Here is a 72089-nt window from a genome sequence, read left to right on the forward strand (position 1 = left end):
GGCATAACCCTGAATGTCCTGTAGCTGTCCCTTATCCACCAACAGAGGTCTCAAGAGGTCTCAGACCCCTGCTCCCCCAGGGCTGCTTGCCTGGTCGCTGCATCTGCAAAGTTGTTCCCTGAAGTTACTGAAAAAAAAAAATTATTGTGCTCCTTACACTTTACCACAGCTACTTCAGTCGGCAGCTGCAAAGCTTCTAACAGTTCAGAGACCAATCCAGCATTCTTAACTGGAGTCCCTGCTGCGGTGAAGAAATCCCTATTCCTCCACAGCCATCCAAAATCATGGCACACAGCAAATGCATATATAGAATCTGTATAAATTGTTACAATTTTTCATTTAGCATATTTACAAGCTTCAATCAATGCTTTTAATTGATCGGCCTGCTGGTCTAACTCCAGATTATGCACAGCTTGTGCAGCCAGGCAGGTAGCCTGCACAGCCCTTAAACACGGCCCCCACCCCTTGGCCTCCATATCGAGGTGTCCTGAATCAGGAGTGATGCTTACCTCCATGCTCCTGCACCAGCACAGCAGCTCAGAACACATTTCTTTTACTTACAGAAAAAAAAACTACACTTAATGTATCTGAGGAAATCCATCCTAGGAACAGCTTGTTTCAAATCATTAAAAGCGGTTTCTGCTGCAGGGGTCAAGTCAATTTTATCCTTTGACTGCACCCCCCCACCTTAAGCAAGTTTGTCAACAGTTGAGCCTGTTCTGAGAAGGAATCCACCCAGGCTCTGTTAAAAGTACACAGACCCAAAAATGATCGCAATTCCTTCATAGTCTTTGGTACTGGAAACCCTCAGATAGCCTGATTTCTATCTTCAGTGAGTTCCTTTTTCTTTACTAATCTTTTGTCCCAGATAGATCACAGCTTCCAAACAGATTTGTGCTTTATCGTAACTGGCTTCATGCCCCTTCTTTGTCAGAAGATCTAATACTTGAAGTAGCTCGGCCTTATGGATTTCATCATCAGGGAAAGCAATCAAAATATCATCAACATACTGATTGACCACAGACATCAGTTGAAGTGGTTCACATAAATGTTGTCTCAGAGAACTGTGATACACTGTTTTATAAATTGTTAAAGTAATTCCTTGTAAATGCTGCAGGAAATACCAGGCCAATAGGTCTGTGGTGGAACCCCGCCAACATTCAGGTGATAGAGTGCACAATTTCCCCTAAATCATAAGATCCTTGGTTTCCAAAAGTACAATTCGCTGCCCACCTACTACTGTGGCCTCCTTTCATCTCCCCATATCCTCTACACCACTCTGTTGACTAGTGAAATAAGACAAGCATGACAGTTGTGCTCCTGTATCCCATAACAGAGACGCAGATACCCCGTTTCTAGTAGATTTTAATTTTAACTCATTTTGCTCAATGGACTGGGACAGACTTAGAGAAGCTACAAGGGAGCTTTCTATTTTAACAGATCTCTCAAAGATCATTTATCCTCAGACAAATCTCTTAGCTTTTTTACTCAATGGATATACCATGCCTTCCAAAAGTATTGGGAGAAAAACCTAAAATTGGTATTTTTCTGTTGTATACACAAGAAATTGAAATTCTCATGAAACAAATTATTCTGAGTCAGAGTTCAAAAGGTTACCTTTTATTTTTTAGATATATTTTGCAAACAAACTCAATAATTTTTATTGAACCATAGCATATGCTGTGTTCAGTTCCCCAAAATTTAGATGACCCTAAGTACCTTTAATAGATATTTATTTTGGTTTCATCTGTCCATAAAACCTTGTTCCAGAACTCCTGTTGCTCATATCTGTATTTTTTTTTGCAATTTCCAATCAAACTCTTCTGTTCTTCCTGATGATGAGGAGCTTACACCTTGTAGTACAGTCTCTGATTTTTTCTTGGTAAAGTCTTCTGCAGATTGTGATACTTGTAATTTGCATCCTTACACTCCTGAGATTATTTTTGATTTCACTATCAGTAATCAGTATTTTTTTTTCCTTTACACTTAGACATATTTTTCTGTCACCCACTGCATTTGTCTTTTTTGGACACCCTGTTCTCTCCCTGCTCCTGACTCCTCCAATTGTTTCCTTTTTCTTTAGAAAATTGTAGATTGTTGGTTTTGTAATACCAAGAGTCTTAACGATTTATCCGATGATCATTTTCTGTCCTCTCATTTTTAAAATGGCCTTTTGTTCTGTCATAGTGAGTTCTCTGGTCTTCATGTTGGTTTTTGCTAACACATTCAAATGAAAGACTTCAGAAGCAGTTTCAAAAGACCTCAATCATGTCTACACCTTCACAGCTCTTTTTTGTGTGTGAAATGTATGCAACGTGTAACCCCTTGGCAATTAGAAACACCTGTTAACCCGTTCGTACCAGTTCTTTTGCTAATCTAAAGTTGAACAAAAAAAAGTGCTGTTGTTGTATAATGGTAAAACATTTACACATAAAAATACCCATAGCTAAAAGGGGATATGCTCTGCTTTTGTCTAATATTCATCTTATGATTTTAAATCCAACTTTCCGGAGCATACAGCTATAAGGGACTAACTAGAACTCTTGTCCCAATACTTTTGGAAGATAGTGACAGTTGATGTATGGATATCTAGGGATATAACTTCACAATATACTTTAACTCTGTAACTCATTTTGTTTTTACTTATTTTGGTGTAAACAAAACTGTATCATGTCGTAAATAGTAACATTATGTGTGTGGAGTGTCAAAAATATAGATTATGTGTCAATGTATTTGGCTTGCATGCCTACTTACAAACTACAAACGAACTGTATGCTTCATAAGGCATATGCTTCCTGTTCCCTACATTTATATAATGTAAAAAAAATATAATTAATTTTGAAATGTGAGTGTGCCAGTTACAAAATCCCAAAGTATTGTAAATATATGTGTTTTGTTTTTGTCATGTCATAGTTAGGAGTCAAAATATACAATAAGACTCTATTGGGACCTCTGGCGTCACTTGAATTAGTACATCTGTGTGAAACACTGTGTCATTATTGATGAAATTAAGAAAACACGTCTTTTTCAATAACTGCTATTAAAAAAAAACAAACAAATGAAATGGAATTTCAATCAAGAAAAAAAAGACCTACATACAGATCCAGCCATTAAGAATGTGCGAGGGATACTGCAGTAGTTTGCGGTTGAGCGGCTACACGAGACTGCATGTGTCTGCAGGAGAACGCAGAATTTTAGACATTTTCAATAATGTGACTACAGTTCTGTGTAAATCTGCCAGGCAGAGCTGTGAAAGCTTAAAGGGACGTGTGGAGCATTTGGGCTGTCATCAGAAAACACCTGGTTTCGAATCCTGGCCTATGCTGAGGGACAATCTTTTTCTAATGATAAAATTTATGCTGTACACTGTTTAGACTTCTATTAATTTTAAACTGTTATTTTGCTGTAGGTTGTGAACTTGATGTGCCTTTTTCAGCGTTACATTCACATAGAGAAAATCCAAAGATAACTTTTGGTAGCAGAAAACAAAAACAGTACTGTAATGTAATACATACAGTAATCTAATGTATGCACAGTAGATGGTACTGATAGCTAAATATGAAAATGTACCTAACAATATTCTACCCTCTTCAGAAATATTTTATGCCAAGTCTTTAACTTGGTAAAGAGCGGGTTATGGTTTTAATGTGCTTGTTCTAACATTATTAAGCTGATATAATTTACTTAATAAAAAACAATAACGTTTTATCCTTTTCTAAGAATACGTAGTAAGAACACCACTTACTGTTATTGTAAAAAGATAAATGTTGTAGTGATTTAACATCACTTGATAGTTATATTAATATGGAATCATGTAACTAAGCAGCTAAAGTATCACAAGTGGATGTTTTGGAAACATTTTGACATTCGTTTCTTTAAAAAAAAAAACTTCTGTTGTTCTTGTTGTGGTAATGAGCACTGTAATGTAGCGAGCTGCACCCAGTCAGTTTAAAGCACGATCAGAGCATTACGTTCAGTTTGTTACTCATAGAGCCGAATGCATAAAAATAGTCCACTATTTTAAATTATTGTGAACATGATGTGTCTCTTTCAGGTTTACACCCGAGTTGAGAAAATCTAAATTTTGTCTTAATGTCAGCAGCACAGTAATCAGCCAACAATTTAACTTTAAACTGTGCTATATAGTACACTGCCTGGAATTGAACCTGGTCCAGGTTCAATATTATTATACGTGATAGTTTTGTGTTTTAATTTAACCTTTACAGCGATCCTTTTGGCTATGTTTTTTACATAGCCAGTTGAGTAAAAGTAGATTGGATTAATAACAGGAGTAAGAAAAGATGTTTCACACATACTTGTGAAACCATACGGCTTTGGAACAGTGGAAGGCAAGATCCGGCTGTGGGGAGGGGTGGTATTTTGATTTTTCTGCACAAACCGTATTCGCTACAATACTATAATGAGTCCCTGAGGCAAATCTTTCGAATTTAGGAATTATAAAAAATAACCTATGTAGAGTTTGCACGAGAGACAAAAGGTACCTTTTGAGAATTTGTGTACTGCTAGCAAAGTAGCTGATTTTCACAAACGACTTTAAAATCTGTCTGTACTGTAGCTTTATTTAATTGAGCAGAAAGTCACCTTGCTCTTACAAGTGGCTCTGTTAAGCAGAGTTTGTGTTAACACACCACACCCTTTTAAATGAGTTTTAATAAACTTTTTCTGTCCAGGGGGTTGGGCAGAGTGCTAGAGAGTGAAATAAATTACCACCGGCACTTTTCCTTCCCCCCTGGTGCGAGGTGATAATATGTAAAATGGGTTTTTGTTTTATTGGGAGTGTGAACATTGAGTGAGCACCGGGGCGTACAGTGAGATTACTGAGATGGATAGTTTTAGTATATATATTGACAAATATCTAAAGTTTTGCTTTCACGAGGCAAGATAAAATTGTATCCTGTAGCTGTGAATAAGCTACATGATCTTGCCCCCATGAAATATGTGGGAAAGAGGTTTAGTGGGCAGCGTTACTCCCAGTGTAGTGCCCATAGAGTGTTAGTTTTAATACACTGTACAGTATAATAATATAAAGCAAGTATGTTTTTAATTGTTTGTATTCACTATCCTTGCAAGTACATTTTGTATTCAGTTTGCTTCTGTGTGTTAGCTGGTGGGCAAACGGTTGCGGTGAAAATTCTTCCACGAGGAGTGTAGCTTTAAAGCACAAAACGTTTTCAGCTCTGTATGTCACTTAAGCCATTTCTCTTTGGCATTTTAGTCATAGAGGTGGGAAGATGCCTCCCCCCTCCAACTTTCCTCTGCCTGCCTGACCTGTTCCCATTTTTAACCATTCTGTGTCCAAATCACAGCGGGTGAGAGACAGAAAAAAATTGAACCCTGGTTTAATTTATAAATTATATTTTACCTTAATTTTTAATTTTATAAGTTTATATTTTACTTCTTTTTTTGATAGTCAGACTTAACAAATATTTGAACACAGTCTTGTAAATTAATGTTTTTACAAGATGTGGAAGTGCAACAATTTATCACAGTGCAAATTTTAATACTACTTTTAATAACTAATAGTTTATGCACCTGACACCTGACACCTGACTTCATTTAGATGTATATAAACTGTGACATAACATGACATAACATTCATAAATACAATCAAAAATAGTCTGTGATATTTGTGTAGATGAAACTTTTCTAAAATGTATTTAAAAAAATCAAAAACGATTAAAATGTATAATCTTTCCATGTGTAATGTATTAAGAAAGTACAATAGGACACTGCATTGTTTAACAATGGTTTCAAATATAAAACTAACTGGTGAGAAAGCTATGTTTAACGATAATTAAAAGATTTCAAGTTAAATGAAATTATTTACATTCCATTATTAAGTTTTAAAGACAGACGCACTCAGTGCCATAAACAGCGCAAGCTGCAGAACGGTCTCCTTATGGCGTCTCCTCTTCCCTGATGGAGCTCAGTGGATGGTGTGCTATTTTATCAGCCACCTCACATGATAATTTGCTTCACACCACAGGAAGACAGGAGAATGTGATTGTACTGTTTCTGTATGAAATGCGTGTTGTGTTTACAAAATGAAAGTGTTTACAATTTTTAATTTAAAAGTTTAAAAAACACAAGGATTTTAAGCTGATCACAAGGAAGAAAAATCACCATTTTTTATGGATTTCATGTTTTTAAATAAACCTGTTTTTATGCATTTTAAAACCATGCAATGTCTATTTTAGGCACACACACATTATTGTTTCCTATTTTTGATTGTCTTTAAAATTTAAAAAATCATTTGCCCATTGTGCCACACAATATTATGTTACATTTTTATGTTTTTGAGAGACTTTAGAAGGCTTCAACTGATGCATAAAAAATATAGCATAATGCCTTCTTGCATTTTGAAGTCACTTCCACCTGGGATCTGCTTTATTCAAACAAAGGTTTCTAAAAACACTTGTAGGTGCTAGATATTGTTTACATAAAAGCTGTGAAATTTTTCACAAATCGTGATCTTTAAATCTGTAGATTGCAGGCTCTGTGTCATTCATGTTTTTATTTAATTATCAATATTACATAACATTGAATATGTTATAATATATAAAAAAACTAAAAATAATATAGTGTACATAATATTTACTATTTTTTAAAGTCTTTGTTAGAAGAAAAACTTGTGCCTGAAGCAGGTATTGAACTCAGATCACCTAAACAGAACCTCTATTGGACCATCACTAAAAAAAGCAGTAGCATATTGTACTTCCTCTTGGAATCAAAGTGGAAAGATTAGATTGTAATCGCTTTTATTTTAAAATACATTTTAGAAAATTTTAGTCTATACTAAAAAGCTGTATTTATTTAATACCACTTGGTAGTTATATTAATAAAGATAAGAATTCAAGTTGATACTGTTTCGACTTTTAATCATTTTAAACTGTGATACAGCATCTTACACATTAAACATGAAAAAGTCAGTATATTTTATAAAAGCAAGATTGCTCAGTTGGACAGTATAAAGCAAGTATGATTTTAATGTTTGTAATCGCTATTCTTGCAAGTACAAACACAACATAACCTGGAATGCTACAGAACCCTAAACAGACAATACACACTTTTAGTCTAGCAGGATTTGCGTGATAAGCACATTGTTTAATGGGGATGACAATACCCACGTTTATTATCACTGTACAACACTACTTCAGGTGGAGTAGCCGCGTCAGCCTGCGTAGTGTGCAAAGGAACAAGTAATAGGTTTATTCCATGCTGAAAAGAGAAGAGAGAAAACGCAATGATTCGGCTGTGAAGCCTTCTTCAGGTGTGAGGGTCTTCAGCTCAAATTAAACCCTAAAATGTAATGTAGGGCGCTCTGAATGGGTTAAACTTTGATTAGGGCTTGCCAGTGCAGTGACGTCACTGCCTCTCATATGAAATCCTGCTTAAATCCTGCTAAACTAAAAATTAGACACAATAAGTCAGACACAAGAACACCCAATCTCAGGCTTATAAGCCAGTCACTTAAGCCATCACACCACAGATGCAGTGAGGTAGCAAGCAGTGAAACATCCGTACACATATCAATAGAAAACCTTATACTACTGTTTGTGCTATAGTACCTGAATACAATTATATCGTTATTAATTTCTTTAGATATGCGATTCCATATTATGTTCCCTATTAATCAAATTCTGAAAGTGTTTTTAGAATTGCTTTTCTTACTCAGATAACGAGCATATTTGCAGAAAAGGTTAAAACGATCACTTTTCACAAAGTATATAAATGTACAGCAATATGGCCAGAAGGAGCATGTAAAAACGTTTCCGAAATAACCACATGTAAGACTTTAATGCTTAAAATGTTTAGGGAGAAATGGAATACTGGTGTGTATTTTTTCTTAAAGCTACCAATACCAGCAATATACAGTTTACATAATATGTTTATGTTCCTAAATTAATATCGTTTATGAGCATGTGAAAGGCATGGTGAATCAGAGATTCTCAAAACTTACCTTGTATGATTATAAATGAATGCATGATCGGATCAACAAAATGCTGTGGTGTTACTTTTGGTCAATAAAAAAATAAAGTATTTTTGTTTACAAAGAAAATTACAAAGAATCTGGACCAGGGTAATACTTTAAACTTTAAAGTTTACAGCTTGTCCAAGGTCATTCATTAATAATACTATTAGTAATATCTTTGGGACTTTGATGCATAAAATATTTCTGTATAATTAAAATATTTATGATAAAGGTGGTAGGTTGTGTACTTTTGTCCAACTGAGCAATCTTGTTTTCATAAAATATACCAACTTTTTAATGTTTAATGATTAACAAGATGTAATACACAGTTTAAAAGTCTAAAGAGTATACAACTTAAATTCTTTGTGGAATAAAGATTGTCCCTCAGCAGTGATCAGGATTTGAAACCAGGTGTTTTCTGGTGACAGCTCAAATGCTGTACATGAGAGTTTAAGCTTATTAGCTCCACCTGGCAGTTTTACAATGTGATTCCAGGTAAAATCTAATTTGCATCCGGTAAAATGCGGTATGACTTGAAATGATGCGTCATGACGCGTTGTGATGTGACACACCCACCGCGTTGTACTGCAGCTTACCCCTCTCGTTTTGAATGGCTGCATCTGTAGGTCCTTAAATTAATATCTTTATTAATTTCTTTAGATAAGTGATTCCACATTATACTCCCTATTTCGCGGATTCTAAAAAGTATGAGGCTTTTTACTGCCATTCATACAAAAGGTTAAAACATGGAATACAGAGGGAGTTTCAGAAATTAAACAGAGGTCTGGAACACCCTGTCTCAAAAATAGGCGTTTAATAAATTGAAGTTTGTGAAAACAGTGACAAATCACCATGAACAAAATACAATTTTAAAATACAAGCAGTTTCAAATTATTTGTTGTTATTAATAAATAACTTAACTTTCAACGTAATGTTCAGAAATACCAACAAATTCAATATAGTGACAATAATATTTACTATTTTAGTTTTTCAAAGAAATGTTAATGTTAAAAGAAAACTCATGGCGAGAGCTGGGTTCGAACCCCCAACCTCATGCAAGTTATACACCAAAGGCATTACACCAACACTCTGCTTGACAACTTACGCTATAGCTTAAAACGGCAGGCAAAACGTTTCCAAGTAATCACGGGTGAATGAGTCAAATTGATGCCTATGTTTACAAGGAAATAATACATACAAAGAATTAGTGTACTACTGTATTAATTTGAGCTACATGAATATAATTATATCCTTATTTATTTCTTTAGATATTTAGATCTTTAGATAGATATTTCCATATTATATTCCCTATTAATCAAATTCCAAAAAGTATGTGTTTTTTACTGCGATAACAAGCTCAAGTATTCATAGAAAAGGTTAAAACATTATAACTTTTTATGCAGTATATAAACTTAATATAGTCAGAAGGAGCACGTAAACACCTTTTCCAAAATAACCACAATATGTAACCGAATGAAAGACTTTGATGCTTAAAATGTTAATGAAGAAAGTGGCGTGTACTGGTGTGTATTTTTTAACTACCAATACCAACCGTATACAGTTTACATAATATGTTTATTTTCCTAAATTAATATAATTTATGATGTTCAGACGCGTTATGTTCCTCTTCTTTTTATGCTCAGCTACTAAAATTTCCCTTTAGTGGTAAAATTCCATATTAATATTCAATATTAAGTGGATATAAACATGCACAGTAAAGAGATTGAATGAAGCAATCATTTCACTAACAACCAATGCACCACGAGTGACGCCTGTCGGTCATTTTGGCCAGCCAATCACGTACTGCGGTATACCGTGCTAAAATGCAGATAATTTTGCATTGCATGGGGTTTTACAGCATATTTTGAATGGCTGCATCTATATATTTTACCTTCATTTTTTTACTTTATAAGTTTGAATTTTACTTATTTTCTGATAGCCAGATTCAACATTTTTGAACAAAGTCATGTCAATTAATGTTTTTACAAGATGTGGAAGAAGTGCAAGAAATGATTACATTGTGAATTTTAATATTATTGATTACTAATAGTTTATGCTAACACCTGACTTTCTTATTTGGATGTAAATAAAATATTGAACTAAGTGTGACATTCAGAAATAACAATTGAGAATAGTCTGTAATTATTTGTATAAATGAAACTTTTCTCATTTTTTATATTAGAAGCTTATATTTGAAGCTTATATTAGAACGGTTTTGATGGTTAGTGCGTGGTGCGCTTTTTTGTCAGCAACCTGCTAATCTGCTTAACACCTATGGAAAATGTTTTTTTCTGTACTGAATGCATGTTGCATTCACAAAATTAAATGTTTAAAATGTTTAATTAAAAAAGTAAACTTACAGCTTACACAAAGACTCTAAGCTGATCACAAGGAAGAAAAATCACCTGTTTATCGTGCATAAAAAGTGATTTTAACTATGTTTTAATGGATTTTAAAGTCATGCAATGTATAATTTAGGCAGGCATAGATTGTTTCTTATTTTTGATTTTCTTTAAAATTGAAAGAACCAGTTGCCCATCGTGCCATACAACATTATGTTACAATTTTATGGTTTTGAGAGACTTCTGAACATTTCAACTGATGCATAAAAATGTAAATCATTAATGTAGATCAGATATATTATTATAATTTGGTTTCAGCGCCATTTTTAACATTGCTTTGATATTCTTGATTATAATTGTACCATATTGTAATGAAATGGCCAGCATTGTACAGTGCCCCTGGAGCAGTGGGAGTTAAGGGCCTTACTCAGGTGCCCAACAGAGTAGGATTACTCTGCCAGTAGCAGGATTTGAACCAGAAACCTTCCAGCCACAGATGGAGGTCCTTAGCTACAGTGCCACCGCTCCACCCAAGCAGCCTAACTGGATTAGGTGCAATGGTATGCGCCTAATCCACTCTCCCAAGCAGTTATTTTGAGAAAGTGCTGAAACATAATCATGAGCGAATGAGTGAAAGAAGTCGATGCAAATGTTTACAAAGGAAGTAGAATATGGTAATACTTTGAGCTATAAAAATATATTACATTTAGATCTTTAAATTAATATTGTTATTAATTTCTTTAGATATGTGATTCCATATTATATTCCCTATAAAGTGGATTCTAAACAGTATACATTTTTTTACTGTGATAACGAGCGCAATTATTCATAGAAAAGGTTAAAGCATTACAGCAATTTATAAAGTATATAAAATTAATATTGTCACAATGAGCACATCAAAACTTTTCCAAAATAACCACAGTAAGTTACCAAGTGAAAGACTTATACATAAAATGTTTATAAAGAAAGTGGGATGCAGTTGTGAATTTTTTATTTAGAACACCACTACAAGCCATAAACAGTTTGTATAATATATTTATATTCCTGAATTAATATGGTGTATGATGTTCAGAGATGTTATGTTAGTTTTGTGCTCAGTGTTACGACCCCAAGTGTCTAGGGGTAAAGGGGTGTAACATTTAGGATAATCTTTGGAAGCAGGTGGGTTCTGGTGAGAGTCTAGGAAGCGTAATATTAAGGGTCGGTGCAAAAGTGATTTTTTTAAGTTAAATAAGTGACTGGTATGAAATAAGACAATAACACACAGGGCTAAGGAACTAGAGTGGTGCCAAAGAAAAGAAAATAACAAACAAAAATGGAGCTGGCTAGGAAAGTGAGGGAAAACTAACTTGACTACAAAAGAAAACCCGAAACACACGGTCTTTGGTGTCTTCAACACCCTAGCTAACCTCCACTGACTGCCCAAAACCATACAAGACAAACAGCACTCACCAGTACTAAACTAGCGTTACTAATACAAAATCAACTAAGTGTGTAGAATGTACCCAACAACCTAAACTAACCTTATACACAAAAGTTCACACAAAAACACAAGTGAACTAGGAATACAAATAAGGGAAAACGAACAGGAACAGCAACAGGGTACAAAAGAATACAAAGGTTGAACATATAACACGTTAGGGCAAGGTAATGGCGAAACAAGGACAAACACACAAACGAAAGTACAAAGAAGACAAACACAAACAAACAAAAGCCAAAGCTATAAGGAAACACACACACACAAAGCAAAACAACAAACCAACAAAGCCAAAGCAAAATCAAAAGTGAAGCGAAGCAAAGTGATAACTAAAGCAGAGCAGAACCAAAGTCAAACAAAAGGCCTCTCCTTCCTGAAAACCTCCATGTTATATACTGAATAAGATGCACTAAGATGATTGGCTGAGAGGCTGATTGATGATGATGTCATACTGAAACAGTGGTGTAATGGTGGGCCAATGGGGGAGGGAGAACAATCAAGGTCAGTAGTGTGGAACATAACAACAAACACACATAGACCACACACTGGGACGTGACACCGCCACCCATAAAAACAAACATCTAATGTTTGGACAAAGCGAGAAAACAAAACCAATCAAACAATAGGCTATACTCTACCCCCAGCCACGTCATTTCCTAAAATAAGACTAACGTCTTTAACAGGTAGTGAAGGTTGTACACCAACTTTAACAAACCCTGTAACTAGGGCACAATCCAAATGTATCTTGTGTAGAGGCACTTTCACGTACCCCATTTCAAACCCTTGGACCAAGATACTAGAATCACATGAGGAGTCATCAGAAAAAGGCAGTGTGTCTGCAGCAATAAATGACTGGACTGCTCCAGTATCCCTCAATATCTGAATTGGCTTCTGATACCCTGGTTCACCCATTAATGAAACTGACCCTTTCATGATAAAAGGTTCATAACTAGGATCAGGAGTATTTTCAATAGTCAAAGGAATGGGAACATGGGAAACAGCATTGCTAAGACCTACACTCTTAGCTTGCTGCTCCTGCTGCTGCTTATGTTTTAGTGTCATACAATCAGCAATTATATGACCCCTCCTGTGACAATAAAAACATTCACGCTCCTCTTTAGGATGTGAGGAACTAGTTTTTACTGGGGTAGACTGAGACTGGGAACTGGGAGTAGATAAAGTCTTCTCCGAACGCGCAGACGTGAAAACGTTTTTGTGCGTGAGCACAAACTCATCTGCCAAAATAGCTGCTTGTGATAAGGAAGTTACTTTTTGTTCATTCAAATACAAAACAACACGTTCGGGCAAACAGTTCTTAAATTCCTCTAATAGCATTAACTTGCGCAATGAGTTAAACTCACTCACTTTACTGGCTACACACCATTTATCAAAGAGAATTCCCTTTTCTCTGGCAAATTCAACACATATTTCGCCTGACACTTTACGATGATTTCAGAAGAGTTGTCTATAAGCCTCAGGAACTAATTCATATGCCCGTAATATAGCAGCTTTCACAGTATCATAATGCAAACTTTCTTCTAAAGAAAGTGTAGAGCAAATTTCCTGAGCTTTGCCCACTAATCTACACTGCAAAAGCTACCAAACTTTCCCTTTAGATGTAAATTTCCATACTAATATATCATATTAAGCGGAGTTAAACATGCACAGTAGAGATTAAAAGAAGCAATCGTTTCACTAGCCTCTTCATCTTAAAAGGGAAAAGAAATGGGAGGAGGGATGTGTGAACACATTGTTTAATAACAGAGTAGTAAAGAGTAGTAGAGTTTATTGTCATGTACAGATGCAGCCATTCAAAACGCATGGGGTACGCCACAGTACAATGCGGTTGGCGTGTTGCATCAAAACACAGTATCATGCAGTGTAACGCGTAATTTGACGTCATACCGGAAAGTATCCGGAATCACCTTGTAAAACCGCCAGGAGGAGCCAATAAAGCTTAACCTCTCATGTACAGATTTGAGCTTTTAAATATAAACTGTGTATTATAGCATGTTAATCATCAGTCATTAAAACCCAGCAGCCATATCACCCTGCAACTCACAACTGGCAGCCCAGTGAAGCTCAGCAGGTGTGAGCCAGGTCAGTACCTGGATGGGAGACTTCCTGGGAAAAACTAAGGTTGCTTCTGGAAGAGGTGTTAGTGGGGCCAGCAGGGGGCATTCAACCTGTGGTCTATGTGGGTCCTAATGCCCCAGTATAGTGACGGGGACACTATACTGTAAACAGGCGCCGTCCTTCAGATGAGACGTAAAACTGAGGTCCTGACTCTCTGTGGTCATTAAAAATCCCAGGGTGTTTCTCGAAAAGAGTAGGGGTGTAACCCCGGCATCCTGGCCAAATTTCCCATTGGCCCTTACCAATCATGGCCTCCAAATAATCTCCCTCGATGAATTGGCTCTATGAAGTGGCTTCATTACTCTGCTCTCCTCCCCACTGATAGCTGATGTGGGGTGAGCGTTCTGGCACACTATGGCTGCCGTCACATCATCCAGGTGGGTGCTGCACATTGGTGGTGGTGGAGGGGAGTCCCCATTACCTGTAAAGTGCTTTGAGTGGATTGTCCAGAAAAGTGCTATATAAGTGTAAGCAATTATTATTATTATTAAAAAGTTGGTATATTTTATGAAAGCAAGATTGCTCAGTTGGGCAAAAGTATACAACCTACCTTTTTTTCATTGACAAACACCACAGCATTTTGTTGATCCTAGTTATATAACGATTTTAAGTATAAGGATAAACTACTGCAAGGAATCGGTCCACCTGAGCAAACAGGATCGGAATGTTGACACTGATACGTGCCATTCCTGGATGGATAGCTCTCCTGCACATCAAACAGTCCGAGTGACTGTTAGTGTCAATTAGTGTTGTCTGGCCATTGACAAAGTACAACTATTTTTTTAGGGCGCAAGTTAAGTTAAGTAAATCCTTTTGCCCAAAACTGAAGGGGCGACACTCCTCCCTCCCCCCGTGACGCTAGGCCTGTCCCCATCCTATTCCATAATGTCATTATATATAATACCATACAACAGTGACCGATCCTTACTAACTGCATGCGTTAAAATTGCACATCGGCACATAGCAGGGGGCACATAGCCACAATGTACAGATGTAGCCATTCAAAATGGGTGGGGTATTTCGTGGTATACCCCGGTGGGCGTGTCGCATCAAAACGCAGTATCGCGCAGTATATCATGTCATTTGATGTCATGCCGGAAAGTATCTGGAATCACCTTGTAAAACCGCCAGGAGGAGCCAATAAAGCTTAACCTCTCATGTACAGCATTTGAGCTTTTAAATTTAAACTGTGTATTACAGCATGTTAATCATCAGTCATTGAAAAGTTGGTATATTTTATGAAAGCAAGTTTGCTCAGTTGGACAAAAGTACACAACCTACCTTTATCAGAAATATTTATGCATCAAAGCCTTTACCGAAGATATTACTAATATTATTAATAATGAATGACTTTGGACAAGCTGTAAACTCAAAGTATTACGCTGGTCCACATTCTTTCTAACCGTCATTTTAAATGAAAATACTTTTCGTTTTTTCTTTGACAAACACCACAGCATTTCGTGGATCTAACTAATGAGGACAGGACATTAGCTAGCCAATACGATAAAGGAATGACTTTTTTTGCTAATTTCTTTAGCACATTTGTACAAGCACTTGGAATCTGTCCAAGCCCTACTTTGTCAGGCATTTTCTTTTACTGCAACGGACATAAAAACTCCCTTGCTTTTAACAGAGCATTTCATAATTTCTAACTACGAAAATTATTTAAACTGCGACACTTATCATTCAACCAGAGCTCAAAATATCACAAGGATCCTCAAGAGCACATCAAAGACTGTATTAAAAGATACTTGTATCAGATACATGAGAATCCAGGCTTTTTTATCAACGCTTTCTTTTCCGTATACCAGATATTATGGAACCACTTCAGAAGGGTGTCAGCCAGTCAGATTCCAGGAATCGGTACTTTAAAGAAAAAATACACACCGGTATTCCATTTCTCCTTAAACATTTTAAGCATCGAAGTCTTTAACTAACGTGAAATAGCGTGTAAAAAAGTGGTAGTTTTAAGCTTTTCTGCTAATATAATATGGAAGCGCGTATCTAATGAAATTAATAACGATATGATTATATTTGTGTACTGAGACAGAGCTGTGTAGGGCTGTTTTGCCTCTCTCTTCATGTGACTTCCCTAGTAGCCCACTGGTCTCTGTGCCTGATTACTAAACCTACAGGTTGTGTGTTCAAATCCAGCTGGCGCTGTGACTTTTCTTTTAACAAACATTTCTTTGAGAAACTAGAATAGCAATATTATGGACAATTAATTGACTTTTATATTTCTAAATATCACAACATGATTGAATTTAAGTCATTTTAATAACAATGAATAGTCACCTATGCGTTACAATATAAACATTTACATTGATTTAAATCGCGTTTTGATTTAAATCGCAAACGCGTATTTAAATATATGTGTTTTTTGATTCACAATCAGACAAATGCAACATAAATTGATATCTTTGTCTTCTAAGTATCTTAATAAACTTTCAGCATAGCTTTCTCCCCGTTTAGATTTATTTTTCTTGGGATCTTGGGATCAAACGTGGAAAGATTAGATTGCAATCATTTTTAATTTTAAATACATTTTAGAAAAGTGTAATCTATACTAAAAAGCTGTACACCACCTGATATAAAGATACATATTGTAATACTTTCGGTCTCGGATAGGACAGGCACAAGAACTCAGACTTGCGGAGTTAAAGCAAGTTAAAGCCTTGATTTTATATATTACCTTTAAAAGTGGCATCTCAAAACAAAGTAAATACCCAACACTGATTGTACCCATCTGTCATGCTAATAAAGCACCTTAAATTGAAATGAATCGAGAGAGGGAGAGGGGGGAGCATGTTTGAGCTGTCGCCATCAAAGTCTTTACCAAAGATATTACTAATAGTATTTAAAGTATAATGAATGACCTTGGACAAGCTGTAAACTCAAAGTATAGCCCTGGTCCACATTCACCATGCCTTTCACATGCTCATAGAAGATATTGATTTAGGAACATGTATACTGTACTGTATACAGTATGTATATGTATATTTAATGTCTTTACTGTGCCCGTTTAAGTATTGAATATTTATATGGAATTTTACCATAACGTGTGTGAAATCCATAAACGATATTAGTTTTGGAACATAAACATACAGTATGTAAACTGTATATGGCTGGTCTCGGTACTTTAAAGAAAAAATACACACCAGTATTCCATTTCTCCCTAAACATTTTAAGCATCGCAGTCTTTAACTAACGTGAAATAACGTGTATAAAAAGTGGTAGTTTTAAGCTTTTCTGAAAATACGCTCGATACCGGAGTCAACAACCATACTTTTAGAATTTGATTAATAGGGAATATAATGTGGAATCGCGTATCTAAAGAAATTAAAAACGATATAATTTGGTTTCTGTCAAAGTGCAATGAAACCTATAACTTGACTCTTACGGACGCCAGGTCCCGCCAGGGATTAAAGAAAAACATGGAATCGTGTATCTAAAAGTGCTAAATTGCATTTTGAGTGCGGTTTTTGACTTTTTTTAAATTACAACCCATACATAAGCTGATACTGTTTAGACTTTTAATTATTTTAAACTGTATTACAGCAGCACAATGCACAGTGCAACGTAAATCGCTACCTTTGTCTTCTGCGTAATAATGTTCAGAAATAAGAAATAAGATTGCTCATAAATGCGCCTTATGATAAGGTTGTTTAATGACAAAGTATTGTTTATCTCATGGCTAAATAGTCAAGTCTAGCCAAAAAGAGAAAACATCGACTTTATTTAAACTCCAGCGAAAGTATTAATGGTTTTTAATTACCATACTTTTATGGTACATGACTTTGCTAAAATGTATTTAAAAATAAAAATGATTACAAACACCAGCGGAGAGAGAGAGACACACACACAGTTTTTCATTGTCAAAAAGTAATTGTTTTTTACTTTGTCAGCATCCAGACAAACGCAAACGTGTTTTTAATAAAATGCTTTTATTCATTCTTAATCAGACTCACATTCCCGAATGTCCCCCGCCCCGGTCAAAAAAGGGAAATTTTAGTAGCTAAGCATTAAACGCAGAGGAGCATAACGAAGGTTATAAAGGTCATAAACGATATTAATTTAGGAACTTAAACATGTTATGTAAACTGTATGTTGCTGATATTGGTATTTTAAAGAAAAATACACACCAATACTCAATTTCTCCCTAAACAGCGGGAGGGGGGATCAAGCTGCCCAGCCGTGTGGAATGTTACAGAACCCCAAACAGGCAATACACACTAGCCGAATATTTGACCAAGATATCCAGACACAGCTGTATCAGCTCCACCAGTAAAACTCAAAGTATTACACTGGTCCACACTATTTGTAACGACTATTTTTTAATCGACAAAAAGTAACACCCACCATAGCATTCCGTTGATCTAACTAAGAAGGATGGGACATTAGCTAGCCAATATGATAAAGGAATAACTTTTTTGTTTATTTCTTTAGCACATTTATTTGAACATTTCCATCGATTGTACAAGCACTGAAAAACTGTTCAATCCCTAGTTCGTCAGGCATTTTCTTTTACTATAACAGATATAAAAACTCCCTTGCTTTTAACAGAGCGTTTCATAATTTCTAACAACGAAAATTATTTCAACTGCGACACTGTTATCATTCAACGAGAGCTCAAAATATCACAAGGATCCTCAAGAGATCAACAAAGACAATAGAAAAAGATATATGTACTGTATAAGATACTGTCCATGGGAATCCAAGCTTTTTTATCCACGCTAAGTAGTCTTTAAAATTTCTTCATTACACAGTGAAGTCAAAATTCCGGGATGTGCCTATATGTACACTGGGCAAATGTTCCTAGGTGAAATTCTTCCAGCACGGGGGTACCTTTAAAGCGGAGACGACGGCACCGAATATTTTTGGTGCACCCTCTCTTTAAAGCCCTGGCCAAATATGAAGGCAGTACGTACAGTTATAATTCAAACTGAATTAAAAACTACACATCCCAGTTACCATGGTGGTGCTTGTGATCATTGCGTTTAACCAACGAAACAGGGCGAAAAATCAGTCACATGACTTTGGGGCTGAGTTTCGAAAGCTTAACCTATCAGCAAGACAGCAAAGACATTTTTCCCAAAAAGTTTATCCTTTGTCACTAATGAAACCACTAAATAAAGACATAAATAGAGAAATGGACAATTAATTGACTTTTATATTTCTAAATATCACAACATGTTCAAATCCAAGTCATTTTTAATAACAATGGGTTAACTGGGTAAACTATCACAAAGCTTTAGAGAACTTAACATTTTTTTATTAACAAATTGTAAATACGACATTTACATTGGTGTTATTAATTTGACACTTGAGTATATGGAGGATTGTGAGAGCAGACCCCCCCTCTTAGGCTACATTTTTATTAAGAAATGGAGGCTGTACGTGTTACAATATAAACATTTACTGTCAAACTTTAAATCAACAGTCGATGCAATGCAATGAAACACAATATTGTTGTTGTTGTTATTGTTGTTTATATCCTGTAAAGGGTTTTGAGAAGCCACCTTTAAAGGCGCTATATAAAGGCGCTGATTCTTATGGAATGTGTTTTCTTTCTTCTTTTTTTCAGCATAGAATAAACCTATTACAGTACTTGATTCTTATGGATGCCCGGTTCCGCCAGGGATTCAAAATAAAACATGGAATCACGTGTCTAAGGAAATAGCAGTATAACTATATCCATGCACAAACAGTGGCATGTTACATTATTAATTTGGGTGTCTCCTCTTGCCAGAAAGCGCTAAATTGCATTTTGAGTGCGGTTTTTGACTTTTTTAAAATTACAACCCATACATAAGCTGATACTGTTTAGACTTTTAATTATTTTAAACTGTATTACAGCAGCACAATGTGCTTTTTCACGAAACCTAGAGTAACAAAATGTCTTGTGTTGTACAGCTTTTTAGCTAAATATATTTATCGCTTACACCTGACACTTGAGGTGCCCAACAAAAACCGGTTGAACAGCTCTGTTGGAGGTTTGCAGATCAGATCAGATTCCCTTCCCCCCACAGAAAGACAGACTTATTAGTCGCTATTCACTGCGCGGCGAGCAGCTCCAATTTCAGGCGTAAGCGATAGATCCCAGTTTAGCCGATCTTGTTACAGCATGTTACAGTTTACTCTTATTAACCATATTAATTTTAAGTGCTTAATGCCATTTTTTGACCACACACGAATATTCTTATGTCCATATCTTCGCAAGGGAAAATTGTAATACTAATTTGTGCAAATTGTAATACTAATTAAATGACCGCGGGCACTTTCCACCCCTTCTGACAGCAGGAACATAACCCATTCTCAGCTCAACAGCTCATTGCAATATAGGGTGTTCGAATCTTTTGCTGCCTTTTGCTGCCTCACAAAGCTTTAGAGAACTTAACATTTCTATTATCAACAAATTGTAAATACGACGTTTACATTGGCATTACTAATTTTTCACTTGAGTGTATGGAGGATTGTCAGCCGTCACTGAGAGCAGTTAATTAAATGTATTTTTTGATTCACAATCAGACAAATGCAACATAAATTGTTATCTTTGTCTTCTAAGTATATTAATAAACTTTCAGCATAGCTTTCTCCCCGTTTAGATTTATTTTTCTTGGGATTTTGGGATCAAACATGGAAAGATTAGATTAGTAATTGTTTTTATTTTTTAAATACATTTTAGAAAAGTGTAATCTGTACTAAAAAGCTGTATTTATTTAATACCACTCGATACTTATATTAATGGAGTTTAGTTGATACTGTTTAAACTTTTAATTATTTTAAATTGTATTACAGCATTGTACACATGCTTAAAAGAGGAGAAAACGCAAGCCTTTTTCAGGTGTGAGGGTCTTCTGCTCAGAATGAAACGCGAAAATGTAATGTAGGCTCTGAATGGGTTCAATTATGATTTGGGCTTGATTAAGGTCGCTGCCTTTCATCCAAAATCCTGCTTGAATCCTTCTAAACTAAAAATCAGACACGAGAAGGGGCTCTGGTGAAATTTCTCTTTTTTTAATTTCTCTTTTTTTCTTGGAAAAATATCTTACCCACTGCAATCCGGGCACAGAAGGATTAAAAGAAGCCAGACGGGCAGGGGGAAGAGTGAGTTCTAAATAAAGAGGTATCCAGGTAACAGTGAAGGTAACAGCCGCAGACGTGGCCTACTTAGCCCGCCAGGGTTACCCTAATCCCCCGGAGGAGGCCCACCAGGAGATAGCGCTCCAGGCATTCCTCTGGGCCCTGGCGCCGACTGAGGTGCAGTGCCACGTGATGCTGGCCGCACCGGTCCTCTTGGAGCAGGCCGTATTCGAGGAGACCGGTGGGCACCAACGGAGGAGCGCACGGGGAATCAGATGGGGAGGAGGAGACGCCCAGCGCTGCGATGCTGGGGGAGTGACGACTGCTGGTCATCTGCCACCGCTGTGGGGAGAGGGGACACATCGCACGGGAGTACCGGGCGCTGGAGCCCCGGGGACTCTGGAGGCCGTCGGAAACGGGAGGGGGGTGGCCTAAAGAGGGGAAGGCCGCCCTTGAGCGACTCTACCCCCACTCCGGAAAGCCAGAAGGAGCGCTTCACCCCACCTGCTGCTGTGGGAAGGGTTGGCCACAGCCGGGGCTTATTCCTTCCCTGCCTCACAGAGGGCAGACCCTGCCAGGCCCTCGTCGACACCGGTTCGACCATCACCCTGCTGCGGCCTGGTATCTTGCCGGGCACCAAGGCAGCCGGAACCCCAGGGCGCTCACCGTGCACTTTGGGGCTGTGAGGGTGAAACACCCCTTCTGTAGTACCTTACCCCAGTCCGTGAGGACTCTATCCTGGGGTTGGACTGGTTGCAGCAGGTGGGTGGTTGCCTTGACTTGGGCCGGCGAGAGTTGGTGGGGCAGGGGGAATGAATCAGTTTCACAGTGGGCGGGGCGGGAGGTGTCCGGGGTGTGTGGGATGACCGGAGCGGGAAGCGGAGGTGGCAGCGTCGGGGCGAGCGTGCCAGAGCTGACTCCCAGTACGGTGAGATAAGCTTGCTCCTACCCGGTCTGTAAGGCACTCTGTGCACTGTGGGAGGCCTTGGAGGTGAGGGACGGGGTGCTGCGCCGGGGGTGGCAGGTGCCCTCCAGCGGCGAGGTCACTGCTTGGCAGCCTCCGGCTGGCCGTGCACCGCTTGGAGAACAGCCCCACAGAGCGACCGCAACACCACAAACTGCCACCTGACCTCGGCGCTGGAGGGTACCCACCACCCCCGGAGCAGCACCCCGTCCCTCACGCCCAAGTCAAGGCAACCACCCACCTGCTGCAACCAGTCCAATCCCAGGATACAGTCCACACAGACTGGGGCAAGGTAGAAGGGGTGTTTCACCCTCGCAGCCCCAAAGTGCACGGTGAGCGCCCTGGGGTTCCGGCTGCCTTGGTGCCCGGCAGGACACCAGGCCACAGCAGGGTGATGGTCAAACCGGTGTCGACGAGGGCCTGGCAGGGTCTGCCCTCTGTGAGGCAGGGAAGGAATAAGCCAATTCTTCCCACAGCAGGCAGGGTGAAGCGCTCCTTGCCTAGAATAGCAATATTATGGACAATAAATTGACAATAAATATAGAAAAGCACATATTAAATTTGGGAAAATTGGTTTAAAAAATCCTCATATAAACGATGCCTATACTGTTTTCCTCTACAGTATGCTAATCTATTGTAGTGCATTTGCCCCCCTCTTAGGCTGCGCAAACGATCTTTTAGATTTTTATAGAGAAATAGAGGCTGTACATTATGCGTTACAATATAAACATTTACTGTCAACCTTTAAATCAACAATTGATTTAAAGACGATCTGTCAAAGCGCAATGAAACCTTTTACTCAATTCTTATGGACTCCCGCTCCCACCAGGGATTAAAAAATAACATGGAATCACGTATCTAAAGAAATAACAGTATACAGTAACTATGTTCATGCACAAACAGTAGCATGTTACATTATTAATTTGGGGGTCTCCTCTTGCCAGAAAGCGCTAAATTGCATTTTGAGTGCGGTTTTGGACTTTTTTTAAAATTACAACTCATAAATAAGCTGATATTGTTTAGACTTTTTTTAAAACTATTACAGCAGCACAATGTGCTTTTTCACGAAACCTCCTAGAGTAACTAAATGTCTTGCGTTGTACCGCTTCTCAGCTAAATACTGTATATTTATCGCTTACGCCTGACAAAAGAGGTGCCCGATAAAAACCGGTTGAACAGCTCTGTTGGAAGTTTCGTGAAAAAGGAGGTTTCGTGAAAAAGCTACAGGAGTGCCAATCGTAATCGTTTTTATTTTTAATTGTTCAATGCAGATGGCTGGTGGCATGTTCCATAAGAGTACGGTAATTAAAAACCATTAATACTTTCGTTGGAGTTTAAATAAAGTTGATGTTTTATCTAGGGGCTGCTCGCCTTCGTCTGAATAGCGGCTTCTAAACTGTGAAAACGTGTTTGTCTTTCCGTAGGGGGAAGGGAATCTGATCTGCAAGGCCCTTAGGCTACAAAAGTAAAAAGAAGGCGCTTGCTCTCTATCTCTCTCTCTTTTGATTATTACATCCAATAATCAAAAATAAAACAATAAATTAATAACCATAATAACGACCAACCAACAAAAACAACCATATAAACATAATACCAACCAAAAACATAGATAACAACCACAATACAAAATCAAATATATCAAACCATTAAAGCAAAACCGTCCTCCAATTATCAACAAATCTCAATATCTTGTACGAATTATTCGTAATACAAACCAAAAATAGCCCGCAAACTCTCTCAAATTCCTCCAATTATCATAATCCCGCCCTTTATGCAAAACCAAACCCTCCTCCCATCCCAGTTTATCCTCTTTATCATAAACAAAATCCACCTCAATTTTCAACATAAAGCATTACACAAAATCAATACCTCAACACTCCATACTCAACAACGATAATTCACAAACAGCCAGAACATGTAACTCCACATTCCCAAATATACCTCATTTCCATAGCCCGCCCCTTATGCAAAACCAACATCCCTCCCCTGTTCTAGTCAATTAAGCTTCCCCCTCTTTCACTTCTTTTTCCTCACCTTCAACCTTATCGCTCCCCCTTCAGTCTCACCATCTGATTAAGAATGAATAAAAGCATTGTATTTTTGTCTGGGTGCTGACAAACTAAGCACTCTCTCTCTCCGCTGGCGTTTGTAATCAGTTTTATTTTTAAATTAATTTTAGCAAAGTCATGTATTTTAAAAATCTTAAGATTTCTATATTTATGTCTTTGTTTAGTGGTTTCATTAGTGACAAAGGCTAAACTTTCTTGGAAAAATGTCTTTTATGTAAACCATGTTTGCTATTAATTAATTTAGGGCTAGAATATGTTCATTGTCTTCCAATGAAAGAAGGGTTCCTTTTGCCGTAGTCGGGAGAAATTAGAAGCTTGCCACGCCCGGACTGTTACACCAATGCACTAGCATGTTAAAGCGATTTCATTGAGGAGCCTAACTTTCTTAACTAGTAAGTACTGTACTTACTGGGTTTTGGAGGGGGGGAGGTGTCTTTCTCTGGAAATCTCGCCCCCTTCTACTTTGAAAATACCTGTGAAACCGGTTTAATTCGTCACAGCCAGCACTCCCACAGAGAGGGGGGTTGTACTTGCAGTGCATCGGTATAGATGGGAAAGCCAGAGCCGACCGCTACGCCGCCCACGTGTTATGCTCTTCGTTAATGTCTAAGCCGGAACACATCATTATATCTCATTTTGTATTTCTTTAAAAAAAATCGTTTCCCCAGCCTAACAGTATTGTTGTTATTGTTTTTATCCTGTAAAGCACTTTGAGGAGCCACCTTTAAAGGCGCCATATACAATAAAGTTCATCATTATTACTATTGTTAATTTGCTGGACAGAGAGGTGAACATTATTACGCAGAAGACAAAGATAGCAATTTATGTTGCATTGTGCATTGTGCTGCTGTAATACAGTTTTAAATAATTAAAAATCTAAACAGTATCAGCTTTATTTATGGGTTTTAAATAAAGGCGATTTAAACGCGATTCATGTTGTGATATTTAGAAATATAAATTTGTTTGGTGCGAGTGAAGTTTTATTTAATCTCTGACCCAGGGAAACGTTTTATTTTTTCAAAGAAATTTTGTTAAAAAAAAGTCATGGCTCCAGCTGGATTCGAACATGCAACGTGTGATGTGGGATTCAGGAACCTAACCCACAGCGCCACATGAGGAGTGTTGAAAAAGCCCTACAAACATTATCAACAGACATCGTACAGCATGTACTATTCTTGTGTTGCGGTACATGAATATAATTATATCGTTATTAATTTGTTTAGATACGCGATTCCATATTATATTCCCTTTTAATCAAATTCTAAAAGTATGCTTGTTGACTCCGGTATCACGTTAGTTAAAGACTTCGATGCTTAAAATGTTTAGGGAGAAATGGCATACTGGTGTGTATTTTTTCTTTAAAGTACCGAGACCAGTCATATACTGTATGTTTATGTTCCAAAATTAATATAGTTTATGGCCTTCACACGCGTTACAGTATGCTCCTATTCTTTTTATGCTCAGCTACTAAGATTTCCCTTCAGTGGTAAAATTCCATATAAATATTCAATACTAAAACGGGCACAGTAAAGACATTTAAATCTTTCTACGACCGACCAAGGCACCACGAGTGCCCCTGTCAGTCAACCAATCACGTACCGCGGTATTTTGCATCGTGACGCGCAAGGCCGTAGCCAATTACCTCCGGTACGTGTCTGTGCCACGCACTTTGAATGGCTGCATCTGTATTATTAATGTTAAATTTCAACCATAATATCGACAACATTAATAAATGCGTACGTTGAGAAAATATCTAACCCAGCATATTTTCCGGTTATATACCACAATGCATTGCTAGTATTCGTTGGTCACCATTTTGGACACGTTTTTCAATCGTAGAAGATTGAAGTATTTATCCGCAAATATCTCAGCAATCCTCTTTTGACGAGTAAGTATAAATAATAATAATACTATCTGAATACATACAGATCTTACTTAATATTATTTTGATTAAAAAAGTACGTGAAAAAGCAAAAAATGACACATAAAAATAGTGTGAATGGGGAAGATTACACAAAATCGTCAAAATTCTTATTCTATGTTGTACTTTCAAACTTTGGGTACTCTTTAATTAGGACAGACTTTATTGCTCAACTGCTATGATGCAAGCCAAATTTTATACGTTTATTTCAGCTTTGAGCTTAGTAAACCTTAATAGTTCATTTTTGAGATTATACTAAAGAAGATATTAATCATCATTTATTTGGGTAGTAATATTATATCATTTTCTCCTAGCTGCGGTGCTGAAGTCCCACCCTACATTGACAGAAAAAGAAATAAAGGAGCACGCAATGCGTTACTTGAAGAATGCATATGCAAGGCAGGGGGCCAGGAGATCTGGACACTGAAAATAATAGGTTTCTGCTTCTAACTGTTAGGACCATTAGACAGGGTTTGCAAATGGTGGACAAAAATCATCTTAACTTCCATTGTAATATTTGTTTTCTTGGAAATATAGAAGTTGTACATTTTAAAATTTATATTTGAATCAAAATGTGGTTTTGAGTTAGTGTGTTAATGTAATTAGTTTGTGTTTGTCATTACTATACTGTATATTGCCATGTTACCAGAATTTGTAGCTGAAGTTTAAGACTAGTTGTGTTTTTTATGATTATTGCCCAAATGTTGATTGTTGATTGATTGTATACAATGTATAATTTGAAATACATATTTTTCAGGTGTGATTGTGTATTTTCAGAATAAATTTCTAAACCAAATTATTGGCTTGATTTACTAGTTTCTACACCTTTAAAACCTGTCTTTGATGTATAATAGACCTCTAACCATATACTGTATGTATAATAGTCCTCTAAAGTTATCCGTATAATAGACCTCTAACCATATACGTATAATAGACCTCTAAAGTTATCTGTATAATAGACCTCTAACCATATACGTACAATAGTCCTCTAAAGTTATCCGTATAATAGATCTCTAAAGTTATCCGGAACTCCAACCATATATGTATAATAGTCCTCTAAATTTATCCGTATAATAGAACTCCAACCATTCATGTATAATGAACGTCTAATCATAGACGTATAATTGACGTATAACAATAGACGTATATTAGAATTTCATTCTAGACGAATTGCGGACCACATTTAGACGTCTAAGGTATGCGTTTAATAGACGTATATTATACATCTTTTGCCCACTGGGAATTTACAAGTTCTGGGAGGAAAAATATGATCAATATTAATAATAATAATAAACTTTATTTTATATATAAAATAGCCTTTAAAGGTGGCTCCTCAAAGCGCTTTACAGGATAACAACCGATGAAACAACAGTGGCTGGGGGTTGAAAATACCTTTGAAACCAGTTTGTTCACAAACAATGTAGACACAGAGACTCAGTAGCAATAGCAATTAGCAATAGCAAAATAGCAATATTATGGAAACTCAATTGACTTTTTTTTTAAAAAACTTTTTTTTGACAGCTGGAACAGCACCCCACCACGCCCGCGCGCCAGCATTATATTCTCATGTACAGATAGAATATGTTCATTGTCTTCCAATGAAAGACGGGTTCCTTTTGCCGAAGTCGGGAGGCATTAGAAGCTTGCCACACCCGGACTGTTACACCAATGCATTAGCGAGTTAAAGCAATTCCATTGAGGAGCTGGGCGCAATAATTGTTTTGTTCCTTGATTTTCTGATCTGCAAGGCCATTTGGCTGCAGCGAATGTGAATTCTGTCTGGCAGTGCCAGATTGTGAAAAAATAAAAGTATTTTAATCAAGATGGGGGCTAAGGGAGTCGTCTCTATGACACTCTCCCTTATAAAATTAACGTGAAACAAAACAAACACTAAAAATAAGATACAATTTTGTTCTTGTTTGGGGGTGGGGATATTCTGACAATTGATTTAAAGACAATCTGTCAAAGTGCAATGAAATACAATATTACGCTGGGTAAACATTCCGAGGTCAAATTCTTCCGCGACAGGGTTACCTTTAAAACGCAGACGACGGCACCGAAAAATTTTGGCGAGCTCTTTAAAGCCCTGGCCACATACAAAGACAGTACGTACAGTTATAATTCAAACCAAATTAAAAACTACACATCCCAGTTACCATGGTGTTGCTTGTGATCATTGCGTTTAACCAATGAAACAGGGAAAAAAATCAGTCACATGACTTTGGGGCTGAGTTTAGAAAGCCTAACCGTTTACTACCAGTGACATATTTAGCCAATGTCCGCCAGGAATTTCCTCCCCCTTAAACATTTGTTATATCTCTGCAGCAGAACATAGCAGGAGCCTGGTTCAGGTCTTAAATTGAAGCTAACCCCCTTGGCTTTGAGTGTGAATAGTCAAATTCCTTATATTTCTTAATGTGTCCACTCAGCAGACAAACATATGAAAAAAAAAAAAAAAACAGCTGGCGAACATGTTTTTTTGGCCTTCAGAGGTCAGATTTTTCAACTATATGCATGTCAAAGGCCTGGGAATGATTTGAAAACCTTGTTCTAGGTGACTACTAGCTTTGATAAAAATCTGGGACAAATTGATCAATTAGAAAAAATTCTACATCATGTTTTGTGAAGACTGGACCTGGAATTAAATGTCACGCCTATAATAAAAAATCATAAAAATATTGAAAATAATAAGAATAAAAAACATTGCAATTGCTATAAAAACCTTTAGACGCTGCTAGAGAGCCTTTATCTGCTGTTATGCAATGAAAAAAAAACCTCAGAGTTGCCTTCTGGTGTGGAAAACAAGGAGCACTGATAAGAAACTGATAAAAAACTGATTGATTACCCCTTCTGAGTCAATGATTGACAGCTAAAAATGCAGCCTGAAGCTTCTAGAGGAAGTCTCACCCCCTAAGGGCTCTGAATGGCTGAAAATACAATGAATGACAGCGGTTTTTACCAATCAAATCGCCTTATTTCTGCCGGTCGTTCTTCAAACATTTACTACGTAATCAATAACGTTTACTAGTCTCTAGCTCTTGAGATAAACTAGTCTGGGTTATTTTGGATATATATCATGCTCCAGAATAAGGTAAAAACATGGGATATATTTATATATATTTGCTGGTTTTCTGCTTTTGCGGTTTTGTTGGTAAAAATGTATGATATTGACGTGCTGTGCTTGCCGGGTTGCCGTGTGTTTTTATTGGGATTCTGCTAGTTCATTAATTTATTGGTTTATTGCATAATAGTGTCACGTCTGTGGAAACAAACTTTATGGTTTTGTTGTGGTGATATTGGAGAATACGTGCATGTGAGAAAATTTGTGGAGCGGTTTCAAACAAACTTTGTTTATCTCGCGTTTATCTTAAAAATAAAAAGTGTCATCTGGGGAGACAGGAGTGCCCCTCGGTGACCGCGATCCAGACTAACAGGGTAACCTATCAACAATAAAGCAAAATTTACATGATAGGCTACCTCAAACTGTCAGTTACACGACTGTGTATGTCGCTTAAGCCACTCCTATTTGGCATTTTAGTTACGGAGGCGGAAAGACGCCTCCCTCCCCCCCTCTGGGTGCCTGACTTGTCCCCATCTTTAACCGTTCCGTGTCCGAGTCGCAGTAGGTAGAGACACATACGAAAAAAAGTTCATCCCAGCTACAATACATATATATTTTTGTGGTAAGAGGGAACAAAACATCAGTATTTTCTGCTAGTAATTAGTGTACAATTTATAGTTGAAATCTGAGCCTAAATCTTGACAAACAAAGCAATGTAGGAAATGTGCACACAGAAATACACATAAAATAAATCCGTTCTGACATCTCAAATCAGTTTCAATCAAGGTCTCCAAAACAAACAAGAAAAAGAGCATTTTCAGAGAGCAATTAGGCTGTGTTTTTGTAGAATAAGTGATTAGATTTATGAACAATTTAATTTCTTATTCGTTTAAAACAGTGAAATATCAGCTGCAAAAGATCACCCATTTTTTGCGCATAAAAAGTGGTTATTAACTCTCTAAATCTGTTTTTATACGTTTTAAAGTCATGCAATGTCTAAGTCGGAACACATCATTATATCTCATTTTTTATTTCTTTAAAAAAAAAAAAAATTGTTTGCCCAGCCTAACAGTATTGATGTTATTGTTGTTTTTATCCTGTAAAGCGCTTTGAGAGCCACCTTTAAAGGCGCTATATAAAATAAAGTTTATTATTAATTTGTTGGACAGAGAGGTGAACATTATTATGCAGAAGACAAAGATAACGATTTACGTTGCATTGCCAGATTGTGAATCAGTAAAGACATTTAATTAAACGTGGGTTTGCGATTTAAATGGAAATGGGGGTGACGAGAACTCTTAATCTAAATAAAAATAAAATAAATAAAACAGGTTTCGATAGTTAATAACCACTTTTTATGTGCGAGACACGGGTTGATTTTTCTTCCTCCTGATCAGCTTAGAAATCTGTGTACGCTGTAAGGTTTTTACTTCTTAATTAAACTTCTAAAATACACGTTTCGAATAGAAACAACATATGCTGTTGTCTTTCTGGTATGTAAAACAGATCAGCAGGTCTTTTTTCACCAGTCAGAGGGGTGTTAGATGGTGTCAGCCAATCACCATTCTGAAGCCATGCCATAATCTCTGGTATAGGCACAACCCAGAATTCTGTTGCATAGTTTAAATCATTTTAATTTTAGGAAATTATGAAACGCTCGGTTAAAAGCAAGGGAGATTGTCTGTTAAAGTGGACATAAAAACAAGAGTTTGCTGCAGTGTTACTGGAAACCCAATTTTAACAACACATCGCCGGCATTATATCCTAGAAGACACAGATCGGCGCAACTGGGAGCATGCCCGGAGCGTAAAAGAAAATGCCAGAGGAACTAGGGATTGGACAGTTTCCAAGTGCTTGTACAATCGATGGAAATGTTCAAATAAATGTGCAAAAGTAATAAACAAAAAAATCATTTATTCATTTATCATATTGGCTAGCTAATGTCCTCTTTTTGCTGGTTACTTGTGGCTGTGTTTCTGCATTGCGTAGCAACGAGTGACTATATTCTCAGGCGGAGGAACGTAAACAGCTTAATTTTAGTGTTAAATAAATGTTTTAAATTAAAATTCATTCTATACAGCAATCGCATATTTGGGGACCGTTTCATAAAACTTTGATGCTTAAAATGTTTAGGGAGAAATGGAAGACGGGTGTGTATTTTTTCTTTAAACTACCAAGACCAGCCATATACAGTACAGTTTACATACAGTAATATGTTTATGTTCCTAAATTAATATCGTTTATGACCATCAGATGCATTATGCTCTTCTACTTTTTATGCTCAGCTACTAAAATTTCCCTTTTTTGGTAAAATTTCATATAAATATTCAATACTAAGCGGATTAAAATGTGCACAGTAAAGAGACTAAATGATTAAATCTTTTCACTACCGACCAATGCACCACGAGTGCCCCTGTACTGGTGGCTCAAAACATGTTCTTATGATCAGCAGATCATGAAAACAATTAATTGTGCTCAAAAGAAGTTTTGTCCTTGCAAACTCTACACTATGACTTCCTCCTGTGATCACTGACTGATAGGGTTGTCAAACGATTGATTATCTTTTTGTTTCAAAATCTGCGCAAGGCTCTCAAAAATGGTAGATCATTATTCATTAATTTCACATTATTGGGGTATTGTTTTTTTTTTTGACTGGTGTAGATTTAATTTATGTTTTTGTTCATTCTGTATCAAGAATGTACATAAAACATGTTCAATTGATAAGTGAGATCCACTGCTGTTTTTGGTCATTTTGCTTACAATCCTCCTTACTTTGTAAATATGTTTTGACTTACAGATTCATCCATTCAGAATGCATAATAAATAAAGCAATACAATCTAGTATACATTCCATGTTACAACACACTGTTTTTGAATTATATGATGCAGGACTGCACAACTTTATAAAACTACCAGCTGACCTAGTGAATACTTAACTTGGCATGTGGAAGTATTCTGGGCTGTCACCTGAAATGGCTGGTTTTCAATCCTGGTCAGTGCTCTGGCCTGTAGAAATATTTTTCCAAATATATAATTTAATTGTTATACTGTTTCAAATATTATTAATTTTATGGTACATATTACAGTATACTAAATATTAAATTAATATTACAAAGGGAAAGAGAGAGCTACACATGAGACGCCACCATGGAACAGCACCATCTTGCAATTCTTCAAGCCACAATGGGCATCAACGGCACAATAAAGGAAACTGTCAGTTGCTTCAGGTTCCTCGGCCTGCAGATCTCTACTGACTAGGCTTGGTCTCACAACACTGTAGCCAGTCTGAAAAAGGCACAACAGCATTTGCACTTTCTGTGGTTTTTAATGAAATATGGTATAGGGAAGCAGTTCCTCATAAACGTTTACCACATAGAAAGTGTCCTTACTGGTGGCCATCACTGTGTGTTGCAGCAATACTACAATGCATGACAGAGGAGTACTATAAAGGGTTGTGGCAACTGCACAGAGGATTATATAATGCAATTTACCATCAGTTAATGAGATTCACACCATCCACTGTCACAAGTAAATCCAATCCATCATTCAGGATCCCAACCATCCCGGCCACAAATCCTTAATAGCTAACTGAAGTGCCTCAGACTTAATACAAATCTTCACTATGCATGGTATACCATGTTTTTCTTTCTCACCGCTACATGCTTCTTGTCCACAACATACTTATTGTTCATGTTGTTATCATTTATTATGTTTGTAATGTATTGTCTACATTGTGTTGTGTTGTCTGTTGTACTGTGTATGTCCCTGTGTATGTAAGAGATCAGCACGATTAAGAATTCCAATGTACGTGTACATATGACAAAAAACTATGGCCGAAATGTTGTGTTTTCTTTCTTCTCTTTTCAGCATGGAATAAACCTATTACTTGTTCCTTTGCAGCCTACACATGCTGATGCAGCTACCCACCTGAACTACTAGCACTAAACTACTCTACTCCAAAGTAGGGCTGTTTTACTGTTTTAGGGCTGTAGCACATTTACTGAGTCGGATATATAAAAAATATAAAGTATAAAATAATCTATATTTTTCCTTAATTCAAATTTCAGAAACAGGTAGTTAGGAGGCAATTTTACTTTAGATTTTGATTATGAAAAATTTATTTCACACATACTGTTAGGTATCATACTGCATTCACAGGTAAAGGTTCATTCCATGCTGAAATGAGAACTTATGGTTGTGGAGACTTGCACTTCAGGAGTGATGGAGAGGGGGAAACTGGCAAAATAGTAATCATTCAAGATACTTAAAGAGTGTTGAGTGTCAATTATACAGGCATGTAAGCTTTAACAATAAATGAATGATTTTGCAGTCACTTATCTACAGTATGTTGGAGAAAGTCATACCATATATTATTTTACGTAACTGTACTGAATAGCTGTGCTTTCAGTTTTGAAGTAGACTATTAAAAACTCACATAAAACCAAAACAAACACCATGTTTTCATTTATTTTATTTTAGTAGAACAAATAGGAATTTTCAATTTTTTGGATGAGATTTTAAACCGATGTCTTGACTCTCAGTGGTCATTAAAGATCCCCAGGCATTTCTCAATAAGAGTAGGGAGTTATCCCAGTGCCCAGGCCAAATTTCCATCCTCAGCTTTTACAATGGCCTCCAAGTTGTCTCCATGTATGATTGGCTTGCACTGGCTGGCATCAAGGGTGTACCCTGCTTTGCTTGCCGGGTAGCCTTCGCTTCCCGCGGCACTGTATGGTACAAAACAGTTTGGTAAATGACGTGACATGAGAAAAAGGAATTTCTGAACCTATTCTGAGCATGTAATCTAAGCCATAGCAAAAGCTACAGAGTGTGGTGTTCCCTTTTAAAACAGTAAACATGAAAAGAATGAAAAAAAGAAATAAAGAAAAGTAGCCCTTGTGAGTTGGCTGGTCTGGCAACCACTGGGCTTGAAAAAGTCTTGCTACGAGTTGCTTGAAAGGAGGGGGAATCATGGAGAGCTGGATGAAATGTCCTTGGCAAAGAGAATCAGTTTAAGAGGAGTGCGGAAAAATGGCGAAATGCAAGTCTGGGGTCTGAGATAAAATATGTGACCTAAGAACTGATTCAGGAAAATGGGACAGAGGAAATGGTTAATTCTGCTGCTCTTAAGAATAAAAAAAGTGGTTAGGCATATTGCATGAGTACACCTTCATAGTCTCAGATTTGAAGTTAAGATACTGTAGGCTGCCTATATATGACTATATATGACTAGATAGGAGCCTGAAGATGAACTGAATTCTGGAGAGGAAAGATTTGATAGTGCTTGGAAAGAGATGATGAGTGTGTTGAGTATGAGTGATAAAAGTGACAAGATCAAAGGAGTTTAGAGGTAGTCTGTGAAATATCCAGAAAGTGGTGCATGTTATCCAGGCTGAGGAGTAATGCATGCATAAATGGAGCTAAGGTAGCTGACGTACTTATGCACTGACTGAAGCTGGATGGGGTGGCTTGAAGCTATCTGAATACAAGACGCTCAAATTCCAGAAGTTGGAGATGAAGGAACTGCAGTAGGCATGGGGAGCAGAATTTGGAAATATGTAATTAAGAGAGTGTGTCAGCTGCAGCATTAGAAACTCCAGGGAGGTGTTGAGTGCTAATGAGGAAGTATTGAGTAACAAAAATCCAGGTTGAGAAGACAAAGAAGTCTTAAATTTAAGTGAGAAGATGGTCTTCCTTTATTGATAATGAAGGCAGTGGATCTGTTATCATGTTAGAATAAAATTGACTTTCCTTGCCACTGGTGGCCCCAAAGGTGGACAGATGTGAAGAGAGGATAGAGCTCTGGGGATTTTACATGAGGTGATATTTCTCAGATTTGTTGGGGCCAGGAACTCCAAAACCATTGCAACTCAAAAATACCTACAAAACCTACAGCAGATGCATCTGTCAAAATTGATTTTTTGGGGGGGAACACAACACCAATCATACAATAGAGAGCCCTGACCTTCTGCCAAAACTTCACAATGTGGGCATTGATAGACCTGACAGATGAGAAAAGAGCTAGAAATTGAGAGATTAAAGCTTTTCCTGGGGGTATAATGCAGTTTGTGCAATTTAAATGCCTCAGAAAGATATTAAGTTGTGCTAAGATATGGCATCAATCAATCAATCAATCAATCAAACTTTATTTATCAAATGCACAACAATACGGCATGCAGCAGTAGTTGCTGGCAATGAAATGTCTTTTCTACAAGCTTACCGGGGGGGGAAAACAAAATTAAGGTTACAAAAAATAAGGTTACATAATAATAGATAATAATGTAATAGAAATTAAATAAAATAAACACAGACAAAACTCAATAGAAATAAAGGTGCTATGTGTCCATGGTGTATACAATATATTATGTCCAGGTAGTGCAGTATGCATAGTACAGTGAAAACAGTATGTCTATGTAGCCATTACGGGTGATTCGCTAAAGCAGCTAAAGCAGGTTGGCTATTTAGCAGTCTTATTGTCTGGAGGTAGAAGCTGTGCCGTAATCTGTTGGACTTTGACCGAATGGTTTGTTATCATTTACTGGATTGTAGGAGAGAAAACAGTTTGTGACTGGAATGACTGGGGTCCTTGAGAATGGACCTGGACTTCTTAAAACATCTAGCTGAGTAGATATCCTGGATGTTTGGTAGCTCACAGCCGTTAGCGAGCTGTGCTGATTTCACCACCCTCTGCAGTACTTTAAGATCCCGGGTGGAGCAGTTCTCATACCAGGCAGTGATGCAACCAGTCAGGATACTCTCAATAGTGCACATGTAGAAGTTGGCCTGGATATGTGATGGCATGCCAAATGTCTTGGAGAAAGCCTGTGGAGAAAGAATAGACACTGCCATGCTTTTTTGACCATGGTGTTGGTGTGGTGAGACCAGGTTAAGTCCTCTGTGATGTTAACTCCCTGGAACTTAAAATTGCTGACCCTCTCCACTGAAGTCCCATTGATATAGATAGGTGTGTGATCTCCTCCCTGGTGTTTCCCATAATCCACAATCATCTCCTTAGTCTTACTGATGTTCAGAGATGTTCTCGTGGCACCATGCTGCCAGGGTTTCAACCTCCTCCCTGTATGCAGACTCTTCACCATCTGTGATCAGGCCAATGACTGTTGTATCATCCGCAAACTTAATGATGGAGTTTGAGTTATGCCTTGCGATACAATCATGGGTAAATAAGGAGTAGAGGACAGGGCTAAGCACACAGCCTTGGGGGGCTCCAGTGTTTAGAGTCAGGCTAGAGGATATGTTGGTGCCCTCCCTCACCACCTGCGGACGTTCCGTCAAGACGTCCAGGATCCAGTTACAAATGGAGGTGTTCAGTCCCAGGTCCTGGAGCTTGATGACAAGCTTTGAGGGCACTATGGTATTGAATGCTGAGCTGTAATCAACAAACAGCATTCTCACATATGTTCCTTTCTTATCCAGGTGTGAGAGGGCAGTATGGAGAGCAGTGGCTATAGCATCTTCTGTTGATCTGTTCAGGCGATACACAAATTGCAGTGGGTCTAGGGTCTCAGGCAGTGAGGAGGTGATGTATGCTTTGACCAGCCGCTCGAAGCACTTCATGATAACTGATGTGAGTGCAACTGGGCGGTAGCCATTCAGGCAACTGACTCTGGGTTTCTTAGGAACAGAGACAATGGTGGTTTTCTTAAAGCAGGAAGGAACTATAGACTGAGCTAGAGAAAGATTGAATATGTCCGAGAAAACATCTGCCAGCTGGTCTGCACGTGCCTTCAGAACACAGCCAGGGATAGCATCAAGGCCAGGAGCCTTGTGTGGATTGGTCTTTTAAAAACTTCCTCTCTGCATATGATCAGTGGATCTTGGATTTCTGGAATCCTCCTGGCTGGATCTGCGTTACTGACCTCAAACCGAGCATAGAATGAATTTAGCTCATCAGGAAGAGAAGCAGACTGTTGTGCGATATAGCTAGGTTGTGTTTTGTAGTCTGTAACGGTGCATATACTACTCCACATGTTCCGTGTGTTGCAGCCGTGATAATATGACTCTAATTTTACTCTGTAGTTGTCTTTAGCTATTTTGATGGCTTTCCTGAGGTCGTATCTGGAAATTTTGTATGTATCTATATCGCCAGAATTGAAAGCAGCTGTCCTAGCTTTAAGTTTGGTGCGTACCTCGCAATTTACCCATGGTTTTCGATTTGGAGATGTGCGAACAGTAATTCTGGGAACTACATCTTTAGTGATATAGCCAGTAACATAGACCGTATACAGATTGATATTATTTCCGGCAGCTTCGCAGAAGATCTGACAGTCAGTGGTAGCAAAACAGTGATTTAATATAAAATCCAATTCATCCGACCAACATTGAATGGTTCTTAATGCTGGCCTTTCCTGTTTAAGCTTCTGCTTGTAAACAGGAAGTAGCAGAATGGAGGCGTGATCGTATTTGCTGAAAGGAGGTCGGGGGCTGGCTTTGTAATCATTCCGGAAGGGAGTGTAAACATTGTCCAACGTGTTTGTTCCTCACGTCGGTGTGTTGATGTAGATTAGACATTGTTTTCCTCAAGTACGCGCCGTTGAAATCACCCGCTATGATGAATGCCCCCTCAGGATGTGTAGCCTCATGTCTGTTAAGGTGACAGTGTAGTTTATCCACTGCCTTTGTGAAATTTGCTTGCGGCGGAATATATACCACTGTGAGAACTGCCTATGTGAACTCCCTCAGTAGATTGAAAGGGCGACATTTTATTGTCAGATGTTCAAGATGTGTAGAGCATGATGTTGAAATAATCTCCACATCTGTGCACCAGGAATTCTTTACCATGAAGCACACCCCGCCGCCTTTGCTCTTACCCGAATCCGTTGTTCTGTCCTGAAGGTGAATAGAAAATCCTCCCGGGAGGATAGCAGAGTCCGGAACAGACGGGTCAAGCCAGGTTTCAGTAAACGCTAGCACATTGCAGTTCTTGATGTCCTGTTGGAAAGCAAGCCTTGCTCACAGTTCATCCAGTTTATTGTCCAGTGACTGAAGATTAGCAAGAAGTATACTCGGGAGCGGGGCATGAACACCTGCCCATTTACCCCTTTTCCTATGACGCCGTTTTCCTCCCAGTACAGGTACAGGTGAGGCACCACAGTCCAGATAGTTGGGAGTAATTATTGGTGTAGATTTAACTGTGCCAATATTCGATCTTATGTCTATAAGTGTTTGTCGGTCATATCTAATCACCAAGCAAATGGCATTTAGTGGCAGAATAGTCAATAAGGTGCTTCTTGTTTGAAAACATACCAGTTGCAATGCCAATAGGATTGATACAGTAGACTATATATTGTTACACCTTTAAGTGACTAGGAAGTGTCTCTAAAGTTTGGATAAAATGTGTAACACCTAGCAGTGTAAACACTTCCAGCTTCAAAGCTGAGGGATGTTTGTTAAGATGTAGGGGATCCTCTGATCAAAAACAATTGTAAAGTTTATCTTGGGATACCTAGCTAATTGTTGTGGGTAAATGATTGTCAATGAGCAGTCCAGAAACACATCATATAAGATCACATTTAGACAACAGAAAGGGAAGAGAGGACAAGAAGAGAGAAAATAGAGCAGGCAGAAAGGACAAAAAGAGGATGACAGAAAAAAGAGAGAAAGCAGGTCAGATGACAACAGAAGAGTCAGGAGGAGTTGGAACTTAAGGCTTGTGCCAGGTGAGAGCCCCTACTTCATGATCATCAAGACGTGATTGGAGCTTAGTATTTGAACCTTTCTGGAAAGAGCTTGCTATTCTGTATTTGTAAGGAACTTGGGTTTCCTGGGTAAAATATACCTCAGAGACATCTTTCCTGCTTAGGTTGCCTTTGTAGAATAGGGAGGTAGGCTCCCATTTATTTTGGGGCATCCAGGTTTGCAGGGGGAGAGATTTAACTGCAGGTTGTATTACATTTATTTAGAACGCAGCTTATCTCTCATTTGGTCTCTGTAGGCATAAATTAAGAGCTTAATACTTGGTTGAAGTCTGGAAGTTTTTCTGGATGATTTGAACGTTAGGTTTCTGGGATGCCTTTTTTGTACATATTGTAAACATAGTTACTTGCATCGTGCATGTTTTGTTGTGCGTAGTATAGTGTTTGTATTGTTCTTATTAATAAACATTTGTTTAACCAATTGTGCCTGGATTACACTTTTCACCAAAGCTGTACCAGAGAACAAAGAATTCACATGCCTCTAACTATGCCAACCTCTCAGCGTTGCCTGGCAACCTTGGATATATTCTGCAAAAATCACTTACAAGTTGGGGGTAATAAATATTTATCTTACTTGACGTGCCACGAATTATACCAACCACTCAGGTATATCTGGAGAATTCATTTACAAGTTGATTATTTTGAATATTTATTTTACTTATTGAATAAATCGCTCAGTCATTTCCTGATTTTCACAATTTTTGTAGCCTTACTTGTAACAGTATTTAAAACTACAAATATTTAGAAATGTGTAACTGACAACTGCCTTACAAAAATGGCCTCTTTTGCAATAAGTTATTCTGGGATTAGTGGATATTTTCTTTTCTATATGTAATAATAATAATAATAATAATAATAATAATAATAATAATAATAATGAGTTGTTTAGGGTCATAGGGTAAGAAGTTCAGGGCCATAGTGCAAAGATAATCTTCTGTGGTGTGTAACTTTTTGCTTGGTAAAAGGAGTAATTTTGTGAATCAATGGGAGTGTAATACAGAGAGGTTTTCAGTTCTGGGTAGAGACATAGAAATAAAGATTTATGTCTAGGGAAGGAAATGATGGAAGAGACATTAACAGAGAATGTGAATGTTGGATGCACATTTGTGAAGTGTTGCAATAACTGTAGTTAACTACTAGAGCATATGACAGCACCAATGTCAAAACCAGTAGTCACCAATGTATAATGTATATCAGTGGTTCTCAAACTTTTTGAACCAAGTACCACCCCTGATCAAACCAAAGTATCCAATTACCACATACTGATGCAGCCATTCAAAACGAGCGGGCGATAACGCATTATTTTGCGGTGCGCTTTACGCAGTCTACCGCGAGTTACCATAAATTCTCCTATAATACCGCAAGTAAAATAATAGTATCCGGAATTTCCGCAAGGTGGAGCTAATAAAGCTCAACCTCTCATGTTTGAGCTGTCGCCATCAAAGTCTTTAACGAAGATATTACTAATAGTATTAATAATTAATGACTTTGGACAAACTGTAAACTCAAAAGTATTGCCCTGGTCCACGTTCTTTTTTTCATTGACCGTCTTTGTAAAAGTAACACCACAGCATTTCGCAATCACGCATTTGTTTCCAATCATGCAAAGTACAGTAATTTTTGAGAATCGATTCACCATGCCTATTGAATATTTATATGGAATTTTACCACTGAAGGGAAATCTTAGTACCTGAGCACAAAAAGAATAGTAGCATACTGTAACGCGTGTGAAGGCCATAAACGATATTAATTTTGGAACTTAAACATACAGTATATGGCTGGTCTCGGTACTTTAAAGAAAACATACACACCAGTATTCCATTTCTCCCTAACCATTTTAAGCATCGAAGTCTTTAACTAACGTGATACCGGAGTCAACAAGCATACTTTTAGAATTCGATTAAAAGGGAATATAATATGGAAACACGTATCTAAAGAAATTAATAACGATATAATTATATTCATGTACCGCAACACAAGAATAGTACACGCTGTACATTGTCTGTTGATAATGTTTCTGTAGTTCTTTTTCAGCACTCTGTATGTGACCTTGCCGGTGGCGCTGTGGGTTAGGTTCCTGACTCCCATGTCACATGGCCTGTGATCAAATCCCACTGGAGCCATGAGTTTTTGTTTTGTTTAACAAACATTTCTTTGAAAAAATGAAACGTTTCCCTGAGTCAGAGATTAAATAAAACCTCACTCGCACCAAAAAAAATTTATATTTCTAAATATCACAACATGATCGAATTTAAGTCATTTTAATAACAATGAATAGTCACCTAGGTGTTACAATATAAACATTTATATTGATTTAAATCACGTTTTGATTTAAATCGCAAACGCGGGTTTAAATATATGTGTTTTTTGATTCACAATCAGACAAATGCAACATAAATTGATATCTTTGTCTTCTAAGTATCTTAATAAACTTTCAGCATAGCTTTCTCCCCATTTAGATTTACTTTTCTTGGGATCTTGGGATCAAACGTGGAAAGATTACATTGTAATCGTATTTATTTTTTAAATACATTTTAGAAAAGTGTAATCTATACTAAAAAGCTGTACACCACCTGCTATAAAGATACATATTGTAATACTTTCGGGTTCGGATAGGACAGACACAAGAACTCAGACTTGCGGAGTTAAAGCAAGTTAAAGCCTTGATTTTATATATCACCTTTAAAAGTGGCATCTCAAAACAAAGTAAATACCCAACACTGATTGTACCCATCTGTCATGCTAATAAAGCACCTTGAATTGAATTGAGAGAGAGAGAGAGAGAGAGAGACCACAGCCAGGACAGACAGGCATCGCGTATCTAAGGGAATAGCAGTATAACCTTGTTCATGCACAAACAGTGGCATGTTACATTATTAATTTGGGTGTCTCCTCTTGCCAGAAAGCTCTAAATTGCATTTTGAGTGCGGTTTTTTACTTTTTTTAAATTGCAACCCGTAAATAAAGCTGATACTGTTTAGACTTATATTAGGATTAGGATTATATACTTTGTGAAAAGTGATAGTCTTTTAACCTTTTCTGTGAATTCGCTTGTTATCTAACAAATGCATACTTTTAGAATTTGATTAACAGGGAATATAATATGGAATTGCGTATCTAAACAAATTAATAACGATATAATTATATTCATGTACTGTCTGGCGGAAAAAACTGAAGAGGTTAGTTAATGCGACACGGAATTATTAAGAATTATCACCTCTTTTTACAATTTAGAACAAATGAGAACATTCCACTCAGTGGGCGGTGCATTGTTATCTCAATCACCTGCTAATTCGTTTTACACCACTGGACGACAGGAGAATGTGACTGTACTGTACCTGTACAGAATGTGTGTTTCAATCAATACAGTAATTGATTAAAATCGCAATCGCGTGTTTAATTAAATGCCTTTTTGATTCACAATCTGAAAATGAAAACCGCGGTAAAGTCACCTTGAATTTAAAAAAAAAGATTTTGTCACGCCTGTAGCATTTTCACGAAACCTCCTAGAGTTGTGAGAACACTTGCTTTGTGTATAAAGTACATTGTGAATGTTTTCACAGCTTTCACTTTGTCATTTTTATGCCATTTTTTTGACCACGCACAAATATTCCTATGTCCGTATCTTCGCAAGGGAATCAGTGCGAATTTTAATACTAATTAAATGACCACGGGCACTTTCCACCCCCTCTACATTCTCAGAGTAGAACAGACTAACCTTCTAATGAAAGATGGTCCACCCCCCACGGACAGGAAAGTGCCCACAGGCACTTAAACTTAATATGGTCAGTAACAGTAAACAGTAACATGGTCAGAAGGAGCACGTACAAACGTTTCCGAAATAACCACATGTAAGACTCTGATGCTTAAAATGTTTAGGGAGAAAGTGGAATACTGGTGTGTATTTTTTCTTTAAACTACCAATACCAGCCATATACAGTCTGTAACGTAGGGATTTCTATATGTCTTTATTTAGTGGTTACATTAGTGACAAAGGCTAAACTTTTAGCTTCAGTAACGCGTACATATCTCCCCTTTTTATAAAACGACATGGTTGAAAACTGTTCCAGAGCCACTCTTGTTTCATCAGTGAAAACTACATCATGAAATGCCTCTCCCTGTTCAATCCACTGGAAAAAAGAAAAGGAGCATAAAGCGTCTGATGGTCATAAACGATATTTATTTAGGAACAGCATCAGAGATATATTTTTAACTGCACTGCATCGGAGAGAATACCATAGTGTGTTTTTTTTTTTACTCCCTGGCGGAAACTGGCTTCCATAAGAATCAGTATGGCTCAGAGATTAAATAAAACTTCACTCGCACCAAACAAATGTATATTTCTAAATATCACAACATGATCGAATTTAAGTCATTTTAATAACAATGAATAGTCACCTATGCGTTACAATATAAACATTTATATTGATTTAAATCGCGTTTAAATCGCCTTTATTTAAAAACTCAAAAATAAAGCTAATACTGTTTAGACTTTTAATTATTTAAAACTGTATTACAGCAGCACAATGCACAATGCAACGTAAATCGCTATCTTTGTCTTCTGTGTAATAATGTTCACCTCTCTGTCCAGCAAATTAACAATAGTAATTATCCTCAAAGCGCTTTACAGGTTAAAAACAATAACAACAATACTGTTAGGCTGAGCAAATGATTTTTTTTTAAGAAATACAAAATGAGATATAATGATGTGTTCTGGCTTAGACATTAACGAAGAGCATAACACGTGTACTGTATACACTGCAAGTACAACCCCACTCTCTGCGGAAGTGCTGGCTGTGAGGAACTGAACCGGTTTCACAGGTATTTTCAAAGTAGAAGGGGGCGAGATTTCCAGCGAAAGACACCTCCCTCCCTCAAAAACCCAGTAAGTACAGTACTTACTAGTTAAGAAAGCTAGGCTCCTCAATGAAATCACTTTAACATGCTAATGCGTTGGTGTAACAGTCCGGGCGTGGCAAGCTTCTAATGTCAACTCGACTATGGCGAAAAAAACCTTCTTTCATTGGAAGACAATGAACATATTCTAGCCCTAAATGAATTAATACCAAACATGGTTTACATAAAAGACATTTTTCTAAGAAAGTTTAGCCTTTGTCACTAATGAAACCACTAAACAAAGACATAAATATAGAAATCTTAAGATTTTTAAAATACATGACTTTGCTAAAATTTATTTAAAAATAAAAATGATTACAAACACCAGCGGAGAGAGAGAACAGGGGAGGGATGTTGGTTTTGCATAAGGGGCGGGGTTATGGAAATGAGGTCTATTTGGAAATGTGGAGTTACATGTTCTGGCTGTTTGTGAATTATCGTTGTTGGGTATGGAGTGTTTAGGTATTGATTTTGTGTAATGCTTTATGTTGAAAATTGAGGTGGATTTTGTTTATAATAAAGAGGATAAACTGGGATGGGAGGAGGGTTTGGTTTTGCATAAGGGGCGGGGTTATGATAATCGGATGAATTTGAGAGAGTTTAATGGTTTGATATATTTGATTTTGTATTGTGGTTGTTATCTATGTTTTTGGTTGGTATTATGTTTATATGGTTGTTTTTGTTGGTTGGTCGTTATTATGGTTATTAATAATACGATCTGTAGTTGAAATCTGAGCCTAAATAAAAAGAAAAAGCATTTTCAGAGAGCAATTACGCTGTGTTTATGTAGAATAAGTGATTAGGTTTATGAGCAATCTAATTACTTATTCGTTTAAAACGCTATATAAAATAAAGTTTATTATTAATTTGCTGGACAGAGTGGTGAACATTATTATGCATAAGACAAAGATAACGATCCTGATCAGTTTAGAAATCTGTGTACGCTGTAAGGTTTTTACTTCTTAAACTTTTAAAATTACGTTTTGAATAGAAAGAAATCCTCTTCCTGGTACAGTATGTATAGCAAACCAGCACGTCTTTTTTCTCCAATCAGAGGGGTGCCAGATGGTGTCAGCCAATCACCATTCTGAAGCCCTACCATAATCTCTGGTATGGGGAGACCCCAGAATTCTGTCCCATAGTTTAGATAGATGATAGATACTTTTATTGATCCCGTGAGGGAAATAAAGTAAATCATTTTCATTTTAGGAAATTATTAAACGCTCGGTTAAAAGCAAAGGAGATTGTCTCTAAAAACAAGAGTTCGCTGGCATTATATCCTAGAAGACACAGACCGGCGCCAGACCGGGAAAATGCCCGCAGCGGAAAAGAAAATGCCTGATGAACTAGGGATTGGACAGTTTCCAAGTGCTTGTACAATCAATGGAAATGTTCAAATAAATGTGCAAAAGAAATAAACAAAATAATCATTTATTTCTTTATCATATTGGCTAGCTAATGTTCTCTCTTTGCTAGTTAGTGGCTGTGTTTCTGCGTTGGGTAGCAACGGGTGACTGTTCTCAGGCGGAAGATGTAAACAGCTTAATTTTCATGTTAAATACTTTTTTAAAATTAAAATTCATTCTATGCAGCAATCACATATTTGGGTACCGTTTCATAAAACTTTCATGCTTAAAATGTTTAGGGAGAAATGGAAGACTGGTGTGTATTTTTTCTTTAAACTACCAAGACCAGCCATACACAGTACAGTTTACGTACATACAGTAATGTTTACGTTCCTAAATTAATATCGTTTATGACCTTCAGATGCGTTATGCTCCTCTTCTTTTTATGCTCAGCTACTAAAATTTCCCTTTAGTGGTAAAATTCCATATAAATATTCAAAACTAAGCGGATTAAAATGTGCACAGTAAAGACATTAAATGATTAAATCTTTTCACTACCAACCAATGCACCACGAGTGCCCCTGTTGGTCATTTTGGCCAGCCAATCACTTACCGCGGTGCCCTGCGGTGCCCTGCGGTGGCTTGTGGGTAGTTTACCGTACCGCGGGTTTGTACCGTGCATTTTGAATGGCTGCATCTGTACAAGTCATCTTCTCATAGGAACCACAGAAAATCTCAATGACCAACCAGAGCGCACACACGCACACACATACAGTATAATAAAAATAGCACTGAGAAGTTAGTTAATTTTCCTATGCTTGCTAACGCTAGCAGTGCTGTCTGTGTCAGGTTCAGAGCTAGTGTCAGTGGCTGATAAGGTTACCATACATCCATATTTTCCTGGCCATGTCCTCTATTTTGATCCTTATATCTCCATCTGTGGGGAATTTTCAAATACCCAGAAATGTCCGGGATTTTGATCCCATGAAGAATAATTAACAAAAGTTATAAAGAAAGAAATAAAGAGAATTACTTCTGGATGTGTATGATTATGTCATGAGAGAGCTAAATCGGGTGCCAATATCAGTGTGTTTGCTCAGTCTGTGCAGTGCAGAGCATTCCCTTGAAAGACTCCCTATCTTGTTTCTAGTTTTCCTACCCTCAAACACAGTGCCGAAGCGAAAGTGTAAATTCACAGCAGAACTAAAAAATAAATTTCTGTGTTTTTGAAGTGGCGGAGAAGACTGGGAAATTGAATGTTTGGTGTGTAAGCCTGGTACTTTTTTCCTCCGCGGCAAATAAAGGTGTACTTGCAAGCTCATGTTGAAATTGACAAACACAAAAAAGGCATTAATAATAATAATTGCTTACACTTATATAGTGCTTTTCTGGACACTCCACTCAAAGCTCTTTACAGGTAATGGGGACTCCCCTCCACCACCACCAATGTGCAGCATCCACCTGGATGATGCGACGGCAGCCATAGTGCGCCAGAACGCTCACCACACATCAGCTATCAGTGGGGAGGAGAGCAGAGTGATGAAGCCAATTCATAGATGGGGAATATTAGGAGGCCATGATTGGTAAGGGCCAATGGGAAATTTGGCCAGGACACCGGGGTTACACCCCTACTCTTTTTGAGAAACGCCCTGGGATTTTTAATGACCACAGAGAGTCAGGACTTCGGTTTTACATTTCATCCGAAGGACGGCGCCTGTTTACAGTATAGTGGCCCCGTCACTATACTGGGGCATTAGGACCCACGTGGACTACAGGGTGAGGGTCCCCTGTTGGCCCCACTAACACCTCTTCCATCAGCAACCTTAGTTTTTCCCAGGAGGTCTCCCATCCAGGTACTGACTAGGCTCACACCTGCTTAGCTTCAGTGGGTTGCCCGTTGTGAGTTGCAGGGTGATATGCTTCTGACAATTCAAGGACAGAGTTCGTCAATGAAATTAACAGATTCTTATGTAAAATCTGGCAGCAAAACAGAGGATACTGCTATTGCAGCAGAGGGGACTTATGCATTTCACACAGTTAAACATCATCACAGTTACTTTACCAATGAACATAAAACGTGGATATTTTGAAAACCCTCTCCATCCTGACCCCCTTCCCAGATAAGGCAATAGGAACATTTCTCAGGATGTCCTCTTTTTTTGATGTTCAAATATGGTAACCCTAGTTGCCGATATTTAATCCTCCTCATTCTCAACGGGTGTGTGTGATCTACAGGAGCTGGCATCAGTACTCTTGGCATCTATTCCTTTCAGCCATGACATAATACTTGATTTTTGCAAGGTATTCATTTTCGATCACTTGTTCTGTTGGCGAATCTTGCGCTAAGCTGTGTCTCTGAAAGCTCGAGAGGAGTATGAACACTCAAGTATTAGCATGCTGTATCAACATAGCTTAGTACATAGGCTGCGTATTTGACAGACAAACTAATTTTATTAAAACAGAAAATATGAAAACCTGTCTCAAGCTTTCTGAAACCGATTAAGTAAATTGCAGACCAATGATCCTAATTTCAACTGTGTCCAATCTGTGGGAAAGTTGCCAAATAATTTATTTACATTGGAGTGGGCGGTTTGCCCAGCTGGAAAACTAAAATTTACATAATTTTTAATTATTCAGTTTTTAATTCCCAATTTTTCAATGCACACAACAAATTTCCAGGGTCATCTGGTGTACCAACTAGGGGCGCTCCACGTAGAACCACTGATGTATATAATGTGACAAAGTCAGGTTGTACAGTATATTTTTCTATTTAGTAAACAGGTGTAAGCATAACTTCTTCCTATGTTTAGCACCTATTGCTGACCTTCTGGTAGAAAAGAATGTTGAAAGTTAGATAAAGGCGAGAATTAGCCATGAGGGAAAAGTTATGAAAGACTACCTGATTCTAAGACTTATTAAAGGGGAACGGCTGTTCCAACTTCCCAGACCAGTTATTAAATCCTGATAGCAAAATAAATTAATCAGAATTTTTTTAAATTAATTAAAATGAAAACTGAATAAATTAATTAAAAAAATACAAATTAAGCACACAATGGTGAACTTTAAGTACTGTATACTTGCCATATTGTTAAGAGTTCGCTAGAATTGTGACATAAGGTGGCCCTTACTTCTCACAAGTCACTGTAATGATTAATTCAATTCAATTCAACTTTATTTGTCATTATATTTGCATGGGTACATAGTATAGTGAAAAGTGTTTCTCATTATTTCTCACTCAGGTGCAGTATATAAATAGAACAGAAGACAAGACGATAGGCAGTAACACAATAACAATAACAGTGTAATAACAAAATAGTGTAATCAAAAACTGTGCAAATACGCAAACAGAGAAAAGTAACAGGACAAAAACAGTGCAAAAGTAATTCGGGGAACAGTGCAAAAATAATACGGTGATTAACAAATATTACAACTAGTACAGTTTTAAGTACAATTTTGGCTTACATTCAGTTGTCGTGTATGTAGTGGTGTTGGAGTACAGTCATTGTGGGTACAGAAAGAAGTGAGGAGAGATCATAGTATGATGGGAGGGAGTGGGGGCATCACCAGCTTGATGGCTCTGGGGAAGAAGCTATTTTGGAGTCTAATTGTGTGCGACTAGAGCGTCCAGAACCTTCTGCCAGATGGTAGGGGAGACAAACAAGTTATGACTGGGGTGAGTGGGGTCAGACATAATTTTGGTGGCTTTTTTCAAACATCTGGTGTTGTAGATTTCCTGAATGGATGATGATGCCGATGATGTGTTGGGCAGTTTTGACCACCCGCTGCAGTGCCATTTCGGTCAGATGCAGTGCAGTTGCCATACCAGACTGTGATGCAGCTTGTCAGTATGCTCTCCACCATACATCTGTAGAAGTTGGTGAGGATCTGTGGATGCAGGTGTATTTTCTTCAGCCTTCTCTGGAAGAACAGCCGCTGTTGTGCCTTCTTGATGAGACTGGAGGGGTTGAGTGCCCATGTGAGGTCCTTAGAGAAGTGAACACCTAGGAATTTGAAGTTATTCACCATCACCTTCACTGCAAACCCTTCGATTCAGATGGGGGAGTGGACTTTTCCTTGTCTCCTGAAGTCAATGATCAGCTCTTTGGTTTTGCTGATGTTGAGACATAGGTTGTTGGTTTGGCACCAGTCTGCAAGTTGTTTTATCTCCTCCCTGTAGGCAGTCTCATCATTGTTAGTGCCTGACTGTGGTATCGTCAGCATACTTGATGATGGTGTTTGTGCTGAACTTGGCAGTACAGTCGTGGGTGAACAGGGAGTAAAGCAGTGGGCTGAGCACACAGACTTGAGGGGCACTGGTGTTAAGGGTGAGTGTGTTGGAGGTGAGTTTGCCAATCCTGACAGTCTGGAGTCTGCTGGTGAGGAAGTCTAGGGACCAGCTACAGAGGGTGGTATCTAGACCTAGAGCCCTGAGTTTGGTAGCAAGTTTTATGGGTATGATGGTGTTAAATGCTGAGCTAAAGTCAATGAACATCATTCTTGTATAGGTGTTCCTTTTATCCAGGTGGGTTAGTGTGGTGTGTAAAGCTGTAGAGATTGCATCCTCCATGGAGTGGTTTGTGCGATAGGCAAACTGGAGAGGATCAAGTGTTTTTGGAGTGCTGGCTTTAATGTGTAGAATAAGTAGTTCTTTAAAGCACTTCATTATGATGGGGGTGAGTGCAATAGGGTGGTAGTCATTCAGGCATGTGGGTGCTGATTTTTTTGGTACTGGCACAATGGTGGTTGTCTTGAAGAAGCTAGGTACAGTTATTAATGTAATGCAGTGTACGAACAAAAAACAAGCTGTGCAGTAGACTTTTCATGGCAGAAATGTTTCAGTGTGATCTGCATGCAAAGTTAACAAGCAAGTTGTATGTATCCTGTAAACTGTCACAAAGTTAAGAGAAATGTATATTGAATTAAAAGATTAAATGTTTTCACAGCCCTACTTGTTTACAATGTGATAGGGCTGCTTCACCTCACCAAGTTTGGTTGCCTTGTTCTGAATCACAGAATATGGTGCTATTCTTACCTTGAAATTTTGTTTATTTTGTGATTAAATTGGAGGTTTTAAACATTGCTGTGTACATTTTAATTGTGGTTTGTAATATACTCATCAATGCTGAAATATAAAAATATTGTAGCGAACGTGGGGTTTGTGCGGGAATAATCAAGACAACATTCTTGATAGATCACACTTTTTTATCGACAGAGCTCCATCAGCCAGCAGTTAGGCAACAGAAACATTAGACGCCATACCCCCAGGTTAACAAACACACAAGGATGTAAATGGAACACATACACAGGTTTAGAGCGGTTACAAGACAAAGGGGTAAACAGGAGTAAACAATTATCTACTATTTACATTAGATTTTATCCTCAGACCATCTCCTGGCTACAGCTCCCAGCCTTCACCGCAGAGTATGCATGAGCCGGGTGCGCTTTGTCACCCAGTGAGGGCGCTACAATAGCATTTCAGTTCCCCTTCAATAAGGGATTTGTCATCTTAATTATTTGTTGTAATATTTATTTCCCAATAGTGGAATCCATAGGTTAAAATAATAATAATAATAAGAAGAAGAAGAAGAAGAAGAAGAAGAAACTTTATTTTATATAGCGCCTTTAAAGGTGGCTTCTCAAAGCGCTTACAGCGTGACAACAACAATAAATAAAAAGAATACACAAGATAAAACACAATTATAATATACAGAGGAGACCATGGATGGTGGTACTAAGTATAGTAAAAGCAGAGGGGTAAAGAATGGAACCAGTTAAGTAATGGCTCTTCTAAAGAAGAAGGTTTTGAGTCTGGATTTGAAGGAGTTTAGAGAAGGTCTCTCTCTGATATCCTTTGGCAGAGAGTTCCAGAGCTTGGGGGCATAACAGGAGAAGGCCCTGTCACCCATACAATGTAGACGGGCTTGGGGGACAGTAAGGAGACCAGAATTAGAAGAGCGAAAGTTGCGAGGTGCGGAGTAGGGCGATAATAGTTCAGACAGGTATTGAGATGCCAAACCATGCAGAGCCTTATAGGTGAGCATGAGGATTTTAAAGTCCACATGGAATTTGACAGGAAGCCAGTGCAAGGACTCCAGGATAGGAGTAATGTGATCACTTGCACTAGACCTGGTCAGGATTCTGGCTGCCAAATTTTGGACAAACTGCAGTTTGTTTAAAGTAGATTTAGATACCCCAGCAAGTAGAGCATTACAGTAGTCAATTTGAGAGAATACAAATGTGTTGATCAGCTTTTAAGCCACAGATAGTGATAACATAGGGCGTAGTCTAGCAATATTTCTGAGGTGAAAAAAAGATGTTTTGACAATATGCTGCACATGCGGGTCAAATGTTAAGCCAGAATCGAATATCACCCCAATGTTTTTCAATTTAGACTGAAGCTCAAGTACAGAACCATCTACAGATAGGGTTACACAATTGGCTTTACGAAGTTGATGGGGATGCCAATAAGCATGACTTCAGTCTTGTCACAGTTAAGATGAAGGAAATCCAAGTTTTTATGTCAGAGATGCAATTAGATAGAATAGAGACAGCCACATCAGTGTCAGGTTTGGTATCAATATATATTTAAGTATCATCAGCATAGGAATGATAGCTGAGGCCACGTGATCTTAAAAGCTGACCAAGTGGAAACATTAAGAGAGACAAAGTGACAGCGATCAGTGAGGTAAGACTTGAACCATTTGAGAGCAGTCAGAAACTCCAAACACAGTAAGATGTCATGGTCAACAGTGTCAAAAGCAGCACTGAGATCAAGAAGGATGAGTATAGAAAGAAAACCAGAATCAGAAGCTATTAGAAGATTGTTAATTACTTTGACCAGGGCAGTTTCTGTGCTGTGATGTTGACGGAAGCCAGATTGGAGGGGATCAAAAAGGTTATTTGTCATGAAGTGGTTATGTTACTGAAATGTGACAGCATGTTTTAGAATTTTTGCAAGAAAGGGTATTTCGTCCTCTAGAGGGTCAGAGGAAGAGAAACAAGATAAGGAGGACAGAACAGAATTTGCAAACCTTGGGTGATCAAGTGATCGCCAGTTGCAGAAATTTACAGAACGTGAGGGGGAAGTGTTAGAAACAGATAATTCCAGATTGAAGAGAATGGCTAAGTGGTCAGAGAGACCTAGATCAAGGGAAGAGCAGTGGGAGACAAAAGAGTCATTTGCAATGATTAAATCTAGGGTGTGTCCTTTGTTATGTGTAGGAGTATAAACAAACTGAGTAAGATCAAAAGAGCCAAACTGGAAGACCTTGAGTAATGTGTATATTAACGTCTCCTAGAATAAAGATCCTTTTAAAATTAAGGCATACAAATTAGAGTAAATCAGCAAACTCACCTAAGAAGACATAAGAGACATTTGTCTTTGTTCAGTGATCTTTTTTGCATAGGGGGATATGTTCTCATTTGGTTAGTATCGCAGTCCTGATAACAATCTGTGTTTTTTTAGGATCAGGTTCCCACATTGCCTTTATGGTATTTGTCTCAATTATGGGGAAGAATTCTGGGTTTACTATTCCAATAGAAAAGAGGATTCTGATACTTACAGGCATATCAGGATTATATAAATATTATATTAAATATTATATAAATAGAATATTTGTATATTGCTATAACGGACATACAAATAACTAAAGTGCTTAGAACTTAAAGCATTAAAATATATTTATTGTGAATATTTGCATTAAGATAGTATTTTCTTTTTCTGGATAGACAGAAGTCTTCAGTTGAATAGATACTGCTGTACCAGTTCTCATTTTGTTGGATGTTTCATCACCAAACCTTAATTGTGGTTTATATTTGTATCGTTAACTACAACACACTAACATTCGTGCCAGCTTTTATTTTATTTATTTATTTTTCACTCGTATATAGAATGAATTAATGCAGAAAAAATGGTCAAAATAATTTTTATACATAGAATTAATGCAACCAGAAATAAAATGTTTAGATCTGAAACAATAGATAGATACTGTCATACTGTATGTAAAATTCACTGTTTTTAGAGCATGAGGATTTACTAGATGGTAAAGATTAAGCTATGTGCAAGCAAAGTGTAAAACTGCTTAGCCAATGCAACAAATTGCAAGGATATTAAGCATATTATAACCTTTACTTCAAATATTACATGTGGAGAGACTCATTTGACTAATTTTGTTGTCACTGTAGGTGGCTTTTTTCTGATGACATTTCCTATGGAGCAGTAAGCACTAGTAGCCATAGTCCCAGAAGAGTAATCAAAAAGCCATAAAGAAGCAATGAACACCTGCTGCTGTTATTATTGTACTGATTAAAGTGGAACTTTGACTCTGTTACAGGCAAGAAAAGATGATATTGCCTCATATGGTTGAACTCTGGCCACACTAAGCTCTTATGAGGAGCTGTTATTTTAAATTTGGAGGTAGAACTTTTTAAAATGACACAAATTAGTGCTGGTTGCTAAAAATCTGCTAAAAGTTTGATTCATTTACTTCAGCACAATCATTTTCCTTTTGCTTCAACAGTTTTTATGATAGTAAGGGCACTGTTATGATGTCGGGTTTGCTAATGAAAGTAGATAACTGCTGGGTGCATTTCAAATAAGATACTGTAACTACTCTCTTGATATATATATTTTACTATGTCCTTAATCTGATCATTTTTATTTTTTGTTTTATGAGCATTATGATTCTAAAGCATAACGTAGGATGTTTTTTCAACATTATTCAGGTTTAACATGAATATTTAGAGATTATATTAATATATTAGTTTTCAATGTTTCATGTCCATTTCTGCAAGTTAGCAATACCTCCATCCATCATCAGAGTGAGAAGAACAATCTTACACTATACAAACTCCAACTCAGGATATGTTGTGTTTTGTGAGTTCTGTCATTAGACAAGCAGAAATTAATTTATGTACTCCTGCTCTTTGTTGACTCAAATATAGATATTTGAAAAATCACATCAGATTATTATTATTATTAACTTTTCATTAATAATTTCATGCTTGAACTATAGGACCATTTGAAACTCAACAGAGATATTAAGTTGGAGCAAGACCCTGTGAGGTTAAATAAAGGTAGGTTACTTATTTAAGGTAGGTTACATACGTTACTTTAACAAGAATGTTTATACATATTGTTACAGCTACAGATGACTAGGAAGTGCCTCTAAGAGTTTAGATAAAGTGTGTAAAACCTGACATTATAAACACGTGCAGTTTCAAAACAGAGGGGGTGCTTAATGTGATGTAAGGGTTCCAATCCTGTGATCAAAAACAATTTTAAATTACCTAGTTAATTAAAGGGGAACTGCAATACTATTTGTATATTTCAGGGTTCAAAAGAATCTGCATTCATAAGTGCATTTCAAACCACATTAAAAGTCAGATGTACACAGTAACTTGTAAAACCTCCAATTCACATCACAAAATAGTTCCAGGTAGTGCCATATTCTGTGATTCAGAAGAAGGCAACAAAACATCTGGTGATATGATGTGGCCCTATGACATTGTAAACAAGCAGGTTTGTGATTACATCTCTTTTAATCCCATAGAAAAATTGTTCTCAAGTTTGATACAGTTTTGCTGATAAATGGAACTTACTTGTTAACTCTGCATGCATATCATCTTGGAACATTTCTGCAGTGAAATATCTGCTGCACAACCTGTACTTAATTTTCTCGTACATTGCATTACGTTAGTCACTACAGTTAAGGTTAAACTGGTGAGACCAGGGCTTTGCGACAACATGTTGATTTATAGTACTTTCACAAAGTAAATAATTATGTGCTAAATTTGAAATTTGTGAATTGTTTCTGTACTGTCAATGAATTTATTTTGTCACCAAGATTTAATAACTGTTCTGACAAATTTGGACTGCAGTTCTCGTTTAAGTTGTGGGTAAATTATTGTCAATCAGCAGTCCAGAAACACACAATATAAGATCACATTAAGAAATAAAATGAGAAGAGGATTGGAGCCAAGTATTTGAAACTTGCTAGAGAAAGCATGTTATTCTGTTTTTTAGGAAGCTTAGATTTCCTGAGTCAATAATACCTCAGTTAAAAATGGCCTTTCTTGCACATGGGTGTAATATAAGAATAGGGATATAGGTTCCCATTTATTTTGTGGCATCTGGGTTTGCAGAGAGAGAGAAATGTAACTGCAGGTTGTATTGTCTTTATTTCAGAAAGCAACTTATCTTTAATATTGTTCTCTGTAGCCTATATTTAAAAGTTGAATATTTAGTAACAGTCTGGGGTTTTCTGGATGATGAGGACATTAGCTCTCTGGAACACCTTGTCTGTACATAATGTATACATAATGTAACTTGTGTTTTGTATGAGTCACTGTAATTGATAATAGCCATTTGTTTAATCAAGTGTGCTTGGATTACTACTCTTTTCATCAAAGCTGTGCCAGAGAATTAGAAATTCACATGCTGCTAATTATACCAGTGGCACGAGCATATTCTGGAGAAATCACTTACAAGTTGGGGGTTATGAGTACTTATTTTACTTATAATTCCAAAATCAGTCAATTCCTGATTTTAACCATTTTTGTAACCCCCAATTGTAACAATATGTAATATGTAACAAAAACTAATCTATATAAACAGACTTTTATGGCCTTCTAAGTCTGATAAACATAAAAATGTTTTTCATTGGTGTCTTCCCATGAATTAATATTATGGGTTGGTAGTGTATCAAGTGCTTAACCAAACCCACAAGTACTTCTTATTTTAACTTTAAGACAATGGCCATTCTTTGGAGTATGTCTGGACCTGGGAAGCAACACAGTTCTTCTTACATACTGTCCATATCCGAGAGGACTAACCGTGGAGAGCAGGAGAGCGGAAAAAGACCCATATGCGTAACGGCGGAACGGGAAAAAGCCCCGGGCTCAGCAGTTCAGGAGTCAGGTAGAAACCAAAGCCCTCAGGCAGCAGACGTGGGGCGACCTGGATGGTTAGGAGGGTTTTAGGACATCCGAACATCAATGCTGAGCGAGGGCAGAGTGCAAGACCCGGAAATATATAGCCTGAGGGAAAGAGAGGGCCCTGAAGGGCAGCAGGCAGGACACTAGGGACAGGACAGAGTAGGAGCGCCCTCTGGCTGCAGAGGGCGTGACACATACATTCATCCACTTTCTAACCACTTTATCAAATACAGTGTTGCGGGGGTGCCAGAGCCTATCCTGGCTATCAGTGTTAATTTAGTAACCAGTTTCTGATGTAGTCACAGTGTTAGCCAAAATGTCACAGTCACTTTCTAGTCACCAACTTTTAATTTAACTTAGTTGGGTAAATTTTAAGTAGAATTACCCTTCCTTTTAGTTGACTAAAACAGGATTAGTTTTAGTCACATTTATTTGTATTGATAAAAATGGGGGGTAACAAAAATAGTGAATATCAGAAACTGATAAAGTGAACAAAACAAAACTTAAACTAACTAATCATAACCTCCAACTTGTAAATTATTTTTCTAAGAATATACACAAGTGGGTAGTGCAATTCAACATAGATCAGTTATTTGTTCTCTGGCAGAACTCTGGTGAAAAGAGTAATAATTCAGGCACATTGTGATAAACAAATATTTATTAACAATAACAGTATACACACTAAGCGACACACAACATACAGTACAAGAAAGCTGCCTTCTAAACTAAACACTGCGGTTAAATCTACGGTTAAATCTCTCTTGACAAACCTGGATGCTACAGGTATAAAATAGCTCTGTATTCTATAAATCCACTCACAAACCAGGAAAGGCCGATTTTAACTGATAAATTCTGAACACTGGATATCAAAGTTCCTAAGAACAGCAGAATAGCAGGCTCTCTTAGCAAGGTCAAAATACTAAAATATGGTCTTTCTGGATGATTAGGACAAGGAGCTTTTGCCTTCACTCTTTCTCTTGTCTTCCCTCCTGTCTCTTCTCCTTCCCTTTTCGATGTTGTCTTTTTTCTCCTACCAGCCTATTTAATGCTTTCTTCCTAGACTGTTAATTGACACTTAATCATTAACTCATAACTTAAATAACTAAGGTACACCAAGGTAAACTTTATGATTGCTTTGACCTCTGAATCTGGGAATCCTACATTTCAACAAAGACCCCTTTGCTTTGAAGCTGAAAATGTTGACACTAGCTGGGAGTTACCTATTGTCTCTAGATTCTTAAAGATACTTATTAACAATATAATAAAATGTATAATCTTTTATTTTTATATTTAAGTAATTCTAAAAACTATTTTTTTTTGTTTATTTCTTTTCAGTCTTGGAATATTGAGGATATTCAAGATAGAACCTTAATTGTCAACAAACTACAGATGCAGCCAATCAAAATGCACGGTACAAACCCGTACCACACGCAGCTACCCACAAGCCACCGCAGTCCACCGCGGTAAGTGATTGGCTGGCCAAAATAACTGACAGGGGCACTCGTGGTGCATTGGTCGGTAGTGAAAAGAATTAATCATTTAATCTCTTTACTGTGCACGTTTAAATCTGCTTAGTATTGAATATTTATATGGTATTTTACCACTAAAGGGAAATTTTAGTAGCTGAGCATAAAAAGAAGAGGAGCATAACACATCTGAAGGTCATAAACGATATTAATTTAGGAACATAAACATATTACTGTATGTAAACTGTACTGTATATGGCTGGTCTTGGTAGTTTAAAGAAAAAATACACACCAGTCTTCCATTTCTCCCTAAACATTTTAAGCATCAAAGTTTTATGAAACGGTCCCCAAATATGCGATTGCTGTATAGAATGAAATTTAATTTAAAAAAAATTATTTAACATGAAAATTAAGCTGTTTACATTCCTCCGCCTGAGAATATAGTACTCGTTGCTACGCAACACAGAAACACAGCCACAGGTAACTAGCAAAGAGAGGACATTAGCTAGCCAATATGATAAAGGAATAAATGATTTTTTTATTTCTTTTGCACATTTATTTGAACATTTCCATCGATTATACAAGCACTTGGAAACTGTCCAATCCCTAGTCCGTGTTATTTTAACACAAATGCCGGCGATTTGTGTTAAAATTGGGTTTCCAATAACGCCGCAGCAAACTCTTGTTTTTATGTCCACTATAACGGACAATCTCCCTTGCTTTTAACCGAGCATTTCATAATTTCCTAAAATGAAAATGCGACAGAATTCTGGGCTGTCCCTATACCAGAGATTACAGTAGGCTTCAGAATGGTGATTGGCTGACACCATCTGACACCCCTCTTTTTTTTTGGCATCTCTGTTCTCTGTTCAGCAAATTAATAATAAACTTTTTTTTGTCATCTCCGCTTTAAAGGAACTCCCGAAATATTGTATTTCATTGCACTTTGACAGACTGTCTTTAAATCAATTGTTGTCAGAATATCCCCACCTCCAAACAAGAACAAATTTGCAACGATTTTATTAACTGGCTGTTTCAGTAACTTAAAATATATATTGAAAGTAATAATTTAACAATATATGTAATTTTTTAAAGATATGTTTATGTTGTGAATGTCTGTAGATTGTATCTTATTTTTAGTTTTTGATTTTTTCACATTAATTTTATAAGGAAATCTTGATTAAAATACTTTTATTTTTTCACAATCTGGCAATTCACATTCGCTGCAGCCAAATGTCCTTGCAGATCAGAAAATCAAAGAACGAAAAAATTATCGCGCCCGGCTCCTCAATGGAATCGCTTAAACATGCTAATGCGTTGGTGTAACACTCTGTGTCTACAGAACATTGTGAACAAACTGGTTTCACAGGTATTTTCAACCCCTAGCCACTGTTGTTTCATCGGTTGTTATCCTGTAAAGCGCTTTGAGGAGCCGCCTTTAAAGGCGCTATATAAAATAAAGTTCAGGTGCATTCTCTTCTAAAATAATAAGTAGAGGTTTGGGCTTATTAGTGCTCCACTTACAGCAACCCAATGTAAATACATTTTGTCACCAAATCCACCACCACTTGTATGAATCATAGCCCTGCCAAATGATGCAAATTCCGCTGCAATGGTTGTGTGCAGGAATTATTCAGTATGGCATCTCCATGTTCAAGTAAACACTGCTCTGTGTGCAAATGCAAATGCATTTAATTTTTTTTTTTAAAAAGCCACCTTTAAAGACGCTATATAAAATAAAGTTTATTATTATTATTAATATTGATGATATTCATCCTCCCAGGACTTGTAAAATTGTTGTTGTTATTGTTGTTATCATGTAAAATGCTTTGAGAAGCATACTGTCCAGCATATTGTATTTCATTGCACTTTGACAGATCATCTTATAATCACTTGTTGTTAGAATATCCCTCAAGAGGAAATTCCCCCCGAGGATATCCACCAAGAGGTATCCAGGTAACAGTGAAGCAGGCGTACAGTCTGGGGAGATCGCCCGTTTTCCATGTAAATAGTTCCCTGGTTCCGCACCCCTTGGTGTCTTTCTCTCTCTCTGTCTCTCTCTCTGTCTCTTTCTCTCTCTCTCTCTGTCTCTCTCTCTGTCTCTCTCGGGCCCACGCTCTTGGTGGGCTTGTCTTGTGTCTCTCTCTCGTCTGGGCGCGGGAGTGCTGCTGGCGGGTGGTGACGGAGAAGAAATAAAGCGCAGTTTTTAACTCCACAAGTTTGAGTCTCTGTGTTCATCCTCAATGATCCCAATTCATTATAGTGGTTTCAGAAGCAGGAGGATGGACAGTGAATGGCCGATGATGTCGGACTCAGAGAAGCGCCAGTTCCCCCAGCAGCCGAGTGTCCCCCTAAAGCACCTTTTGGGGGTGAGCAGCAGCTGCCAGGGGCCGGGTCAACCCCTCAGCACCGCCAGTGGCCACAGCCCTTAGCGGGGCTACCCCACAGTGACCTACTCAGCGGAAGGGGGGCCCTTTCCCGGGTCGCCTCAGGCCGTGTGGCAGGAAGGAGACGCCAGACCAGCGGGGTCCAGCCCGCCACCCCTGCTCCAGCCTGCGCCGGTGAGACCGAGCCGTTATAATGGGGAGATCCCACGGAAAATGTTTGAGGCCCAAATCCAGATGGAGGCCTGGGCAAACAGCTGGTCTCAGGTGGAGATGGCGGGCCACCTCACCGATGTCCTGGAGGGGAAGGCCGGCCAGGCGTTGCTGGATGTACCCGGGGACCAGCGGTACAACTACGCAGCGTTGGCATCGGCCCTCCGGAGGCGTTTTGGCAGGAGAGGGGAGGCGCCGGGACTGTTGCTGGATAGCGCTCCAGGCGTTCCTCTGGGCCCTGGCGCCGACTGAGGTGCAGTGCCACGTGATGCTGGCCGTGCCAGTCTTCTTGGAGTAGGCCCTGGCTCTGGCTGAGCAGGCTGATGCCGTATTCGAGGAGACCGGTGGGCACCAATGGAGGGGCGCCCGGGGAATCAGATGGGGAGGAGGAGACAGCCAGCGTGGCGATGCTGGAGGAGCTACGATGGCTGGTCATTTGCCACCGCGGTGGGGAGAGGGGGCACATCGCCCGGGAGTGCCAGGCTCTGGATCCCCGGGGACTCCGGAGGCCATTGGGAAACGGGCGCGGGGCAGCCTAAAGGGGGGAAGGCCGCCCTTGAGCGACACTACCCCTGCTCCGGAAAGCCAGAAAGAGCGCTTCACCCCGCCTGCTGTGGGAAGGGTTGGCCATAGCCGGGGATTATTTCTTTCCTGCCTCATTGAGGGCAGACCCTGCCAGGCCCTCGTCGACACCGGTTCGACCATCACCCTGCTGCGGCCTGGTGTCCTGCCGGGTGCCGAGGCAGCCAAACCCCCAGGGCGCTCACCGTGCACTTTTGGGCTGCGAGGGTGAAACACCCCTTCTACCTTACCCCAGTCCGCGAGGACTGTATCCTGGGGTTGGACTGGTTGCAGTAAGTGGGTAGTTGCCTTGACTTGATCCAGCGAGAGTTGGTGGGGCTGGGGGAATGAATCGGTCTCGTGGTGGGCGGGGCGGGAGGTGTCCGGGGTGTGTGGGTTGACCGGAGCGCAAAGCGGAGGTGGCAGCGGCGGGCGTCGCCTGGGCCTGTCGATGCCACGGATGTCGGGGCGAGTGTGCCAGAGCTGACTCCCAGGACGGTGAGATAACCTCGCCGCTGGAGGGCTCCCGCCACCCCAGGCGCAGCACCCTGTCCCTCATGCCCAAGTCAAGGCAACCACCCACTTGCTGCAACTACTCCAACCCCAGCATACAGTCCTCACGGACTGGGGCAAGGTAGAAGGGGAGTTTCACCCTCGCAGCCCCAAAGTGCACGGTGAGCGCCCTGGGGGTTCGGCTGCCTCGGCGCCCGACAGGACACCAGGCCGCAGCAGGGTGATGGTCGAACCGGTGTTGACAAGGGCCTGGCAGGGTCTGCCCTCAGTGAGGCAAGGAAGGAATAAGCCCCGGCTGTGGGCAACTGTTCCCACAGCAGGTTGGGTGAAGCGCTCATTCTGGCTTTCCGGAGCGGGGGTAGCGTCGCTCAAGGGCGGCCTTCCCCCCTTTAGGCCGCCCTGCTTCTGTTTCCCTACGGCCTCCGGAGTCCCCGGGGCTGGGGGAACCGGCAGTTCTCTAAATCCGACATCATCGGCCGTTCACTGTCCATCCTCCCGCTTCTGAAACCAATGTAATGAATTTGGGTTCTTTGAGGACGAACACAGAGACTCAGACTTGTGGAGTTAAAAACTGCGCTCTATTTCTTCTCGTCACCACCCGCCAGCAGCACTTCTGCACCCAGACGAGAGAGAGACACAAGACAAGCCTGCCAAGAGTGCGGGCCCGAGAGAGAGAGAGAGAGAGACCAAGGGGTGAGGAACCAGGGAACTATTTACATGGAAAACGGGCGATCTCCCCAGACTGTACGCCCGTTTCATTATTAACTGGATACCTCTTGGGGGATATCCTCTATATCCTCTCGGGGGAAATATCCTCTTGGGGGATATTCTAACAACAAGTGATTATAAGAGGATCTGTCAAAGTGCAATGAAATACAATATGCTGGACAGTATGCTTCTCAAAGCGCTTTACAGGATAACAACAATAACAACATCAATTTTACAAGTCCTGGAAGGAAGAATATCATCAATATTAATAATAATAATAATACACTTTATTTTATATAGCGCCTTTAAAGGTGGCTTTTTTTAAAAAAAAAACTTTTTTAAATGCATTTGCATTTGCACACAGAGCAGTGTTTACTTGAACATGGAGATGCCATACTGAATTATTCCCGCACTCAACCATTGCAGCGGAATTTGCATCGTTTGGCAGGGCTATGATTCATACAAGTGGTTTTGGATTTGGTGACAAAATGTATTTACATTGGGTTGCTGTAAGTGGAGCACTAATAAGCCCAAACCTCTACTTATTATTTTAGAAGAGAATGCACCTGACAAGCTGGACAGTATGCTTCTCAAAGCGCTTTACAGGATAACAACAACAATAACAACAACAATTTACAAGTTCTGGGATGGAAAATATGATCAATATTATTAATAATAATAATAATAATAATAATAAACTTTATTTTATATAGCGCCTTTAAAGGTGGCTCCTCAAAGCGCTTTACAGGATAACAACTGATGAAACAACAGTGGCTGGGGTTTGAAAATACCTGTGAAACCGGTTGGTTCACAAACAATGTACTGTAGACACAGAGACTCAGTAGCAATAGCAATTTGCAATATCAAAATAGCAATATAATGGACACACAATTGACTTTTTTAAAATAAAAACTTTTTTTTGACAGCTATTTTTTGTTGACAGCTTGACACAAGTTTATCAGTGAAAAGACCATGGGCATTCTTCTTCCCCCCTACATTCTCAGAGTAGAATAGAATTTATTATTAGCACAATTTATTACAGTGCTAAATTTAATATTTTTGATCACTAATAGTTTATGCTAACACCTAGCTTTCTTAACGCGAGAAGTACTACCGTAAGTAAGTACTGTACAGTAAGTATTTACTGTACTTACTGTACTGTACTTAAGTACTACTACTGTAAGCAAGAAAAAGGGGTTTTGGAGGGGGGTAGAGGTGTCTTTTGCTGGAAGACTTGCCCCTTCTACTTTGAAAATACCTGTGAAACCGGTTTAATTCGTCACAGCCAGAACTCCCGCAGAGAGTGATGAAAACTGCGCAGTGCCAGGCGAATGCACATTAATATGTTGGGCTTTTGGTCTTGGGTGGATTTGCGCCCTATAGTTCAACCTGCGGTACCGCTGTATACTGTACTTAGAGTACGAACATGTGTTATTTTGAAATATAAAAAATGTCAATATACTGTAGGAGAAATTGAGTTTTGGTGTGTATTTTTTCTTTATAATACCAATAACAGCAACATACAGTTTACATAATATGCAAAGGAACAAGTAATAGGTTTATTCCATGCTGAAAAAAAGAAGAAAGAGAACACAACGTTTCGGCCGTGGAGCCTTCTTCAGGTGTGACACCTGAAGGTGTGACACCTGAAGAAGGCTCCACGGCCGAAACGTTGTGTTCTCTTTCTTCTTTTTTTCAGCATGGAATAAACCTATTACTTGTTCCTTTGCAGCCTACGCATGCTGACGCAGCTACCCACCTGAACTACTACCGTTTACATAATATGTTTATGTTCCTAAATTAATATCGTTTATGACCTTTATGATCTTCGTTATGCTCCTCTCCGTTTTGTGCTTAGCTACTAAAATTTCCCTTTAGTGGTAAAATTCCATATAAATATTCAATACTAAGCAGATTAAAATGTGCACAGTAAAGAGATTAAATGATTAAATCTTTTCACTAACGACCAATACACCACAATATCTTCCGTGTTGCATTTAACATTGGAATGCTTTTTTTACAAGTGTCAAAAGAAGCGATACACAACCTGTCTCCTCTATACTCTTCCATTTACAGAGAAATTCCGCCAGAGCCTCACAACATTGTCCAATAATACTCTTCTCGGGTCTAATTTTTAGTTAAGCAGGATTTGAGCTACAGACCATAACAGACCAAAAAACAGAATCCACCTGTGATTCGGGTGTTAAACAAAACGTGTTTACAAAGAAAGTGAAATACAGTAATACTACCAGCTATATAGATACATAGATTTAGATATTTAGATCCTTAAATTAATATCATTATTAATTTCTTTAGATACGTGATTACATATTCTCGATTATAAAACAGATAATTCCGGTCCTGGAATCTGACTGGCTGACACCCTTCTGAAGCTTTCACAAGATTATACCATAATCTCTGGTATACGGACACCCCAGAAATTTGACTTTTTACTGTGTGATACATTTTAAAGACTACTTCTTATCATAGATAAGAAAGCGTAGATAAAAAAGCTTGATTCTCATGTATCTGATACAAGTATCTTTTAATACAGTCTTTGTAAAGTCTGAGGATCCTTGTGATATTTTGAGCTCTGGTTGAATGATAAGTGTCGCAGTTTAAATAATTTTCGTTGTTAGAAATTATGAAACGCTCTGTTAAAAGCAAGGGAGCTTTTATGTCTGTTATACTTAAAGAAAATGCCTGTCGAACTAGGGATTGGACAGTTTTTTAGTGCTTGTACAATCGATGGAAATGCTCAAATAAATGTGCTAAAGAAATAAACAAAAAAAGTAATTTATTCCTTTATCCTTTTGGCTAGCTAATGTCCCGTCCTTGTTAGTTAGATGAATGAAATGCTGTGGTGTTACCTTTTGTCGATGAAAAAATAAAGTGTTTTCATTTAAAATGACGGTTACAAATAATGTGGACCAGCGTAATACTTTGAGTTTACAGCTTGTCCAAGGTCATTCATTATTAATACTTTTAGTAATATCTTCGGTAAAGGCTTTGATGCATAAAATATTTCTGCATAATTAAAAGATTTATGATAAAGGTAGGTTGTGTACTTTTGCCCAACTGAGCAATCTTGCTTTCATAAAATATACCAACTTTTTAATGACTGATGATTAACATGCTGTAATACACAGTTTAAATTTAAAAGCTCAAATGCTGTACATGAGAGGTTAAGCTTTATTGGCTCCTCCTGGCGGTTTTACAAGGTGATTCCGGATACTTTCCGGTATGACGTCAAATGACGCGATACACCGCGTGATACTGCGTGATACTGTGTTTTGATGCGACACGCCCACCGCCTTGTACCGGGAAGTACCCCCCCCCCATTTTGAATAGCTGCATCTGTATGGCACACATGAAATTATTCTATCAAAACACAAGTATTTTTTGCACCTTGAAGTGTGTTGATCCCCAGAGATGTCAAATATGAAATACAAGAAATAAAGAGTAAATAACAAATAATCTTACACAGAGACATTGTAAAAGTCTTTCCTAATAAGAAAATATATACTGGCACTATATATAATAATTTCTTATTTTAAATAACATTTTAAAGTACTTTTTTCAAAGTATCAAAGTAATATTATTATTTTAACTGTTCATTTATCCAGTAAAGGCCCCTGCCAATACAACATTTGCAATAACAATATGGAAATTACTGCATAAGATACTTTAAAAAATGTTAAAACCGGACAGGACAAGCAATGTATACAGATGCAGCCATTCAAAGTGCGCGGCACAAACACGTACCGCAGGCATTTGGCTACGTCATACCCCATCATACCGCGGTAAGTGATTGGTTGACGGACAGGGGCACCAGTGGTGCGTTGGTCGGTCGTAGAAAGATTTAAATGTCTTTACTGTGCCCGTTTTAGTATTGAATATTTTTATGGAATTTTACCACTGAAGGGACATTTTAGTAGCTGAGCATAAAAATAATAAGAGCATAACGTGTGTGAAGGCCATAAACGATATTAATTTTGTAACATAAACATACAGTATTACAGTATGTAAACTGTATATGGCTGGTCTCGGTACTTTAAAGAAAAAATACACACCAGTATTCCATTTCTCCCTAAACATTTTAAGCATCGAAGTCTTTAACTAACATGTGAAATAACACGTGTATAGAAAGTGGTAGTTTCAAGCTTTTCTGCGAATACGCTCGATACTGGAGTAAACAAGCATTCTTTTAGAATTTGATTATAGGGAATATAATATGGAATCGCGTATCTAAAGAAATTAATAACGATATAATTATATTCATGTACTGCAACACAATAGTATACACTGTACAATGTCTGTTGATACTGTATGTGTAGGGCTGTTTCACCCCTCGTCATGTGACCGTACGAGTGGCACAATGGTCTAAGTGCCCAACTTCTATGCGAGGTCAGCTGTTCAAATTCAGCTAGCGCCACGACTTTTCTTTTAACAAACATTTCTTTGAAAAAATAAAATAGCAATATTATGGACAAATTATTTACTTTTTATATTTCTAAATATCACAACATGTTCGAATCTAAGTCATTTTTTAATATCAACGAATAGTCACCATCTTTCCTTCTGACAACGGTTCCTTCTTCTGCTTCTGCTTCCTGCTTCTATCGTGTGGGGATCCCTTTAGATCTCCCTTCAGATTTAAAAGGTTATTAATAATATCTTCGGTGTCGCATCTTCCCAGTTTAGCTGATCTTTTGCCGCCCATGCATGCTTACACAGCTCCCTGGGTAAACTATCACAAATCTTTAGAGAACTTAACATTTTTATTATCAACAAATTGTAAATACGACGTTTATATTGGCGTTATTAATTTTTCACTTGAGTGTATGGAGGATTGTCAGCTGTCACTGAGAGCAAACCCCCCCTCTAAGGCTGCAGAAACGATTTTTAATTTTTTATAAAGAAATGAAGGCTGTATGCATTACAATATAAACATTAACTGTCAAACTTTAAATCAACAATTGATTTAAAGACGATCTGTCAAAGTGCAATAAAATACAATATTGTTGTTGTTGTTATTGATGTTTTTATCCTGCAAAGCGCTTTGAGAAGCCACCTTTAAAGGCGCTATATAAAGGCACTATATAAAGGTGCTATATAAAGGCGCTGATTCTTATGGAATGTTTTTCTTTCTTCTTTTTTTCAGCATGGAATAAACTTATTATTAGATTCTTATGGAAGCCCGGTTCCGTGGCACAATGCAACGTAAATCTCTGCCTTTGTCTTCTGTGAAATAATGTTCACCTCTCTGTCCAGCAAATTAACAATAGTAATAATAATGAACTTTATTGTATATAGCGCCTTTAAAGGTGGCTTCTCAAAGCGCTTTATGGGATAAAAACAACAGAGCTGTTAAACCTGTTTTTATCTATTTTTTGGCACAGCCAGCCAGCTGTCAAGTGGTATTAAATGCAACTTTTTTGTATAGATGACTTTGCTGAAATGTATTAAAAAAAAAACTATTACAATTGGCATGCCTGTAGCTTTTTCACGAAACCTCCTAGAGTAACGAAATTTCTTGCGTTTTACAGCTTTTCAGCTAAAGATATTTATCGCTTAGGCCTGACATTGGAGCTGCTCGCCTGCGCGTTGATGTCACCGCATTTCCCTCTGAATAGCGACTGAAAAATCAGTGAAAACATTTGTCTGTCTTTCCGTGGGGGGAAGGGGGACTGTCTTTGATTGGAAAGCACGACTATTCTACTCTGAGAATGCCCGTTGTCTGTTCACTGATAAACTTGTGTTAACAAAAACCACGGTATGCTTAAGTATGCTTAAGAGTTGTCAAACCGGTTTTTATTTATTTTTCGGCACAGCCAGCCGGCTGTTGAGTGGTCACCACACAGGCGGGCACCTCAAATCTCCTGCCCCCACTGCTATTAGAATAAACTGTACACAAAGCACTGAAATCTATCAAGCAGATGATCAGGTGTTTCGCAGACATAGGCATAGTACGTAATTCAGGCTTTATGTACTCACACCTGGGATTCGATTAATTAGGGTTATTAATTGTTAGAGTTCATCAAGCCTGAATTGAAACCTGTTTTTATAGCTTTTAAAGTCGTGCAATGTCTAAGCAGGAACACATCATTATATCTTATATATGAAAAATACATAATATATATTTAATAAAATGCTTTTATTCATTCATAATCTAACTCACATAACTCACATTCCTGAATGCCCCCCACCCTGTTTAACAATTTTAGGAAGACTAAGGAAGGACTAAGGAAGTTGTCATCTGCTGTTGAAGCTCTGTGAGCTCGGTGACTTTGAGACCACTTGTTATCCCAAGTTATTTGAATCACCACAATTCAAATAGAGAAAAAAGAACTGACTGACAAGATTTAAGATGTAGCTCCATGAAAAAATGAATTAAAGAATGTGCAATTAAGTTTTTTTGTGCCTGAAAGATTTTCATCATCACCATTTCACTGATTCCCAGTTTTAGGTGCTCTGGGATATGTTCAGACACAATCAAGTTAGTATGTGCTAGAAACCCAAAACTATTCTCTGAAGACATGCTGGCAGTGCACAAAATGTTGTAGCTAAAAATCATTTCTAGCACTCACGGGTTGAGAAGTATAACATGAAATAGGTGAGTATTTAGATCTGCATTTGTTCTGAAAGTTAATGCTAATTGGCATTAAATAAAATTTATTCCTTTGTGTTTTTAGAAGCATTTCCAGACACATTTAGCACGGCATCAGAAAACAAAAACTACTTTTATCTGTACCTAAAATCAGCACTGTTCAGATTTTGTTCACTCAGGGAATCTTCACAAGAGGAAATGGCTCTGTGTTCGCATGAATGTGAGTGTTTTGCATCAGGGAAGACGAATATGAACCTATTTCCCTTTGAAACTCATCAAAAAAGACACACTTACCAGAGCTTGCACAACTATAACTAAAATAACTAAAACCTCTTCACTGTGTGAAAATACAACCTTTATAAGTTTATGCAGATAAATAATTGCTATTAGGAATGATTTTTTAATCTATCAATGGTAGATTAAAAAAAACACATTGCCCGACGTTAGAAAGCATCTTGCATTCCATTGCTTGAAAAATAATTTTATTTCCAGAGACTGGATAAGTAATTCAAGTGTTTTTTAACTTCCTGAAAAACAAGCCAAGCTATGACTCATCTTTACAAGACATGTTAAGAGAAGAAATCATGTTTTTGGATGTTGATGTAATGTGATTGGAAGACAGCAAGTGAGGCAAAAAATATGTCTTTTTCACATTATCTGGCGAGCCTTGTTTTGTCAAAGAACCAGAGATCATCTCGCTTTCAAAGGACAGCACAGACTTTCAAAAGACCGCAAAAATACTAGCAAGGGTTAATTGCACTATGAACCGCATAAAGAAATGTAAAATAGTCTTCTTTAGGTGTGAGGGCAGGAGTGGATCGCAGCAGGAATACACAGCAAATAACAGGAAAACAAAGAGCAGGGCAGGTGAGACGAGTATCCAAACAGTGAGTGATCAGAAAAAGGAAACAATTGTTACGCCCAGCTTTTCGACGCAATTGTTTTTAACTTGCTAATGCATCAGACACATTTCCTGGTATAGATGGGAAAGCGAGAGCCGACTGCTACGCCGCCCTTGTGTTTCAAAATCTTGTGACTTTTGAAATTTACTAGGGGTGGACCACATCGGTAAATTTAAAATACAGTACCAAGACCAGTCATACACACCTTTATATAGCTCCTTTAAAGGTGGCTTCTCAAAGCGCTTTACAGGATAAAAACAACAGAGCTGTTAAACTGGTTTTTTATCTATTTTTCGGCACAGCCAGCCAGCTGTCGAGTGGTATTAAATGCAACTTTTTTGTGTAGATGACTTTGCCAAAATGTATTCAAAAATAAAAACGATTACAATTGGCACGCCTGTAGCTTTTTCACGAAAAAAAGGGGAGGGGGGTGGGTGCTGTGTGTTAAGAAGTTGGGATAAACTAGCATAAACTATTAATGAGTGGCTCTGGTGAAATTGAGTGAACTGAAGAGTTAAAGTGTAAAGTGTTTCATCTTTTTAACGGGAAGAGATGTGGTGCTTTTTTTAATCCCTGGCGGAATCGGGCTTCCATAAGAATCAAGTAATAGGTTTATTTCATGCTGAAAAAACAGAAAGAAAACACATTCCATAAGAATCAGCGCCTTTATATAGTACCTTTAAAAGTGGCTTCTCTAAAGCTTTGTGACGAGGAAGTCGTGGTCAAACAGCATGCTGCCCCATATATCAGGGAGCACTTTGGAACAAGGCACCGTCTCTTTCAAGACAACGATCCGAAACACACAGCAGCAAGGGCGAGGCTTATAGCAGAAGGAGTGAACTGGGTGAAAACTCCAGCCGAATCCCCAGATTTAAATCCAATGGAGATGGTATGGCATTCGCTGAAAGACTATGTTCGGAAAACTGCTAAACCCAGCACAAAGCAAGAACTTATTACTGTCAATATAATGCCAATAATATAAGCTATTTTAGTTTTTCGAAGACATTTTTATTTGTTAAAAGAAAACTGATGGCACTAGATGGATTTGAATAACCAACCTCTCACTTAGAAGTCAGGCACTTAGACCATTGGGCCATTCACATGGCCACATGACAAGTGGTGAAACAGCCCTACACATACAGTAACAACAGACATTGTACAGTGTATATTATTGTGCAGCAGTACATGAATATAATTATATTGTTATTTATTTCTTTAGATACGCGATTCCATATTATATTCCCTATTAATCAAATTCTAAAAGTATGCTTGTTTGCTCCGGTATTGTGCGTATTCGCAAAAAAGCTTAAAACTACCACTTTTTATACACGTTATTTCACATGTTAGTTAAAGACTTTGATGCTTAAACTGTTTAGGGAGAAATGGAATACTGGTGTGGTGTGTACCGAGACCAGCCATATACAGTTTACATACTGTAATACTGTATGTTTATGTTCCAAAATTAATATAGTTAATGGCCTTCACACACGTTATGCTCCTATTCTTTTTATGCTCAGCTACTAAAATTTCCCTTTAGTGTAAAATTCCATATAAATATTCAATACTAAAACAGGCACAGTAAAGACATTAAATATACATATACATACTGTGTACAGTACAGTTTGCATACAATAATATGTTTATGTTCCTAAATCAATATCTTTTATGAGCATGTGAAAGGCATGGTGAATCGGAGATTCTCAAAAATTACTGTACTTTGCATGATTGGAAACAAATCCGTGATTGGATCAACGAAATGCTGTGGTGTTACTTTTATAAAGACGGTCAATGAAAAAATAAAATATTTTCGTTTACAAAGACGATTACAAAGAATGTGGACCAGGGCAATACTTTGAGTTTACAGCTTATCCAAGGTCATTTATTATTAATACTATTAGTAATATCTTCGGTAAAGACTTTGATGGCGACAGCTCAAACATGAGAGGTTGAGCTTTATTAATTGGATTTATTATTGGATTAGTTACTGGAGTAAGAAAAGATATTTCACACATACTTTGAAACCATATGGCATTGGAACAGCGGGAGGTGAGACCCGGCTGGGAGGAGGGGACGGTATTTTGATTTTTCTGCTCAAACCGAATTCAGTACAATACTATAATGAGTCCCTGAGGCATCTCATTCAAATTTCGGGATTATAAAAAATAAAACCTTTGTCAAGTTTGCATGAGAGACAAAATGTACATTTTGAGAAGTCGTGTACTGCTTGCAAAGTAGTTGATTTTGACAAATGGCCAATTTTGCTTGAAGAATTTAAAATCTGTCTGTACTGTAGCTTTATTTAATTGAGCAGAAAGTGCTCTTACAAGCGGCTCTGTTAAGCAGAGTTTGTGTTAACACACAACACCCTTTTGAATGAGTTTTTAATCAACCTTTTCTGTCCAGGGCGTTGGGCAGAGTGCTGGAGAGTGAAATAAATTACTGCCAGCACTTTTCCTTCCCCCCGGTGCGAGGTGATAATATGTAAAATGTTTTTTTTTGTTTTACTGGGAGTATGAACATTGAGTGAGCACTGGGGCGTACAGTGAGATTAACACAGGGAGATTACTGAGATGAATAGTTTCAGTAAATATGTTGACAAATATCTGAATTTTTGCTTTCACAAGGCAAGATAAAATTGTATCCAGATGTGAATCAGCTACGTGACCTTGCCCCCGTGAAATCTGTGGGAAAGGAGTTTTGTGGGCAGCGTTACTCACAGTGTGCCCCTGGGATCCGCTTTATTCGAACTAAGGTTTCTAAAACTGCAACCAGGTGCTACAGATGCAGCCATTCAAA

The sequence above is a fragment of the Atractosteus spatula genome, chromosome 1 (genome assembly GCF_055471065.1).
Source record: "Atractosteus spatula isolate fAtrSpa1 chromosome 1, fAtrSpa1.hap1, whole genome shotgun sequence".
Taxonomy (NCBI): domain Eukaryota; kingdom Metazoa; phylum Chordata; class Actinopteri; order Semionotiformes; family Lepisosteidae; genus Atractosteus; species Atractosteus spatula.